This window comes from Patiria miniata, unplaced genomic scaffold (assembly GCF_015706575.1).
Source record: "Patiria miniata isolate m_02_andy unplaced genomic scaffold, ASM1570657v1 HiC_scaffold_29, whole genome shotgun sequence".
NCBI classification, from domain to species: Eukaryota; Metazoa; Echinodermata; class Asteroidea; order Valvatida; family Asterinidae; genus Patiria; species Patiria miniata.
The window spans coordinates 15,160,671-15,231,742 of record NW_024037068.1 but is presented as its reverse complement, the minus strand read 5'-3'; the positions used below and the strand labels follow the sequence as shown (position 1 = coordinate 15,231,742).

The 71,072-nt window shown below is 40.1% G+C and overlaps 5 protein-coding genes across 9 annotated transcripts in view; 2 read left to right on the top strand and 3 right to left on the bottom strand.

The window, feature by feature from the left end:
- Positions 1–27,867, top strand: part of LOC119736034 (neurogenic locus Notch protein-like) — a 39,600-nt gene extending 11,733 nt beyond the window's left edge. Inside the window, exons 6-41 of one of the 5 annotated variants that reach the window (XM_038210024.1) lie at positions 611–784; positions 1,204–1,290; positions 2,738–2,968; positions 4,608–4,766; positions 5,697–5,786; positions 6,040–6,276; positions 6,561–6,686; positions 8,182–8,355; positions 8,830–8,919; positions 10,065–10,313; positions 10,792–10,917; positions 11,931–12,296; positions 13,295–13,408; positions 14,912–15,025; positions 15,337–15,450; positions 16,509–16,622; positions 16,726–16,839; positions 17,887–17,997; positions 18,226–18,336; positions 19,061–19,174; positions 19,579–19,662; positions 20,028–20,054; positions 20,210–20,323; positions 20,496–20,609; positions 20,982–21,092; positions 21,211–21,333; positions 21,549–21,662; positions 21,786–21,899; positions 23,185–23,316; positions 23,568–23,687; positions 24,494–24,625; positions 24,770–24,886; positions 25,526–25,639; positions 26,353–26,406; positions 26,522–26,617; positions 26,879–27,867. In XM_038210024.1, the coding sequence (XP_038065952.1) occupies positions 611–784; positions 1,204–1,290; positions 2,738–2,968; positions 4,608–4,766; positions 5,697–5,786; positions 6,040–6,276; positions 6,561–6,686; positions 8,182–8,355; positions 8,830–8,919; positions 10,065–10,313; positions 10,792–10,917; positions 11,931–12,296; positions 13,295–13,408; positions 14,912–15,025; positions 15,337–15,450; positions 16,509–16,622; positions 16,726–16,839; positions 17,887–17,997; positions 18,226–18,336; positions 19,061–19,174; positions 19,579–19,662; positions 20,028–20,054; positions 20,210–20,323; positions 20,496–20,609; positions 20,982–21,092; positions 21,211–21,333; positions 21,549–21,662; positions 21,786–21,899; positions 23,185–23,316; positions 23,568–23,687; positions 24,494–24,625; positions 24,770–24,886; positions 25,526–25,639; positions 26,353–26,406; positions 26,522–26,617; positions 26,879–27,123 (4,826 nt within the window). In that variant the 3' untranslated portion in view covers positions 27,124–27,867. Of the gene's footprint in view, positions 1–610; positions 785–1,203; positions 1,291–2,737; positions 2,969–4,607; positions 4,767–5,696; positions 5,787–6,039; positions 6,277–6,560; positions 6,687–8,181; positions 8,356–8,829; positions 8,920–10,064; positions 10,314–10,791; positions 10,918–11,930; positions 12,297–13,294; positions 13,409–14,911; positions 15,026–15,336; positions 15,451–16,508; positions 16,623–16,725; positions 16,840–17,886; positions 17,998–18,225; positions 18,337–19,060; positions 19,175–19,578; positions 19,690–19,943; positions 20,055–20,209; positions 20,324–20,495; positions 20,610–20,981; positions 21,093–21,210; positions 21,334–21,548; positions 21,663–21,785; positions 21,900–23,184; positions 23,317–23,567; positions 23,688–24,493; positions 24,626–24,769; positions 24,887–25,525; positions 25,640–26,352; positions 26,407–26,521; positions 26,618–26,878 lie in introns of all 5 variants that reach the window. The other 4 variants (XM_038210022.1, XM_038210025.1, XM_038210023.1 and 1 more) reach the window with 4 other exon arrangements.
- Positions 27,868–30,533: 2,666 nt separating this feature from the next.
- Positions 30,534–31,696, top strand: LOC119736218 (alpha-N-acetylgalactosamine-specific lectin-like). The gene has a single exon (XM_038210251.1). The coding sequence runs from the start codon at positions 30,716–30,718 to the stop codon at positions 31,211–31,213; it is 498 nt and encodes a 165-aa protein (XP_038066179.1). The 5' UTR covers positions 30,534–30,715; the 3' UTR covers positions 31,214–31,696.
- Positions 31,697–39,543: 7,847 nt separating this feature from the next.
- LOC119735388 (alpha-N-acetylgalactosamine-specific lectin-like) lies at positions 39,544–41,456 on the bottom strand. Its single transcript, XM_038209086.1, has one exon. The coding sequence runs from the start codon at positions 41,408–41,410 to the stop codon at positions 40,934–40,936; it is 477 nt and encodes a 158-aa protein (XP_038065014.1). The 5' UTR covers positions 41,411–41,456; the 3' UTR covers positions 39,544–40,933.
- A 14,689-nt stretch (positions 41,457–56,145) lies between these two features.
- On the bottom strand, positions 56,146–56,743 carry LOC119736022 (alpha-N-acetylgalactosamine-specific lectin-like). Its single transcript, XM_038210007.1, has one exon. It carries the CDS (start codon positions 56,741–56,743, stop codon positions 56,264–56,266), a length of 480 nt encoding a protein of 159 aa, XP_038065935.1. The 3' UTR covers positions 56,146–56,263.
- Positions 56,744–69,065: 12,322 nt separating this feature from the next.
- On the bottom strand, positions 69,066–69,796 carry LOC119736165 (alpha-N-acetylgalactosamine-specific lectin-like). The gene has a single exon (XM_038210188.1). The coding sequence runs from the start codon at positions 69,794–69,796 to the stop codon at positions 69,308–69,310; it is 489 nt and encodes a 162-aa protein (XP_038066116.1). The 3' UTR covers positions 69,066–69,307.
- Between the last annotated feature and the right edge of the window lie 1,276 nt (positions 69,797–71,072).

Below are 71,072 nucleotides of genomic sequence, written 5' to 3'. Positions count from 1 at the left end.
TAACAATTACCTATTATGTCTGCCTATCTACAACAAATCAATACATACCAAAATATATAGCTGACGGGCCTGAAGGCCGCTGCAAAAGTTCCTGGATCCGCCCCTGATGACAGAAAAAAAGAGAGACAGGACAGGACAGGAGGAAGACACACACGGACATTACAGGCATAATGTCAGATATGATATGCGAATTACAGACAATCAGAAATTGTAAATTGAGAAGCCATGTAACTTGGGAAATTAGATATTTCAGATTTCTATGGCAGTTTTGTATATTGGCCAACGAACGACTGTTTTTACTCGAGCAACTCCACCTTATCGCTGTCCGGCTGGCTGGCTCCCTTGTGGGTCAGCTGGCCGTCAGGCTTGCTGGCCAGCCGGCTGACTGGCTTGTATGTACGTGGGCTATATGGCTCTCAGGCTTGGTGGCTGGCCGCTTTTCTGGTTTCCTTGTTGGTAAGCTGGTTGTCAGGCTTGGTGGCTGGCCCGGGTGCTGGCTCGCGTCTAGATAGTTGACAGTCTAGATAGTTGGCTGTTCTCCGCGTCCACGGTTTGGCTGGTCGCTAGTTAATGTGACTTTATAGAAATTATATGTTTCTGTTCTCAAAAGGACCGGAGGGGCAACAGGAGTTGAACGTCGTCGGTGGGGATGCTGAACAAAGTTTCCGTTTTAAAGGGCTTAATACAACGCAGTGGGCTTCAAAAGCTGTGGATGGTCAATATGATAACGACATGTTTGTTGACTCCCAGGGAGAAGTTGAAGGTGGAAGCTGTTCATTCACAGGTGTTACCTTAATCTTGTCTTTTTTGTGTTTATATATTTGGTTAATAATAAACAAAACAATAGACTGGAGCGCAAAAATAAATATAACTATGAAAAGTCCTTAAACTTTTTTTCATTCGATCCTCAAGTATTTTTATCATTGATCGCGTACTATTAGCTACATTAGCTTCTTTACTCTGATCCAGCTGATGTATAATGACAACGCACCCGACAATCCTCACTGTTTATTGTATACATGCGCCAAAATGTCTGCGACATGAAATGTTCAATATTCAATTTTGAAAATGAAAAAGACGGTGAATATGAAAGTGACTCCAAAGAGACATAAGTGAGGTCCAAATAGACATAAGTTTGTGAACTGCATGTTATATTATAAAACCCCTGTCAAATACAGTTCCGCCATTTCTTTTTGTTCACAGGTCCCGAAGAAAATTCGTGGTGGAAATTGAACCTGGGTGAGATGCACTGCATCAGCAGGGTCAGCGTTTTGACTGGAACGGGTGGAGGTGAAAAGTTACTCTTTACAAATAGTCATTAGAGTCTTTGAAAGTATTTGCAGTCCGTAGCAATATTTGACAACATTTGGCAGCCTTCAACAATCTGTAAGAGTCATTGGGCAATCTGCAGTCTTTGAGGGTCTTTGACAAGTGTGTGCTAGTAACTGACAGATTTTACCGTTTTCAGTCTTAACATGCATTAAAAAAAGACTTTTTTTAGAAAGTCCATGGCAGTCAATGACAGTCTTTTAAAATTTATCCACAGTCAAAATCAGCTTATGACAGTCTGTGAGAGTCTGATAGAAGTTTTAGGCAGTATATGACAGTATGCGACAGTTCTTGCCATTCTTCACTGACTGACACTATTGACTATCGTAAAGTGACAACATTCAACAAGCTGACAGTCACCGATAGTTCTGGCAGTCAGTCCCGGTCTTTGACAGTCTATGACAGTTTTGGCAGCTCTTTGCCTTCTTTGAAAGTCATTGCAGTCTGAAAGTCTTGACAATCGTTTGCAATTTTTGACAATCATTGGGAGTCAATGACATAATTTGACAGTCTTCGCGGTCATTGATAGTTTTTTGCAGCTTTTGACTGTCTTTTGGGCAGTCTGTGAGAGTCATCGACCCTCTTTGACGGTCTTTCAAGGTCTTTTATGGTCTTGGGCAGTTCTTGTTTTTTTTTTTTAAAGTCATGAGTAGTCTTTAAAAGTCTTTGATAGTCTGGGACAGTCCTTGATTGTCATTGGGAGTCTTTGACAGTCTTTGTGAGTCATTGACAGTCTCCGGCTGTCTGACTGACCTTGGCAGGCTTGACAAGTCTTTATTAGTCATTGACAGACATTAAAACTTATCAACAGTCATGGGTAGTCTTAGGCATTCTATGACAGTCCTTGAAGCTTTATTCCGAGCCTAGAACCACTCGTCGTGTCAGGCTCTAATATGTAATTTTGTTCAGATGGAATTGTATTTTTTCTTCAGCTTTAAATACGCATCATTTTTTTTTTTATGGATCCAGAGTGTTAGGCCAAAAAAAAGTCTCCGGTTTCTGGTATGGAGCTTGCCCAAAAAGTTGTGCGGCGACGCGGCTTTTTTTTTTTTACCTGATTTTTTTGCTTCAAATGTCGGCTGATGACTGCAAATGGTGCCCGACTAAACTTAGTGCAAATATATGGGCGTCCAGAGAGGCCAGATAAAGCTTATTCTCGACCATAACCCAATCTAAAAACACTTTAAAATTGTGCAACAGCAGGATTCCAGTCAAACCAGTGAGTTTGGCGGTTTTGAGACATCATCTTTCATTGAAAAAAAACCTTTTTCATTTTGCCGACGCGCAGGGCTATGGCGACGCGCGCGCATACAAGAAACCGGAGACTTTTTTTTTGACCTTAGCGCTGTTTGTAATTTTGGACAAAACTTACCCAAATCCATTCCTTTTGACATTATTGTATCGATAGCTGGTTTGGCAGCGGATGCTGTCGTGAATGTAGGGATAGGACCATCGACAGTCAACAGTCAGTGCGGTTCACCTGTCAGTAGCAGTCAAGCTGCAGCGGGCGGCACCACCTATTTTAATTGCAACCCACCCATCAAGGCGGATACCCTCATCATAAGTACTGCTCGCCCTGCAATGATGCTTGTGTGCGAGACTAGAGTGTATGAAGTTCCAATGGACCAATGCAACCAAGGTATGATTTTTGAAATACTTCTCAGCCTTGACAGTGGCGTAGCAAGGGTTAAACTTCTGGGGGGGGGGGGTGGAGGAACCTGAGGATCTATACATTTTGAAGACGGCCACTGAAAGCAAATCATATTTTTTTTTCAATTCAAAACTTTAAAAGGGGTTGGGACATAGACAACTGTTGGGGAGGGGTAGCTACGTAACAGATTCTTGAGCAAATAGGGGTACAAACGGCCTTCACCAATCAAAGTTTAGTTTACCGATTGCTTCAATACACGGAATTTTAATTTGTAGGCCATATGTTAATACTACTGATAATGTAGTACACAGGGGATAACGTATCACCAAAATATAATGTCACACAAATTGACCGATATTGAATTACCTACCAATAATGCAACAACATTAGACCGATAATGCAGTACAGATTCGTTCCAATAATGTATCATGTGTGGACGGATAATGGAAATGCAAAACAACCGATATCTGACACTGGAATAGTATGGGAAAAAGGTATATTTAAAAGTTTCTTTATGTCCCATATACCTTTTTACTAATAAATTCATAATTATGCACGCATGCGCATGAACGGGCCTGGCGGCAGGAAGCGGCAACGGTCAATTGAAAATATACAGGGGTCCACATAATCGGGTCATTTTCTCTCAAGGTCTCCAGGAGCTGTCGCTTTTAGAAAAGCCCTAATATCGTCATAGACATTACTTTCTGGGGTTTTCGGACACAAAATATAATCTGTAACAAATACTTTTGTCCCTTGCGCACAAAGGCAAAGGAAATCAGCAGGGATTTTTTGCACGTGTTACAAAACATAACCGTTTGATTCGGACTACCATCCACCAAATGTCGGGCTGAATCTCGGTGTTGAATCGCACTGGGCATGACCGTGGCTGAATCACGGGCTACGCCGGTGTGGAAGGGACTTCTGTCGCTCTGTACAACGGGCCGAGGGGAGCCAGAATTCCCTAACGAAACGTGTCTCCATACTTGGGAATTCTATCTTCAAAGGAAATCTGTGCCACAAGTCTAATTGACATACTGAACTAATATTTAAATGTGGTTCTAATATTTCTCTGTATGATACTCGTAATGTTTCTTCACCGACAAGAGTGATACAATATCGATCATTTATGTGACATTGTCGATTGGTGATACGGGATCCCTTGGCTACTACATTATCAGTTGTAACATAAAGGACCAACCCAGAAATTTATTCAGCATTAATGGTTATGGTTTCGTACGTACGTCAGGCCAAGATTTGCTTGCCTGCTAATTGGCTGGTTGGGCGGCTTACTTGTTGGAAGACTCTCAGCTTGGTTGGCTGACGGCCTTGCTGGTTTGCTGGCTAACCTAATGACTAGCTGGCTGCCGGCTGGTGTGCTGGCTGGCAGGTTGATTTGTTGGCCGACTGGATTCAGGTTGGATAGCTGCAGAGTGTGTTTGGCCGGTTGGCTGACTGGCTTGCTGTCTGGTTGGCTTGTTGACCCTTGTTGTTAGGTTTGATGGTTGGCTGGTTAATTGGCTGGCTTTGCTACATTGTTCCCCTACCTTTTGCTACCTTTACCTTCTTGAAGCACCCTTTCTGTCTTTCAAGCTAAACGAGCTAATTTCTTTCACGTCTATTTCTCCAGGTCGCGAGTTGCAAACAGAGTTGAATATTGTTGGATCAGATGTTAGCCAAGCATCTGTCACGGGCGAGTTTAACGCATCAAAAGCTGTCGATGGACGGTATGACGATGGCAAAATGATTCATGATGTTGACGTCGAAGGCGGCAGCTGTTCCATGACAGGTGAGAATACATTAATTACTGCGTGAGTTGGTGAATATCGGGGACAATTTTATTAGGTCCTTGTTGAAGATTTACGAATTGCCTTGCTCTCAAGTCAATGGGGTTTATTGAAACAGGCATGTTTCTCAGCTCTGGCAACAGAGCTAGTACATGTCACTCTGTGGTCGATCGGTTGGTCCCCGAAAAAAAGGCCAAAAACGAACCCCCTTAAGTGTCCAATAACATGTAACTACCAAATTTTAACTGTACAAAAATACATATAATTCTTGAAAAAAAGTCACAAAGGCCAGTTATCGCTGCGGCGGGTTATCGCTCATAAAACCATAAAACTTCTAGTCGCTAGACCATCCAATTGGCTGATGAAGTCCATAACCCTGTGTGTTGAGGCTTCGGAGGATGTTTTTCTGCAAGACGCCGAGAGCTGATTGTGAATCTGCACCTTTTTAGTTTTGTTGCAAGGTTTTGGCTCCAAGAGACCGCTCGTCTACAGGGTTTTGGCGCTTTATTGCATTCAAAGTGGATCAGGGAGAACATTGTTACAATTCTAGCATTGTACTGATATTGTGACATACTTCAATGATTTTATGCTGACCTTTCAAAGTAACTTTTACGCTGCTTGAACACAACTGTTACTACGATGTCTCTTACACACGAATTGTAGAAGTATTTGGTTCTCATCATATTCAATGAGTTCATTTGTACCAAATCAGAAGAAAACTTCTTGTCATTATCAGTTTTGAAAAAACAAAAACAGCACAGTGCTTTTTGTTAATTTAATATCCGCAATTGCTGTGCTAAAAATTAATTGTAGACATAATTATGATACTCGAGTATAAGATACCAATTCCCATGACATCTGAATCAGATATTAAATATCGTTAAAACATTAGAAATAGTTATGTTCTTCTCTCTGAAACGTGCTCTTGTTAGGTTTTCAAGAAGATCCTTATTGGAGATTAGCCCTCAACGAGAGTCACTGCATCAGCAGAGTCAGCATTCTCAATCGTGCAGACGGCCAAAGTAAGTCAGACCTTTTTGTCTGAGTGATCTTTATTTATTTTGTTCGGTGTGTTTTCTTTCAATCAAATTTCCATGAAACCATGGGTAACAGTCCGTGGTTTATCTGCCTGCCGCGCCAAGTATGTCAAATAGCCTGAATCGTTCATTGCTTGAAAACAGGTTGTGCTACATAAGTATTTAACGAGAGGTCGTTGTTTTATCAGATGTTTTAGTGTCCCACATCTCTGATTCGGATTCGATTGTCCTTCCTCAGGTGAGCGTCTATTTGGTGCTACCGTTACTGCCGTTGGGAGTGGAGACTCAATTCAAACATGTGGCTCTTCTGTGACAGCCGAGCAAGCAGCTGTGCCTGGTGCAACCATCCTCATCGACTGTGACTCACCGATACTGGCCAACGTGCTCAGGATTTCAATCGATTCTTCAAACGCCTCATTGCAGATGTGTGAGGTCAGAGTTTGGGAGGTACCTTTGGACCAGTGCCCAGGAACTGGTAGGTGGCCGAATCCCTCCAAGTGGGTCTGAGTTTTCGTAAACTGGCATGGAAAGAAAAAACTGTTGGCATTGGCATGTAGACCCCGGTCGGGGTTAAATTAAAAGTATTGTAATCTTTCATTTGTCTGGTATGCCTATAGCTGGGACTTTTTTCGCGTAATGCATGAAATACATTGTGCAGGGTCGTATTAGGAAGATTACTCCTGTCTTGCCCCACCTTGTTGATTTGTTGTTGTTTTCCTTATTAGTTTTAACGGGGGTTTTCTTTCATCTTTTCTATAGATATGGACGAGTGTGCTAGTGTGCCATGCCAGAATGGTGCCGAGTGCGTGAATGGTGTCAACAAGTTCTCATGCGTGTGTGCTGCCGGATTTACTGGAGATCTCTGCGAAACCGGTAGTTCTACTGGTTAGTATCATTTGTAGAGTTTCAATAGTTAAACTTCAAAATTGTGTGGACGGTAACAAGTACTTGTTCACTATGCGAAGTTAGTTTGAAGATTGTTTGTGAAAACTCCACGACAAGTCGCTGTTTCTGTGTACTAACTCTCGATAGCTTTTGACGCACTGTAAAAGCATGATACCGTACAGACAGTATTTTTAGCTAAAACTTACCAATATCAATATAAAGATAAAGATAAAGATATAAATAATCAATCAGAAAATGGACACATGACACAATAGACAGCAACAGAAAGAATGGAAGGGGTCGAAAGGTATGATTATGGGGACACGAAAGGACTGATATTATTTTCATTGAATGTTCACTGTATTGAACCAAACATATCGTCACTGTTTTCACGAAGAGCCACACATGGATTTGAAGAAAAAGTGTTTTCGAGATAATCGCAAGGGAAGTTTCTCTTATTTTTAAACTGCAAAAATACCATTTTGCAACAACTTTGTACAGCAATGAAACCATCATAAGATTCTATGAGAGCTGAATTTTTACGTGATCCCAGTCAACCCTAACCCCTTGGGTATATTTACTAGAAAGTATCCTGAATCCGCCAAAATCCATCAATTTTGCCATGCAAAAAGTTTTTGGTGGCCAGTGAGTCCATCAGAATCCACCACTTAGCCGGGAGTAAATCTGTTGAGATCCTGAATCCATCAAAGTCCCGCAACTGCTCAATATGGAGGTATCCTGAATCCATCAAAACCTGCGGTTAGGCTTCACTTCCTGAATTCTTCAAAATCCCTCAACTTTTTCTATATGAAGGTATCCTGAATCCCCCGAAATCCCCAAAACAGGGGTGTGGATTTTCATGGATTCTGGTACGTTAGGGTTAATACAGTATTTAATTAGTGAAAATTAATTAGTAAAGATATGTGGCTCTTCGTAAAAACAAAAATTCACGTTTTCTACCGTTTGGCCCTTTCTGTTCAACGTGCTTTTCAATAGGCGCGCATGTGTACGCGCGCGGAGCTGAGAATGAAACATAGATTATGTGGCTCTTCGTGAAAACGAAAATCTCAGTGGACCCCCTTTTTACGCCTTCCGTGCAATAGGTTTTGTACTCGTTTAATTTCTGGCCCTTGCAACATTAGTGTAGTTTGGTTAAGTACAATGTTTTAAAGCCAAAAAGTGAAAAAAATCGAAGTCGAAAAAAATGGTATGTTTTTGACACATGTGGCTTTTCGTGAAAACGGTGACGATGTGCATATATGCAAATAATGGCAGTGTCCCGTTTTTTTCTTTTCAACTAATTTACATTTTCATGTATATGTTATACATTTGAAAATAAAGCGGAAAAACCCAGACAATTATTAACATAACAGTAGCGTAGCAAGGTAATTTTTTTGGGGGGGGGGGTTAACATTTCTTGCAAGGGGCACTTGCACTGGCTATGTATTTTTCTCATAGACTCGGTTAAAGTGAATTGTAACTTTTGTTTGCCTAGTAAATATTGGAGAAACGGAGGTGAATATCACAGGCAGTCAAGCATTTCAAAGCTCCGCTGTCGGCGAGCGAAACAGTAACAAGTTTGCCAAGAAGGTTGTTGATGGTCGATATCACGACACCAAGTTGCTCGGTGAAGATGGAGAAATGTACGGAGGGAGTTGCACGATTACTGGTAAGCTCTGTTTTTGTTTGTTATTTGTACTGTTCTCATGTCAGAACATCAAAAATACATCAGACAGTTAATATGTTAAGCAACCAGAGGAGGTTAATTAGTATTTAACTCAAACAAATAGCTAACTACCAAATCAAGAGACGAAAATGCTTCAAACAAAACACGTCAAATCAGGTATTAAAAAATCTGATACTAGAGAGCACACAATTCATTGGATAAGATTTATTTCATTGGAAATTCTTTCATGTACCTTGCCTACACAATGTGCCGGATTTAGTCCAAACATTTGCGTTGTGCGGTAATCCTATACGATAGCACTGCTCAGCATTCGTCACCAGTTCAAAACCAGTTTAAGCATAATTAGCAGTCGGTCACTCATTTACTCAGTCAGATATAGGTACAGAGAGGACAGCAGGCCAGCCTTCTGGAAACAGTAAAATGTTGTAAGGGACCTTTGCTTTTGTTTTATTTCAGAGGCTGAGGAAAACCCCCACTTAGGAATAGTTCTCGACAAGCCACGCTGCATCAGCAGAGTCAGTATCTTGAACCGTGGTGACGGTGATAGTAAGTAATTGTCGATTTTCCTGGATACGAACTGTACCAACACTGTTTTTTTTTTTTTTTTAGTATGATTATCTATTCAAAGGTTAAATCAAAAAGAAAATGAAGATACGAAATTTAATTTTAACAAACACAATCTCATATTCTTGTTGTCATTATTGTGGTTTTCTCTTTATTTCTGTTTTGTTATAATAATAATTGTAGCGCTTATATAGCGCCTTTAATAGTACCAATGACCACGAAGCACATTACAATTATTGACCTGTTCATCAGGCCTTGAGCCCACGCGGCAGCCGATATCAGCGCACATTCGGTCCTTTACCCTCACATGTACCCATGTTTAAAACTGGGTAGAGAGAGGCAGTTGTAGTTCAGTGTTTTGTTCAATGACGAAACAAACCATGTTCGGGGCGGGATTCGAACCCACGTACAATCGTACATGAGCGCGCTGATCTCACGCCGACACCAGTATCAACTATGAACAGCGCCACCAGTGAGTAATATAAATTCTGCATCTTTTGGGGTGAACTAAACCAACACTTGAGCATGCATGTTCTTTCTGTAGTCCCCATTCCCCCTTAAAGGTAGAGTCCATCATTTGCAGCCATCCAAAAAGTAACTGGCGTAATTATTGTTGAAAAACTAACTTGGTTGAAAGATAGTAAGGAGACTAAACTCCCTGTGAAATTATTCTTTCTGGGAAGCTGTCATTTTGAAGTAATCAACGAAAGAAGGCATTTCCAACGGTGATTCTTAAGAAGCACCGTAGGAAAATTTAAATTAGTAGTTCGTTTTGTTATTCAGCGCAGCGCGCACAAGTATTCGAACGACGCACACGCGCGCGCGGTTGTTATAATTCGTCGGATCAGTGCGCGACGTCGCGTATAGTTGCAATTCAAAACAATTCAAAACATGATTCAGCAACTTTTGATTTGAAATTGAGATCTTAGAATGCTGTTTTTCTCAGAATGTACAGCTGAAGCTTAGCTGAAACTTCATCAGGTTAGTTGCTCAGTATCCTTCATTAGATTTTGAACTCTTTTGTTGCTTCAAACGAACAAAATGCACAAATTACAAATGATGGACTCTACCTTTAACAAAAACCAAAAAATTGAAACAGTCAAAAATCTTGGTTTTAATATCCTAAGGTGAGCGTTTGACGGGCACCATCGTCAAAGTTGGGAATTCAGGGGGATTTGAATTGAATTGGAACACTGTTTGCGGCTCGCCTGTGACGGCTGAACAGGCTGCTGTACCCGGTGGAACGGTGGATTTCAAATGCAGTCAGCTACCGGGTTTGTCGCAGGCCATCATCATTGGTATTCCCTCTCCCAATGCTACCTTGCAGCTGTGTGAGGTCAGAGTTTGGGAATTACCCATCGATCAATGCAAGAAAGGTAGGCTCTGTTTATTCTAGACATTCTTATTCTGTTTGGTCATAACACAATTGAATTCGTAAAATGCAAATGCTCTTTGTAATACTTTTTTAATGTACATACGGAGTCATTAAGAGAGAAGTAATGATTCCAGATCTACAATGCTGTATGAAACCGCTTCAGGAAAATCAAGTATAATTGGGAATTTTCTTTGTAGTATGTGACATAAAATTAATATTGATACAAATAAAGGTACGTCTTCTGTTAACTTTATCACCCCTCTAACCGCTCTTGCTATTCAAGAAATACCATATTTCAATCAGAGCCAAAACAGTAACAAATTAATAACAACTCCGACCCACAAAAGCAAAATGATAACATTGCTATACTTGCATTTTAACACAAATACACATATTCTTCATGTGGTAAAATACCTTCGAAAGTCTGTTGAGTGTTACCTCATGAATATCGCCTGATGATCTTTCAATTGTCCTACTAGATGCTAGTCTTGGTTGCGCTCCAAACCCGTGCGTAAACGCAGAATGTGCACCAGGACCTGATGGGCAAGCATTCTGCAAATGCTTTGATGGACAAAACGGCGACTTCTGTGAAGCGACGGCAATGGGTAAGTTAAACGATCTGAAGGTTATTGAATACACAATATCTGGTTTTATTTTTAACCTCTGACTCCTAACATATGGCTGGAGTTGACGGACAAACAAGTGCTTGCTCTAGTGGATGAACAGGTACCCTGTGCGGATCAAGGCCGTCTAACCCAAGTTGTTGACGTAAACAGATTAGTCTCGTTACTGGAGCTGGTGGTTTAATAACTAAGAAATTCTGGGTCAAAGCTTCAACTGAATTTTAAGGGGCCTTAACATATTATTGACTAATATTTGAATGAGGAACTTGCAAAATATGATTTTTTTTACCCAGAAATTTTGGAATAATTCAAAACTCATACGCAAAACGCACTGCAAACGAAATCATCAACAAAATGGGGCAGCATGGGGCCTTGCACTTCTCTTCCAAGTTTCGCTGTGACCGCAGCGTGGTCCCTCTCCGGCTGTCTCTTTGGATCACGAGGTCTGGACGACCACTTCCAAGAGGAAGGAGTGGCTTCGCATTTCGGCAGACCTGCAAAGGAAATTCTTGCAGAGGGGCCAATTTCCAGAAGAGCTTGGATGGACGGAACGCTCATACAGGAGACGAGAATACGCTCGTTAGTGGTATACGCTGGTCTGGATAATCGACAGCAGAACAAACATATCGTGCTGTTGAAAATGGGATTCTGATGGCTACCCCTTTTAGACGCAGAGCTTCGGCAGCGTCGATATATGTTCATCATTGAGAAATTGGACCCATCCCACTAGCCAGTAGTCTTCACAGTATATAAAGACCAGCACAACTTTCAGACTCACCTCCTACTGGTACCAAGGATAGGCTTCACCATTCACCAAAGGAAACTGAGAAAATATGGTACGAAACTGGAGTAGTAAGAGTCACACCCGCCTGCTTGAGCAGATCGTTTAGGACATTCAGAACGATCTCGTAGCATTAACGACACAGCTTTCTTAATTCATATTCTTGCATCCGATTTTTTAAAAATATATTTTAACTTTTCTAAAACAAATCCAGGAGTACGCTGCGAGCCAAGCTCTGACGAAGATCGCTACATCTACGATCAGTATGAGGGTAACATACAGTCGCCGGGGTACCCTGAACCGTACGGAATCAATCTACGATGTCCTTACATCATCGGCTCTCCTGATGCAAAGATGATCGAGCTAAGATTTGATGATGTAGATGTGAATTTTAAGATGAATAACTTCCTAGTCTACCAGCCAGGTGGTACATTGTCCAGTAGGAGTGACGATGCGGTAAGGCTTAAGAACTTTCCAAACGAGACGATTGTGGTGAATGACAACAAGGTGTGGATATTCTTCCAGACAACGTACGCCAACCAGGACAAGCAAAAAGGCTTTAGATTGCACTTCCGAATCTGTAAGTAAACATAATCCCTTTCATTTTCTTTTCGAGTTAGGTTTCTTCTAGTTATAATTTGTTGTTTGTATTTTTGTCAGTTTATTAATACTTTTTAGTTCCTTCTTTATTTTTGTTTATATTTCTTTTGAATTACAAATAAACAAGTTCTAACCCTAAAAGGGCCGGGTGGGTGGCTCGATACCAAAAGTATAAAGTTTGTTATAATTTGTTGCAATCTAGCAGATGAAAAGTTGGTCACTTTTTTTGCGCTGGAGAATTAACTACATAAATGAAAAAAAAGACAATGGGAACAATTATTTCAAAATGCTAACAAGAACGGGAACAGTGGCTCTCTTTTGTACATCTTAGATTCCTACTGAAAACACCCACCTGGTCGCGATTTTTCTCCTCAAACCGACATCCGCATGGGGTGTACGTACGCTATGGCGTTTTGGACTTTACTTCTCTAAAGACACAAGATAGATATGAGAAGAAATTCAAACGTATTAATTTCCCATAGAATAAATCCTCCAAAGCCTAAGATTAGGGAAAACAGGCTGAAACGGTGACTAAACAGGCTAAAACGGTGACTCGAACCCAAACCGCGAGGATTCCTCGCGGTTCAAAATCACGACCCTGCCAAGTGAGCTATCGCACTGCTCGACAAATTCTTCGAACAAGATAATATATATCTGCGTACATTATAATAAAAGCATCGAAGAGGAAGAAAAAAAATTGCGTAATGGATGCATAGTTTGGGAAAAGAAAATTCGCCACCCGGTCGGGTACAATTCAAGGCTAAGGATACATTGCCCCTAAACTATACTGCCAAATGAAATTTATCGACACCATTTGTCTAATATTGATAAAACACTGCTGCACATGGGCCGACCACATGATAAACTGTTACAAAAAATAACTTTTGGCTTAAAATGCGGATTATTGTCCGTTTTTGTTGTTGTTGATTTTTTATTTGTTTCTTTTATCATTATCGTTTGTTTTTACTTTGTCTTCAGTAACCGATGAGTGTGGCAGCGATCCATGTCAGAATGGTGCCGAGTGCATGAAAGGGGACAAAGCGTTTTCATGCGCGTGTGTTGCAGGATTTACTGGACAACTCTGCGAAACCGGTTAGTACAGTTCAATACCAGGTATATGCCTTTTTGTCAGATAGTTGATTATATTTCTTACTATAAGCTTACTGTAAAACGATGAAAACGTCACAACAGTGCCACTTATTATAAGATGGAATTTTGCGTCGGGGTAATGTAAATCAAGTTAAGTTTTGCCCTTCACTTAATATGTTTAAGTGACATAATTAATGCGGTACCCGCTGTTATGTACATCACGTTCGAACCAGCCCGTCAGCTCGGTGGTCGAGTGGTAAGGCATCTGCACTAGAAAGCAGGAGGTCGTGGGTTTGAGTCCAACCCGAGTTATTTTTTTCCAACTTTCACTCGGGAGCCGGGAGGTAACACACGGAGTATACGGTGTTTATACGTCGGTGAAGGGAAAAACCTAACTTGATGAGTGCCACTTATATTGAGTTCATCAATCAAATAATGTGGCTTGTGTTTAGCTAAATGAGAAGGTTGGTTTGCGTGTGTATCCATCTGAATAATTATCACTCCGTTTTGGACTAAATTAGCTTATAATTCACAAAACGTAAAATTTCTACTGAAATCCCTCTTCTTGATATAAAATGAGAAATCATGTTTCAATCCCTTTAATGTAATGTTTCAATGAGCACAGACTCTAGTTCAACCTCCATCATGTTCTGTGCAGGGTGAGTCAAAAAGAAAGTTACCCAGATTAATTATTATGTTCCCTTTAATTAAATCAACTAAATTTCATACACACTGGAAATATGTCTCAAAAGAGCATGTTCTTCCACTCATTTTGGAAAAACAATACTGAAACTGATGCATGCTTTCAGAAGTTATGCATGTTTAAATAAAAGAAACTATTTTTTTTCATAGCTTTCCATGGAATGTCAATGAAAGCTAGTGAGCTGAGTGAGAATTACAGATTACACACAAGCATTCAAATACAAATAAGATTTTACTCAAATAATCTTTTCATTAACGTAGACAAAACTTGAGAATAGAGCATGCAAATTACGTGAAATGCGTACAGGTTTGGGTGAATGGCATGTAGGTTCTGCCTATGATAGTTGAATGAAATCGAGCAAGCCAATTATTGTTTTTGTTCTCGGTCAGTCCGTTCTTGAGCCTCTAGAGCAATATACCCATGGCGCCATAGTGGGGATATTTCTATGTTTTGAGCGAAGAGAAAAGTTAATGGCACGAACACTCAAACAGTAAAACTGTGCGAAGTATCCTGTCGCCTACCCCTGTATCTCTGTATTGCTATCAGTATTGGTGTTTTTTTTTAAATGTCTTGTATAGGGCTCGCCCAATGACGGCCATCTCTGTAGGAGAAATGCAACAATGCAATCAAGCACGCATTGCGCATTAATGTTCGAAACACGCACGCTTGTTGCTGGAAATATTTTCGGAATACGACGCAGCCGATGCGCGTTATGCAAGTTGACGCTCAAAATGCCGATGCACGTGGATGGCCTGTAGGAAATGACGTAATTTGAACGAGATCTAATATTGTCTGTCATTCAGATATTGACGAGTGTGGCAGCGATCCATGCCAGAATGGTGCCGAGTGCGTAGATGCTGTCAATGGAGTTTCATGCACATGCGCTGCAGGATTTACTGGACCTCTCTGCGAAACCGGTTAGTATAATGAAATTGTATAGCCTAGGTATAGATTCCTCCTGCCTCGGAATGTGTTTCTGTTTTCCCTTGCTTGCTAAATCATTGTCTTGATTGTGAATGAAAGGTTTGCGGAAACAACATGTGTAAATAATTTCTCAACTAAGAGAATGTTTCTGAAAAGAACCAGAGGTGTAAAACAGAGTTTATCCCTCTCTTAGTTGAGAAATTATTCGCACCTGTGGTGTTTCCGCAAACCTTTTATTCATTAGTATCTCCACCATGCAAAGCCTCAAATCTTATTTATTGTCTTTCTTGTCTCTTTCCTTTAGATATTGACGAGTGTGGCAGCGATCCATGCAAGAATGGTGCCGAGTGCGTGGATGGTGTCAACGAGTTTTCCTGCATGTGTGCTGCGGGATTTACTGGACCCTTCTGCGAAACCGGTGGGACTCTAATGTGGCACGACAAGCCAGTTTAAATGTTCAAATTTTCAATATTTTTGTTTTGTTTGATTGATTACCTTTTGTACAGTTCTTCTACGAGAAGACAAAACGGCTTTAAATATGACAATTAGCACTCTATTTATGCTGATAGAAGTCGAAAAGCGCCAAACGTGGGAACCAAATCATGTAAAATGATCATTTTACCCCAAACAGAAGATGCGTGGTTCTCTAGTATGAAAACTGAAACCAAGAATGTTTCTATCAAACTTGAAAGCATAGTTAATCTAGGCTTATCTGTTATTCCCAAATGATGATGTTCATTTTGGTCATTTTGGAACTTTAAAATAATGCCTTTATTTTGCATGTACATTTTAAATGCAAAATAAAGACATTATTCTAAAATACTGTTTTGACCAGAATGAGCATCATCATTTGGTAATAACAGATAATTTAGAGATTAAAGGGAATATACATCATTTGCTTTTGCTGTAATTTTCAGAAATGGATGGATTTGGGGGGTTGGCAATATATAGCAAATATTGTTACACTGACTTTTTGGACGTTTTGGGTTCGTAGATGCTATAACAACAAAGAAAAACAATCATTTTCCTGTAGTCTGGTTCCCTGACTCCATTTAAGCTGAAACTGAGCAATTTATAGACATTGTGGAATTGAAAGGTCAGGGAACCCGTCTAGCTGGCTTGTACCCGTTCATAGGTGTGTAATCGATTGCAAACAAATGCGGACAAACTACATATGGTAAATTCGGGCCAGAATTTGAAAAAAAGCCAGTTTTTTTCCAACGCTGGTCGGCCTGCCAGCGTTGGAAATTGATACAAAAATACCACTTTTCTTGAAAATGACAGTATACCAGGTGCCATGATTTTACTACCTTTCACTAGCAGTCCAGCAAGGTATTTAAAAAATGATTTGGTAGTTTTATTTTTTGATGTTTGCAAATATTGTATTTTCCCTTGCACTGCCATTGAAAATTCCCGCTGTTTCACTAATCGTCCCGAAGTTAATGGTCCGAAGATAATTCTTATATTTTTCCCCAGATATTGACGAGTGTGCTAGCGATCCATGCCAAAATAGTGCCGAGTGCGTGGATGGTGTCAACGAGTTCTCCTGTACATGTGCTGCAGGATTTACTGGACCTATGTGTGAAACTGGTTAGTTGAATAAATTCGTACAGGTTGATACCTCGTCCCACCTTGATTATCTTCTGTTGTTTTCCCTCGTTTAATCCTTGTTTTCCTTTTCTATAATCTTTAGGTATCGACGAGTGTGGCAGCGATCCATGCCAGAATGGTGCCGAGTGCGCAGATGGTGACAACGAGTTTTCGTGCACATGTGCTGCAGGATTTACTGGGCCTCTCTGTGAAACGGGTTAGTTGAATCAATTATCTACAGAGTTGCAACTATTATTTTCACGAAATTATTTAGATTGTTTAACTATTGGTTGGTAAAACGCTCCGATAAGTCACTGTTTCTGTGGATAGATTATCGAATCTGTATAAAGTCTCGATAGCCTTTTGATCCTATGTAAAAAAAAAAAAATAACCACAACCATAAGAGGGTTTATTTGACCAACAATAATAACAAAAATATAAACATAGTGTTACTATGATTAATTGTTTACCCAATTTGTGTACTTTTTTTTCATGTTTAAACGTCAATTACTAGTAGGGCCTTACTGTTGTAAATGCACATGAACGACCTTCTGACGAAACGTATGTAAGCCTATTGTGTTTTAGCAAATTTTAAAGGTAGTCTTTTGTTCATTCGATTGAAGTAACAAAAGTACTCAAACTCTAAAGGAGGTTTCTTAACCACTAATCTAACCTTGTGTTAGCTCAGTGAATGCTGTATATTCTGAGAAATCATAGTTTATGATCTAGATTTCAATTCAAAAGTTGCCGAGTCATGTTTTGAACGGCGCCCAAAATCAGCGACCGGGACATGTCAACATTTAGCCGATTGCAGCTACGCGATGTCACGCACGCAACAGACGAATTATAGCAACCGCGCGTCTGTATGCGTTGTGTAAACGGTTGCCCGCACTCACAGATTTGTCGAATTTAACACGAACTATTAACACAAAATTCAAAAAATGAGTCTTTCTTAAAAAAAAAACGAAAAGAAAAGGAAAAAAACCCAGCACGCCAGAAAGAATAATTTCACAGGGCATTTAGTGCCATTACTATCTTTAAACAAAGTATGCCTTAAACCAAGTATGATGTTTGAATAGCTGCAAATGATATACTGTACCATAAACTCTCCGTCTGAACTTTTTTTTGTAGGATTGACTGTCTTCAATTCTCGGCTCCCGAGAATGTCTCGTTGCACAATAGTTCTCCAGTATTTTCTTGCGGTGAGAGTTTCAGTTGTCCATGAAACCTTTGTGTTTTTCTCACTCTTTTTTTTTTTAAACAGATATCGATGAGTGTGGCAGCAGCCCTTGCCAGAATGGCGTCTGTCGTGACAAAGTGAACGGTTTCAGCTGTGAATGCTCCCCAGGCTTCGAGGGTAAACTATGCGAGACAAGTACGTTGGAATACACAATCCATCATTCAAAACATGAATTTGCGTGGGAATGACGTAAATCAATTATAGGATTTTGCTGCGGTTAAGGGCAAAAACCTCATATGATTTTACTAACCACTAATTAGGACGCCTGCACCATAGCGAGCTGCGATAACCCGAATCGAGTCTGCGCCAGCATAACTATATTATAGGGTCAACCAATTTCTCTCACTGACCTTCTTTCCTTAGATATAAATGGGTGTAAGGACAGTCCTTGCAAGAATGGCGTATGTCATGACGAATTTGACGGTTTCAGCTGTGAATGCTCCCCAGGATACGAGGGTACATTTTGTGAGACCCGTAAGTGCATGCACAACTTTTTGCCAACACAACATGAATTCATAATAATGTGAGCCTTTCAATAATGAACTGTTTGTGCGTGCTTAACTTACGGACGTCGTAATCACATGAAAGTTCTTTGTTAATCTAAACCTTGAGTGTGACCGCAATTCTACCAGGATGAATGTGTTAGTGTTGACAACGTGATAATGTTTAGCTGACATTGTGTCAATTATCAGCATCCTTTTTAACGTGTGTCGATTATTGTTTGCTATACTTTGCTCATGCAAAAGGACAGGATTCAATCGAATCATCCTTTTCCTGAGTTTCTCACAATCATCCGTGACTTTGATACCAACTCGATTCAAATAGCTTTACAATTACATTATATTCGTGTTCTCGCTAAATCTTGTATACATGTGCTCCATTATGTAGATCTCAGCGCAGCCAATGACTTGTACATCTAGCTACGTTTAAAATATTAAACTCCACTTCCCCGTGCCTCGGGGAAAAAATGTTTAGCTGACAAAGCCCGGGTTTCGATTGTACCAAATGAAACCATTAAGCACAATAAAAATCGCCTAAATAATGCTACCGCCCGTCTTTGCGGTCTACACAATACCCTCTTACCCTTAAACATGTGGAGAGTCTCATGTGCCTACAATGTAGGTGTTAGACACGGCCGTATATGTGAAAATATATCAAATAACTGTACTAAACCTATAAATAATACCTTTTATTCCAGATACTAACGAGTGTGCTAGCGATCCATGCAAGAATGGTGGCGAGTGCGTGGATGGTGTCAACGAGTTTTCATGCACGTGTGCTGCAGGATTTACTGGAACCCTTTGTGAAACCGGTACTTGAGCTGCTTCAAAGGACCTAAGTTTTAGTTACTTTGTAATTTTGTCGTTACCATGTACAAACATGTTTATATATTTTGGCAGTTACAGCAAAACTTCTGAATGTTTGGAAGTACAATCCGTGTCTTCCTTTTATAACTATTTAATATCTCCTCATCTTCCTGGGATAAAACTGCCTTTGCGAACACGGGACCCTTTAGGGGTTGAACAAAAGGGAGGATGCGTGTAAGATGATTGGAGAAGATGATTTGAAAGCCTAAAGTATTTTTCAAATTACGTCGTTAACGTGTTTGAGCTGTAGTCTCGTTTTGTTTCATACTGCCCCAACGCTAATATTTGCTTTCTTGTCAGCTGTAAAGCATATAAACTAGTCGGCAAGGCTTGTTATTTTCTTCATTAGGAATTGATGAGTGTGGCAGCAGTCCTTGCCAGAATGGTGTGTGTCAAGACGAAGTGAACGGTTTCAGCTGTGAATGCTCCCCAGGCTACGAGGGTCAACTATGCGAGACAAGTAAGTCGGAAACACACACTACTATCTTGTACCTAAATGATGTTGAATCATTGACGGTTTTTAGAATGGTTTCAATCCCTTTTACTTATATTTTCGTATAAGGCTACAGTTGGTTTGAAAGTACGTCTGCACCGTAGCAAGCTGCGATGAACTTAATCGAATTTTGCATTTATTTTTCTGTCTTTTTTCATTTTTACTAGTATGACATGAGGTTAAACCAATTTGTCACACTGTACCCTACCTTCATTTCTTAGATATAAATGGGTGTGAGGGCAGCCCTTGCCAGAATGGCGTCTGTCATGACGAAGTGGACGGTTTCAGCTGTAAATGCTCCCCAGGCTTCGAGGGTACCTTGTGCGACTCAAGTGAGTTTACATAACGTTAACTTAGTTTCCACAGTATCTAGCTTTAATTTTGTTTACACAGAAGAATAAGTGCACTTTCCTCTTTTGTGAATATCTGAAATGTTTCAAAATCCTTCACAACTGTACCAACCGCTGTTGAATATGTTATATCCCAGATGTTGACGAGTGTGGCAGTGATCCATGCCAGAATGGTGCCGAGTGCGTGGATGGTGTCAACGAGTTTGCATGCACGTGTGCTGCAGGATTTACTGGACCTCTCTGCGAAACCGGTTAGTATCATAAAATCTCTCTGCCTCGCCCTAACTTTTTGATTTGGTTTTGTTTTCCTCCACTTGCTTTATACTAGTTTTTTGTTTTGATCTTTTCCTTAGATAGTTCCTCATAAATTGTATAGGTAGACCCCCACTGCCTCGCCCAACAATTTCAATTTTCAATCTTTAGATATCGACGAGTGTGGCAGCGATCCATGCCAAAATGGTGCCGAGTGCGTGGATGGTGGCAACGAGTTTTCTTGCACGTGCGCTGCAGGATTTACTGGAGATCTTTGTGATAAAGGTAATTCTCCATTCAGTATTAGAAATGCTTACTTCGAAATTTTTTCTTACTTTAAAAATCGCATCTTTGATAGATGAAGTTCAAATTGTTATGAACAAAGGTACAGGTCCCCCGTTATAGCTTATTACGTCAACCTGATATAAACTAATAGTTTTAATATTTTTACGAACCATGGTCTCTTAAAGACGTGGAATGGAAGCTTGGCATTACAAAACGTTTACTTGAATGGATTCAACACATTATTGTTACCTATTTATCTGTTTTCTAAGGTAAGGTTCGCTATGGTGTCTTTCTGAGCCTGCGTTTGGTTGATCGTCTTAGCAGTCAGCTTAAATCCATAAACCCAATAAGTTTTAAAATAATATTCAACAGATATCGATGAATGTGAGAGCAACCCTTGCCAGAATGGCGTCTGTCATGACGAAGGTAACGGTTTCAGCTGTGAATGCTCTGCAGGCTACAGGGGCACCCTATGCAAGACCGGTAAATATGTGTCACTTGTGAACAAAAACAGAATGATTTCTGATGAACTATTTACATAACAATTTCATAAAACAGAACTGAGCTGCTTATACTCTCTGTTTGTTGGTTGGTTGTTTAGTTTTTGTCTCAGATAAAAATGGGTGCAAGAACAGTCCTTGCAAGCACGGCAACTGTCTTGACGAGGTGGACGGTTTCAGCTGTGAATGCTCCCCAGGCTACGAGGGTACTTTATGCAAGATTGGTGAGTTAATTGATAAAGCATTTTTGAAAAATTTCAATATGAACACGTGATTGCTCCCTTAGGCAACAGTTTTGTATCATTATGACATCATCCTTACCAACATACGACCCAATATTTTCTCAGTGAACCAAAATGAAAATAGGGCTAGTCCTATCTTATCTGTCAGATTACCTGTAGGCCTAAACCGTTAATCTCCTTTTGTTTTTTTTGGACAGATACCGATGAGTGTGCAAGCGACCCTTGCCAGAATGAAGGTGTTTGTGTTGACGAAGTGAATGGTTTCAGCTGTCAATGTTCCCCTGGCTACGCGGGTGACTTATGTGAGACTAGTAAGTGATACTATCGTGTAGCTATAATTGAACCTTCATTAAGTGCCAAACTCTACAAATGTCCCTCGAAAATTTCAAGTACAATATATTTGTGAAATACTGACATACATTTGTTTATCCCAGATATCGACGAGTGCGCCAGCAATCCATGTCAGAATGGTGCCGAGTGTGTGGATGGTGTCAACGAGTTCTCATGCACGTGTGCTGCAGGATTTACTGGAGCTCTCTGCGAAACTGGTAGGAACGCACCCATTTAAGTTATGTTCTGGATTTCATATCTCTTCTTTAGATACATCTGGGCTCTAAATCACTTCTATCACTGATTCCCCTTCAATGGCGAAAACACTGTGCTAGCTATTGTTGACAGCATTCGTCATGGGGCATTGCTTTGTTCGAGTTCAACATAACCCCCGTAGACCGACACACAAAGGGAGAACAAAAGATCATTTCAGTCCTCTGGCGTCGGGACTTTGTTCAAAACAGTCCTCTGTAGTACGTTTGCGTGCTTGTCTATGGGAGAGTGTTATAATTACAGGGTCAAAGGGCTTCAAAGCATTGTCCTTGGGAGTATAGTAAAACACGACTGTCTGTTTGAGAGTGAATAGTGATGACGTGCCCGGATTCGTCTGTATGATCCGTGCATACCAACAATAAACAATGGGTTGACTTGAGCATTATCAGTGGCGGCGGAACGTTTTTCAACCTGGGGCAGGGGCACCACCAAAACAGGGACACTTGCTCAGAAAAAAAAGGGGCACCTTCCGTCAATATGAAAGTAAAGGAAAAGAATGTGGTCCCGTTCATTTCGCTATAAACCTTTATGCTGGAGAACAAATTATGAATACGTTGTTCATCTTGCTCTTTGTGTATCTTTTATGTCGTTTTGTAGAGTGACCATTTATTTTTATCACGAGAGGGGCACTGTTGCTTTTTTTAGCCAGTTCAGTGACCATTTTATTCGAGACGAGGCACAATTTTAAAGTTGCGAGCGGGGCACTAAATGTGCTTTCGTGGTTCAGTATTCCGTCTCGAGAAGTTATCGTGAGTCTCGTGAGAGGAACACTATTGTTTTTGATGGCCTATTTTTTATCTCCAGAGGGGCAGGATTTTAACTATTGCGAGAATGGTTTTCTGGCGTAGTTTTCCATCTCGAGAAGTTGCACAATCTTGTTAATGCGAGAGGGGCACTTATGCCTTTGAGGGGCAGTTTTGCATTACAAGACAGAAGACATTTTTTTGGTAGCGCGATAATATGCTTTCATACGTGTGAGTTTCAGGGGCAGTTATTTTTTTTGTCTTGAGGGGGCACATTTATAACTGCGAGAGGGGTCCTTTAGTTGGCCTGGGAAAATCGGGGTGGGGGCAAAGCCCCCTCCCTCCCCAACGCCCACGAACACCAACCCACTTCACCCCCCTTCCAACCCACCATCCCCACCCATCCTGGCCGAAGCACTTCCACTACTTTCAGATTCGCAAATGATCTTAAGCCAACCAAATAACTAGGTTTTCTTTTCATCATCAGCCATAGCCGAACGCGTTGAACCGGCCAATTCATGCGACAGCAGTCCTTGCCAGAATGGCGTCTGTCGTGACGAAGTGGACGGTTTCAGCTGTGAATGCTCCCAAGGCTACGAGGGTACCTTATGCGACTCTGGTGAGTTAACATAATGTATAGTTATTTCCCATGCTATGAAATTTGAACATTTTGGAGCATTATGTTCTTGTACTCTTCACCGAAAGTCGTTTGCCTGAAAACCATAAAACACCTTCACCAGCACTACCCGTTGGTGTGATAGAAATGAGACCATTAGTGTGACTCACAATTCCTAGAAAATATGGTTCGCGGCTCTTTGTAAAAATCTAACGAAATAAACATTTAAAACCCCTTTTCTGTCATATTGTCAGAAATGAAAGCTACCTATGCATGTACCAGCAATCCATGCAAGAATGGCGTGTGTATAAACTACGGGGCCAAGTTCCAGTGTGTTTGCTCCCTTGGCTTCACGGGCACTTTGTGCGAAATCGGTAGGTTACTTCTCGAACGTCTTTACTTAACGTAGACACGATTTGCAGAATCACGTTGCATTTGTTTCCAAATTGGATATGGTGATTAGGGGATGCCAACTTATGGCAACCTGTTCTCTGTTACCCTGAATGTGCATCTCTGGAAATGTGATTGGTATACAAGTGGTTACATGTACTGTTTAATGTGGGCAGAATAACATGCAAAGGTTTCTTGAATGTTTGCGTCGCAGTTCACATGATCTAAATTTCTGAGTTTGCTGAAGATGCTTTTCATCTCGTATCTCAAACATAATAACCTCAATCCTGTATTTGTTACTCTCTTTAATCAAGTACATCTTCCTTATGAATGGAACCAGTGACTGAGTTGGCCTTATACATTCTTCATTTGTTTTTGTTTCAAATATATCATGAATGAATGAATGAAGTAAATCATAATTCATTATATATGTGTATAATATTTTATTTTATTTTAATAATGGAAAAACTATTGATTTGAATTGACTTGGAAATTTGTATTGTTATTTTCACAATAATACATTATTTATTAACTGCAGTCCGGGCATGTAACCTCCACATAACATCATGTGATATATTTTGAAATACTCAATACCCAGCGTGAGTTACTGAATCTTTGATAACAAGCATATTAAACGTCCACTTTCTAACAATAAAAAACCAGAGAAACCATAATCAAAGGATTTTCAGTATTGTAACTGTATAGCGCTGTTTATAATTGGCCTGCCGGCTGCTTTTACAATCTAAATGATCATAACTAAAGGACCAACGTTGTTTCTTTTCATCAACAGGCTCAGCTGAACCTGTTGAACCGGTCAATGCTTGCCACAGCAACCCTTGCAAGAATGGCGTCTGTCATAACAAAGTGGACGGTTTCAGCTGTGAATGCTCCTCAGGCTACGAGGGTACCTTATGCGAGACCAGTACGTCGGACACAAAAAAATCAAGGATTTTTGTTAAATGAGGATTTTTAATAATGATCTTTGTATATAGTTTTGGGACAAAATGTAGGATTTTTGGCATTATATCTTATTTATTAATATTGTTTTTGTTTGTGTGTGTTACAGAAGCTCCCTTTAGATGTACAACCAATCCGTGCAAGAATGGCATCTGCATAAACTACGGGGAACATGGCTTCATGTGCGCATGTTCACCAGGATACCGAGGCACTGCTTGTGAAATCAGTAAGTTGTCTCAAGTTTTCGTCGACATGAATTGAACACAAACGATGGTCCCGAGTTTCTGGATATGATTACATTCATCGAGCACAACCTATATTCAGCAAATAATCTACCCACAGATCTATGCACTGTAAGATGGTAAATAAGATGGTAAAATAAGGTGCTAAATACTTTCTGGATAGTCCTCTTTGCCCCTGACTCGGTGACTTATTCACTGACTGTCAGCCGTGAATTAAACGTGCTTTTAAAAGTCTTATCTTGGCCAAAACAAATCAAATACAAATATCCCGTAATCTGCCAATGGATGGGCTAAATCTAGCCCATTTTCGGTGACATGCATGACAATACTTCCACTGAATGGGGTTTCAGAATCAATTTTGTCCTTGTCGTATTGATAACTAAGCCATGCATCGTGTAAGAAAACGAAGATAAAGCGTCAGACTTGTAGTTTTGCATGTTTGGCAATAAGTTGCTAGCAATAATTAGCGATGGTTTTATTTTCGAATGCACCCTGTGTTGTCAACACCCTCATAACAATGATTACCTTTTTCCCCAAACGATTTTAAAAGGAATCAACGTTTCTAAGTACCATTAAGAGGGAAAAACAATTTATCCCCGGAAATTGTGATATGATTTTTGTAGATGTTGACGAGTGTAGCAGCGATCCATGCCAGAATGGTGCCGTGTGTGTGGATGGTATCAACACAATCTCTTGCAAGTGTGCCTCAGGATATACTGGACGTCTCTGTGAAATCGGTGAGTTTACTTGGTTCGAAACCTGAGATTGTCTCTCACTTTGATGAAGCTACCCTACCTGACAGTCAGTACTAATGTTAATAAGGAGCTCAAACCAAAGCTACACGAGTATGATTTTTTTCCCTAATATTCAGATTCAGAGCCATGTACATAAAGACAGAAAGGCATTGGCAAATTCAGTAGATATTGACGAGTGTAGCAGCGATCCATGCCAGAATGCTGACTAGTGCGTGGATTGTATCAACAGTACTAATAAGGAGTTCAAACCAATGCTACACGAATATGAAAACAAAAGATTTTGTAATATTCAGATTCAGAGCCATATAAATAAAGACAAAGGCATTGTCAAATTCAGTTACGCAGACCTCCATCATAGGACCCAATAGCTCAATTGATGGAGTGAGAATGGCAGTTCAGGAATTGCAGTTTTAAACTCGTTGAAGTCAATCTCATTGTGCAATTTCCTAACCATAATAAGTGTCAATTTGATGTGGTGTAATTTATTGGAAAAAAAAGATTGAGCAGTCGTCCTCGTTTTCTTTCCTTTATGACCGATACTGACTTAGGCTCTGTCCTGTAATGTGCACATTGACCCATCCCTTTTACTTTTGTAGGTACAGCAATGGCATATTGTCATTGTCTATGATCTGATGTTGATGCATTGTCGTAAGCTCGTCATAATGTTGATGTTGTTTTTCTCTCTCTCTTGACAGAGCAACCCGGAGGACTCCTGGAAAAACCCTCCCAGCTATCCCTGACTTTGCCAGGTAAAACTTCTGTTGCCTCGAAGTTGTAAACACGAACTTCAAGTTTTATTAAAAGAACATGAATTTTAAAATAAATTAAATTAGAAGTAAAACTATTACCCTTCATTTCGTTTAGTTGGTGAAGTAACGGAAACAAACTACTTGCAAGTAAACCTGGTCGCTGAATACTGCATCAAGAAGGTCGTCGTCCACAAGCGCGGAGACTGCACGGGTAAGCGAAAAACAGGAATTTACTCTTTCATGGAGGGACCTTTCTTTGAAATAAATTACTGATTTATAACATTATGGGTACTTGTCAACAGTCGAGACGCCGCAATAATTGTGCTGATTTTGTACCTTGACATTAGAAAATGAATGGCATAAGGTGTTTATAACTAGGTCTCAGGTTTTCAACTAATTGGTATACGGGTGATCAGAAACCGGACAATTTCTGTTTTGAATTTTACAAAAACAAAATCGATATTTTCGACAGGTGCTCGTTTGACCGGTGCCGTGGTCCGTGCCGGGACAAGCTCTACCGGGCTCAACAACGGTATGTGCGGCTCGGCCCTGACCGCCCAGCAAGCCGAAGTACGCCGGTCTACCGTGGACTTTGTGTGCGACCCTCCCTTGACGGCCAAGTTTGTCACCGTGGATATCCCATTGCTGAGGGTAACCAAGCAGCAGATATGTGAAGTCACGGTTGAGCAAGGGACCCCAGGACCGTGTTATGAGTAGGAGGAGTGACAGATACCATCAAGAATGACAAACACAATGTAAACAGAGCAACGAAAATCAAAGAGACTTTTAAAAATAAATACAGAATTGTGTACTGATTATCCTAAGCAGATGAGGAAATTACATCTTTACGCTTTATAGTATAGCGGTGATGGGGTGTGCAACAAAATATACTTTTTCTTTTTTAATGCTAAAATGGGTGTCATTGGCTAGTGTGGTATTTAGATTAGGCTTTTCTATTGATGTTTAATGGACACGAATATAGCCTTCAACGTAACGACGACAGCCTGTGTTTATCCCGTTGTATTTTGAGTATTAATGTCGCAATCATGGAAAGTAGTTGGTCGTTCTGGTTAAGTTGTGTGCATTTGAAGGGTCGTACAGAACCGTGTTTTAACCAATTGAACCCACATTCGTCGCATGATTTGAAAACATGAAAACAAAACACACAGTCATGTTTTGCATCAAGTGTAAGCTGACATGCATAAAACCCGGAAATGTACCATGTTAATAAGGAGCACATACTTCAAGGAAATATTAAGGATATAACTGGCATGATCACTGGCTCAGAGAATGCATCGCGGTAAACTGTCAGTGACGTCATTCCCTGTCCTTTGTGTCACTAGGTTTTAAGTTTACCAATTTATACCTTGTTTTCTTTAATCCTTTAGCGGCGGTGGATGAATTCATTTTCATAACCAAGTTCGTTTATTTAGTGTAATTCAAATAAAATTCAAGTATATTTAGTGCTATGAAAAAAACCCGAGGAGTCTATCATTTGTTATCGTTAATTCATAAATACCTAATACAGTTCACCCATTCCTATTGGTCGAGAGCCCGTCACGTGGCCGGTTTTAAACGGATGATCAACACATGGCTGGTTGGTCTTCAACACATTTGTCACATGAAATTTGGACTCCCATGAAATGCGGTGCCTATTTTACGTTTCATTGGTTGAACGTTCATGTTCCTCTCGTATGCATGCGCAATACTATACCAGTGAATCAATATTTCATGGTCCGAAATTCACACTTCACCAGTCCAGCTGCGTTTTTCGCGACATCGCGCAATTCGCGCGATGCGCACGCCAATCTCTTTATAAGGAAATGAGTTGTAGAGGGACATTCCATATTATGGTCAGAGGGGTGTTTAATAAAACATGAAGTAAAATTGTTGAACAAAATGGTTCGCAACGTCTAGTTTTTGACTTGTTTTGGTTTTAGAACCGAAAAGTTTTTTGTGAATGGGAATATAATGTGTTTTGGATGGGTGATAATAATTACCTTCAGCTTCTCCTCGAGTAATGATCACCCATCCGACTCCAACCGGTCTTAAACAGAGCGTTATGGAGTACCGAAGTGAATACGTCACGCCCACAAAATGTGTGTGAAAGACATAAGCGCGTGATTCAGCCCGTTCGTTTGCGCTACACTTTCTGGTTCTAAATGACGTCACACTTCTGTACTCCATAATACATCCCAAACACACATTTATACCCTTATTAAATTGACGGGTTCTAGATTTAGTGGTGCAGGGTTTGAGCAGATCGTGGGTCCAGTCCTATCAATAGTCAATATTTTTTTTCGTAATTATAAATGAGTAGATTTAGGTCATCCACACCATAACAGACATTTTGGCTTTCTAGGTTACTATCAGTTTCACCTTTAATGACCGCCACCATTTTCAGAAATGTCCGGCGATATATCCGTTTCCATGAATTGCAAGTAACAATTTCACAAAGACCCATTCCGGGGTGATTTTCTTAAGAAATATATAAAGGAAAATTATTGTAAATTCTGGAATTTGTGCAACTGAGCTTTCCTATTCAAGAGTTCCAGAGCCAAGGGCATGCACATTTGTGGTATTCCTATTGGTCGAGGGAACCCGAAGCGACCTTTCTAGCATAGCGTGACTCACGCGAACCTTGCTCCACCGCAGAAAATGGCTGCCGCCGAACTTGTCTATAACAGGGGAAGGGCAACGCAGTTGAAAATGTTCACAGACGGGTGGCGCCAGGCTTACAGAAGCTCCCCACGCGTGACCTTGTACTTGCAGGCCCTGTTCATTCTGCACACAGTTTGAGTAAATTTAGGTATTCAAAAAAAACCCAAACATAGCCATTCTAAACATGAACATATAGTATTATTGTGGAATGGTACTATTTGGAGACACGTTATCGTAATTTCTTCGCACGATGGGAGACAACAATCATTAGGGAGACATTTTTATGTCTCCCTAATGTCACAGCCCCCCCCCCCCTTTAGAGGCAAAACTTTAGCGTGCAAAATGGGTTAGGGCACATTTAAATTTGAAAAAATGTATGCACAAGTCTATGGGGATGTCTCCTAAATGTCCAATCCAGGGTAATAATTATTATCAATATCATTATTTATTCAAAGACAAAGCAAATATATGTCATAAAGTAAACAAAACTGAAAATTGAAAAAGTATGACCAGACAAGACTGATAGGACTGAAGGATGCGAGAAGGAAAAAGAAAATGCTTCAGTAAAAAACTTCTGGGAGAAAATTTCAGCTTTTCTACCCTATTTGTTGGTACTAAAACGTCAGCCGAATAAATTATAAGCTGAATCGTTGTTTCGTAATAGTCCATAATATAAACAATTTTCCGAAGAGAGGAATACAGCTCCATAGTGTAAGGCATTCAGGTTGAATTGTCATGACACAGGCAAATCATCCCAGGCCGGCTACGTACAGTCTGCTAAAAAAAATTAATTATTCAGTCTGAGGGTAAAAAGGATTTTTTTTTATTGATAGTGTCATTTAAGTTTATTATCAGTTCATTCGTCCTTTGTTTCCTAAAATCCAGGCCCATTGTGGAGTAAACAAAAGGGAAACGCAACAGCAAAGCCAAAATATAAAGTGAGTTTAATAGCAAACTCCTGAGGCAAAGATCCATACCGACTGTTCACAACAGACGGCAACGACAGTCTGTGGGAGCGTAAACAAGTGTTGTGTTTTTATCGATAATTCAACTGAAGCTAATTGAAAGTTAATATTCCATTTATTACCTTAATCCGGCCACAGTTGCTTTCTTTATCCCACGACGCATACACTGCCAAGGCCGAGTCAATTACTGTTAATACCCGAGGCAAAGTATCAGTCGGACTATTGAATAGGTAGATAATTACAATTGCCTTGTAGCGCACATGCGATATCTGAATTTCATCCCGAATCGGGTGTGTGAACGTGAACGAGAACATATCTTACTGCAACACCACTAATTGCAAGATACATCATGCCATCGACCTGTCAAAGGCACAATAGAACAAGACTTGGGATTGGTCAAAATCACAAGAGAACAGGAAGCGGTTGTTGCATAATTAATTGCCACATCTAATGAACTATTACATCTGTTTACTGCGCCAGCGTGTACTTCACAGACTAGCATCTACCCACAGCCAGTCACAACACTTAACGTCACGATTGACGTCAAATCGGCACTTATACCAAGACTGCATATCAACGGTTTGTTTAAAATTGGCATCACCTCTTCTTGAAATATCAGTCTGAAACTGCAGATTGCCTTGTGATATTCACTGATATTAATAGGGTGACACCCTGATAACAGCATGGCTTTTCTGCAAATACTGTGCGTGGTTCTGTTGGTTGGTGTCGGCCTAGACACTGCTTCGGCCTGTCAACCACGCTGCCACAAGTGTCCACCGATATGGACTTTCTACAAAGGCAGCTGCTACCGTTTATTCGCCACTAAAAAGAGCCAGCCTGACGCTGAGAAGCACTGCCGGCAGTTCTCTGCAGTCGGCCAGGGTCACCTGGCGTCCATAGCCAGCGCCGAGGAGAACGATATACTCCTGGAGATGTGGGACTCGGTCCGTGGCACGACAGCAGGCGGCCTGTGGATCGGCTTCACAGACGAGGCAGAGGAAGGGAACTTCATCTGGAATGATGGGTCGGCGGTCAGCTACACCAAATGGAAGGATGGCCAACCCAACAACGCCGGTGATGAGCACTGCACTCAAATGTTGCAAGAGAATAATGGCGAGTGGAGTGACTTCAAATGCTTCAAGGAGTACTCCTACATGTGCAAGATGACCGCTACAGAGTAATCGACCCCAAAATGGAGGACCACGGAGATGCGTAAGAACATAAATTTGCCACATCAAACCTGCAGTCCTCACAATCGGTACCAAGTCGATCTCATCGACCATGATTTTACCAAACGGACACTCACAAACAGTATCACTTCAAAATTAAACGTTCAAAATTAAACGTTTAAGTCGTTTGCACTTCGCATTTCCGTGGCTTAAACGTTTAGGAACCTGCATGTGTTAAAGTTTAACAGTTAGTACTTAGCTTTTCTTGTTTAACCATGTGTCCATTGTAATAGCGAGAGACATTTTAACACACATCATAAGCATCGAAGAACTAATCTGCTGGTTTGTGCCTACCTTTTCGCCGCACTCGTATCTCCAAAAACTAAGGAACCAACCAACTGCGTATCTTGGGAATGTTTCTCAGAGCTACAACGTACAAAGAAACTTCAATTCATACTCAAGACTCCTCACAGCTTCCAACATCAACTGCAAGCTTGACTTTACTGGACACTTTTTAAATTTTAAATTCATTTACTCTATAAGTAGTACAAAATTGTTTGTTTTTGTTATGTTGTTTCAAATACTTGTTGTTGTTTAGATTTAATTTCTTGTTAATTATTACGTGTTGGTAAAGCATATTTTCTAAAGTGCATAAAACACAAACCAGATGTGCTAACATTTTGATGGACTGAAACAAGTTGCTTCAGTTTAATATAAAAAAAACAATTCCGGATTGAACTTACGTGGTGTACAAAGCTAGCCCCGGATAGATGAAAATACTTCTTAGATATTTTGAAACTGAACATAAAACCAATTAGAGGTTGTGGCTGTAACTGAGCAGCCGCACATGCCATCGTCACGCAACCTAAATTCAAAATTATAATCATCGACACTTGAACTCCGGATCACCGGAATCGAAATTCGGAACAGCTGATAAGGCACCCACACCAATTTCCTGTGCTAAAACGTACCCACCGAAAACTGATCACTGGGTTATTGAAAACTTTTTTTTTCCTAGTAAATATAGGTATTTGGTCTGCTTTTGATTAATCATTATTTTCTCGCTGTAGTTGTGCTTTTGCATTGTATTTTACCTTCATTATCGCAGATTAAAAAAATATTGCATGAAAATGGTAACGCGGGCAGTGCTTTTGTGAATTTCAAATCGCAAATTATCAAACGGGCACTAATTGTGAAAACAAAAGCGTCCCACGTCACATGCCTTAGCTATACAATTTGGGCATCGAAAGAATGATGGGATCAACAAAATAGCTACACATTATTAAAGCACATCAACATTTCGAATTTGATCATTTAACCAAACTTAGTCAACTGCAGAATTCGGTGGTACTCGTATGGAGTCGACTTTGGGTTGCTGTTTTTCTGGAGGGACGCATACCACAAACCGTGGGGGAAACTAACAGACCACTCTCTAAATTCCAAAGAGTGAAAATTCCCTCCCGCAGTCGGAAACTAGGGACTAGACGTTTCTGAGTGAAATTCCTTCAATCGAAACGATCGAGTTTTTACTCGACTTTGACTGAAGTGGTTCTTTTTTCATACTTGCTCAATCTAAAGTGAGAGTGATTTTCATTCTAAAACGTCAAATCCCTAATTTCACTCTTTGGAATTTAGAGAGCAGTGAAAGGGTGATTGGCCGCGATCCTGGGGGAGTGGGAGCAGGCTTATGGGGAGGCATATCGCTTGTCCGTCCCGCCTACAAAAAAATAACTTTCTCCAGTGCGTACACATTATACCTCGAGCTACCTAAATCCGCACAGTATTTTCCTCATTATGGTGTGCAAAAACCTTTTTTTTGACAGAAATTGCATAATATGTATTATATTATGTGTCCCTACATACATCACTCTATAGTGTTGTGGTGTCCATCACCCCATCCCATCCCACTTGTTGGACTTTGAGGCTGTTGTTCCCCCTATCCACTGTCCATTATTGACAAAACAGCGCTGCAGATGGTATCTGTTTATACTCGGTACCCTCTGGAGACGTGCACAATAGGGAACGTAAGATTGTATACGTCTCCACAGAGCAATTTCTACAGGTGAATACGTCTCCACAAGGTTATCACAAAATAAATATATGAATTTTTAAGGTGTGTTGATCGAAGTATTTTTTGTAAGGGATATTAAGTCTAAATTTCAGCCCAGGAAATTTATTCTGGTTAAAACAGGAGCATTTTGAAAGTACACTTCAAACTCGAAAACTTTAGCACACGAGAACAAAGAAATGACTCCACAAGGATACAAATTTCCGTATGTGTTAACACAGCCGTTTAATCTTATTGAACGTTTAACCTTAGGTTAACCCCCCCCCCCCCTTTGATTTTACGGAGGCCAAGTGTCTGGAGAAAAAAATACGTGTCTACATTTCACCACGGATGTGCAAGTGCCCTTAAACAAAAAAATATCCCTAATAATAATGACCGTGCTACCCCACTGGTAGTCATCATTGCAAGATAACAACGAGGCCGTAAATACAGTAATTACGTCGAAATAAAGTATGTAGAGTGTTTATCGCTATCAATTGTTTCTTTCATATAAAACTGAAATATCAATCGGATTTAAGTATAATCGCAGTCCACATTTCAGTTTTTCGAAGTTTAGATTGTGTTGACTATTGATTCTGTCTTTTTGATAGACTTTTACCTGTAATCCACCGTTATAAAGACAAATGAACATTACATATCTGACTTACTTCTCCTCCATTCAAGTTAAATATAAATCGAAAACATGCAATTCTGTATTTCGTTTGGTGGGAGTATGCTACAAGTGTCGACTGTGTGCTCGGAGGAATCTGCCTTTGTGCTGAACTCGGTCCTGTAATCGTCTGGACCCTGAGACAAGGTAAATGAACACTGTGCTGGAACAGATCTACTTATTAAAACTGCAGATGGTGAATGTAATGTCTTCTCTATTGGCTTTTCCTCAAAATTGCGGAAAAGCCTTTGTTTTTGTTCTTTTTTTTGGGGGGGGGGCTTTTTCGAAAATTTGCAAAAAAGCCTTTCTTTTTGTTCAAATTTTTGGCTTTTTCGTAAATTTGCGAAAAAGCCTTTCTTTTTGTTCTGATTTTTCATTGTTCTGATTCATCATTCAAAATCAGCATAGGCATTGTCCCTATGTCCCTATATCATCATAGTCCCTATATCATCATGAAGGTGCATTTTTCAAAGTCTCAAATTGAGAAAACTATCAGTCCGAATGTGTTAAAACTGCGTTTGAACGTAGTCTGATAGGTACGTGTTATACAGGTAATTTCACCTGAAGTCATGATAACCATCATCATGTAATTTTATATCATAAATGTGAACAAAATGTAACATCCAAAAAAAATGTTAAATTCCTTTTTTCACAAAAGGATTGGCAGATAAATGTTACAATTGTGAGAAGTGCGTCATGACGTCATCAATACAGAATATTTCTGAAATGTATTAACAAAAATGCGAAAAAGCCCTAAGTTCTGTTTCAAACAGACATAAACCTCTAGTTTTCTTTCTTCTTCTTCTTGTTCCACACCCAAAATTTCATAGACTTTATGCACGATTTTTCTGTCCGGCACTTTTGCCATTTATCGTTGTCACACATCAAAGTTACCACAGGCATAGTCCCTATAGCAAAGGTGTGTCCTGAAGAGTGACGTCGTGGTGACGTCATCACAGGTAATGTGACGTCAGGTTAAAAGTGCATATTTTAAAGTCCTATATCTAGAGAGCTGTAAGTCCGATTGGGTTAAACTTTGGTTTGTAGGTAGACCATGTAGGTAGAAATCCAAAATTCCTTTTGTATTAGGTTTATTAGGTGATAGATATATGCACACATTTTTAAAATGTGTGAGGTCATGATTACGTCATCAAATTATGAGATTTTTCAAACACATATAAGGGAAGGTCCGATCGTCATGAAACTTGGTAGAAAGGTAGATAATGGTACATAATTTACATGTACATTGATACACTCAAAAGCATAAAGTCATAAAAAAACTGATAATGCAGAAAAGCCCAATGTTCTGTTTCAAACAGACACAGACCTCTAGTTTAGGTTTTGTTTTGTTCAGCCTATCTGGATGTGCCTTTTGTTTAATTAATTGGTAACCATATGTCTTTGCGTTGATAATCATGTGTCTTTGAGTTGCCTGAAATGTTGCTCGTCAGTTGGCGACTACCCGACTCCATCTGTCGCCAGGCGATTTATATGCAAATAAATCAGTGTTCAGCACAGCCCACGGTATGTTGGAACAAAATTACAATTATTCAGTCTGTGAGTAAAAAGAAGTATTTGTATTGATGATTCCACTAAAATCAATTCGCAGTTCATTCATCCTTTGTTTCCCAAAAATAAGGACCATATGGAGTAAACAAAAAGGCAACGTCGAAATATATAGAAAGTTCTTGAGGCAAAGAACCATAACGACTGTTCAAAACAGACGAAAATAACAGTCCGTGGGAGCATAAACAAGTATTGTGTTTTTATCGATAAATCCTCTGAAGATAATTGGTAGTTATTAGTCAATAGTATCCTTTTGTTACCTTCATCCGACCACAGTTGCTTTCTTTACGGGGAAAACACGCAATGCCAAGGCCGAATGCTTGATTTTTAACACTTGAGGCAAACAGCTTGAGTGTTAAGATTATTAAAATTGTTTTGTAACACAGATGCTGTATCCGAATTAAGGGTTACAGCCCGATAGTCCGAAGGTTCGATAGTCCGAAGGTTCTTTAGTCCGAAGGGTCATTAGTCCGAAGGTTCGTTTATAGTCCAAAGGTTCAATAATCCGAAGGTTCGATAATTCGAAGGTTTGATAGTCCGAAGGGCCGATTAGTCCGTACATAGAATAAGGTTCATTAATCCGAAGGTTCGAAAGTCCTAATAGACGATAGGGTTCGATAGTCCGAATCGACAATAAGGTTCGATAGCCCGAATTGAGAATAACGTTCAATAGTCCGAATGGGCAATACGGTTCGTCAGTCTGACACTTCGGACTACCGGGCCTTACTGTTGATTTGGACTATCGGACCTTATTGTCGATTCGGACTATCGAACCTTATTGTCAATTCAGACTATCGAACCCTACGGTACATTCGGACCATCGAACCTTATCGTCTATTCGGACTATCGAACCTTATTGTCTATTCGGACTATCGAACCTTCGGATTAATTAACCTTATTCTATTTTCGGACTAATGGGCCCTTCGGACTATCAAACCTTCGGACTAACGAACCTTCGGACTAATGACCCTTCGGACTAAAGAACCTTCGGACTATCGAACCTTCGGACTATCGGGCTGTAACCTATCGAACATTAATGTCAATTCAGAATAATTAACCGTCGGACTGTTGAACCTTATTTTCGTTTTGGACTACTGAACCTTCGGACTGATTAACCTTATTCTAAATTCGGACTATCGAACCTTCGGATAAATGAACCTTCGGACTATTGCATCAACTTTTCGGATTAACGAACCGTATTTCATTTTCGGACTAACGAACCCCCTCTTATGGAAATTGTGTGCATTCGGACTATCGAACCTTCGGACTATCGGGCGGCCCTCGAGTTTAATACCGAATACAGAATAACAGCAACGGTCATCAACATCAGTATAGATCTGCCGCAAACTGAATTCCTTAACGACATTTTCTTGAATAAACTAAAAAAGAAACAGTGTTGGCGGTCTCGAGGCCGGCCTCGGCCTCGGGGCCGAATTTCATGGCCTCTGAGGTTGTGGCCTTGGCCTTGGCCTCGGCCTCGGAGGTTGTGGCCTCGGCTAGGGCTCGGCCTCGGAGGTTGTGACCTGGTTTTGGCTTTGGCCTCGGAGTTTGTGGCCTCGGCCTTGGCCTCAGAGGTTATGACCTCGGCCTCGGAGGTTGTTGCCTCGTCCTTAGCCTCGGCCTCGGAGGTTGTGGCCTCGGCCTCGGCCTTTGCTTCTCCTAGGTGTCTTGCGGTCAAGAGTTGTCAGCCTGACCAATACTATTTTCCTTGGCAACATTTGTGAAGTTTTACTTTCAGATACTTCAGAAATCATGTCTTCAAGGGAAATTTCAGCTTCAGATAAAGTTGTATCTACAACAAAAAAACAGTGAAAAGTACCTGAACATTGAGACGAAAGGCATTTACATTTTAATGGCAGGCCTTTCATACTCTCAGCGAAAAAAAAGGGAAAATCGTATTGAATAGTTTTCCCCAATTCATAATGACAGAAAAAGGATTTATTCCCAAATGCGTTGTGATACATTAGACCAAAGCGGAACTTAAACACACTACATTTTGACTAAAAATTAATCATCAAATAGGTTACGAACATTATATTTGCTTCTTCAATTTGAAAAACAAAGTTTGAGCTTCTAATGGCGCAACTGACATCAAAAACCTTCACAGAACCTGCCTGTTCGAAGTTTTCACTTAATGGTTATTTCAAACCAAGGTAACTCACCACTGATACAGAGGCTCACAGCGCGACAATTTGGTATATGCGCCAGCGCCAGTTTTCTGGTCTGTGCTGTAAAACTAATATTTATGAGCTCGTTTTTGAAAACAAATCGCTGAGAACGGCCTTCCAAAAAAACTGTTCATAATGCACGAAATAGATATTGAAGCCGTAAGAATTGTCCCAAAGTAGGTTAAAATTTGAATAACTAAAGCATCTCCATCAAATATTTTAACTGCAATGTCGTTATTTTCGCGAAATGAGAAAAAAAGGCCTCCTGTACTGAACGAATGCCAGCAACCAGCGAAAAAAAAGTGTCCTCAAATAGTTTTTTTTCTGCAATTTTTTGGGAGATTCCCTCTGGTATGTTCACCTATAACGGACTGTGGTTTTCGCGATTCAACTGCGCAATAAAACACAGTACGCGGCCGCGGGGTTCGCGCACAAATGGCCGCGTTTGTTTATATTCAGTGTATGTATTAAATAGCTACGTACGTGGCTCCATCGGGATTTTCTCCCGATAGTCTTCAACAGTAGTATTTGCCTTTAATTAAACTTTCCAGTGATACTTTATTTGATTCGGACTAAACTTACCCAGATGACGAAAAATCCCACGAAACGTGAACGTTATTGTCGTTCCGATTGAGAAACTGATAAACGTTGCAATCAAAGGTAATTATCTAGAGGTGTTTTCGGAATTCACAGACATATATATTATGATAAAGAATTGTAGCCCTTTTTCTGTAGATTTACTATTATATCTCGAATATTCTTATTTTGATATTGAAAAGATTGAAAAGACGTCCTCCGGTGAGCTGTTTTTACCCCAAACGAGACTGGATATAATTCGGCGACAAGAGGGCGTGTCATACTAAAGCACGGACATGCGCAGAAACCTAATGTCGCCCTGAAACCAGCGGTGAACTTCGTAAAAGAACCTGTACTATCGGCGTACGTGTATATCATGCACGTGACATTCGTACGCTCACGCAGAACAATCGAATCGGAAATGGGGATTCCCCTCTTCATCGTTTGTCAACAGAGGGCGTTGTTTGTCTTGCTCACCATTGTTTATCGATCACCAGTCCGGCGAAGATAATCGAGTTTTTCGGAATAAAGACGATTTTAAAGTATTTTTGCGTTATTTTCTTTTCATTGCCAGGTAGAAAATCTAACAATTAACCAAGGACAAATGGTAATTACTGATCGTCTACTTTGAACAGCGTCCCCATAGGAAGATGATGTCCAGACCCCCACTCCCCCACCCCATTTGAGCAAATGACTATTAAAACTCACGAGCTGAAAGAGGCAAAAGCGAAATCATCGTCCTGTACCAAAAATAATCGTGCGTCCGTTTAATGAACCTTTTGCGCCTTGCCGAGTTTTAGTAATGATGTAATGCTTCATACAATGTAGCATTAAAATGATGTTCGTCCCATTTTGAAAACACCTTAAGACTGTCCAATGCAAGGGCGTCAATCTCGATGGTTTTGGAGGAAATTCCCCTCCCCTCCCCTGCACTTTTTAACCGGATGTGGAAGGGCTATATCACTCATTTTGCCGATCGGTCTTTTTTGCAGTTTTATGAACAGCGCCACCTAGTGAAGGGGTTATAAACGCAATCGAGTCGATGAAGAAACTCTAGGGATAAGGCTGAAACATAAGTTTGTTTCAGCAAAGACCAACCATAAACTCTAAAACAAGCAGACCAAGGCGGGGTAGCTTTTGGCTGTGCGCTAATGCTGTGTGACTATCTGTTTGTTCACCGAATTAGACTTTCTTTATCTTTCAGGGGAGATATCAATTCTAAAGGTAGCTGAATACGGCATGGGACAGTTCTTGATAATTATTGCCCATTGTGAGAACATTTACGGTAAAAATAAAATGCAATCTGAACAACATCTATCATGCAACATTTTTAATCTACGATTAGTAAGGAGTAAAATAAAATCGATCTTGCAAGATAACAACAAAATGGCAATAATAAAATAGACATATTTAAGAAAAGGAAAAAGAATACAAAAACAAACTAAGTTAAAACACGTTGGAACAATTTTGAGACCTTCAATCTTGGATAATTATGACGAGTAAAGTTTAGAATCTCAAATCTTAAGGAAATCACTTCAACATGACCGTCATCATCTCAGTGGTAATTTGTCGGTGGGTAGGTTCAGCAATGAAAATCGGCATTGGTTCTAATGTTTTTCGTTGCAAATTATTCTAGAATGAACTGAGTTTATATGGTGTGGTCTGCATAAAGTAAAATCAATCCGGGGTTGTTTTCTGTTCACTAACGTAATCTTTTTTGTATTGATTGTTTTATCCCACCTGAACGGCGGAATTGACCAACAAATATCCTCTACCAATACATAAAAAAATAACAAGAAATTGAACTTTAAACGTCCAAAAAATAAATGTCAAAAACAAAATTGAACAAGAAATTGAACATTAAACGACAAAATAAATTGTAGGAGAATCCAAGAGTAAATGAATTAAAAATTCAAATAAGGTGTCCAGTAATTTGAAGCAATGATGTTAAAGCCTCTAATATGAGGAATCGGAATTTAAAATAAAACAATTGTTGTACATATCAGCTCTGAGAAACATTCCCAAGTTACTCAGTTCGTTGGTTCCTAATTGCTTTGAGATACGAGTGCGGCTTAAGCGTAGGCCTAAACCAGCAGGTTAATTCACCAATGATTGTAGTATTTACTGAAATTTGTCTCACTATTATACTGGAAACTTGGTTAAAACCAAATTACAAGATGTTAAATTTGAAAGTACGCAGGTTCTTAAACGTTTAAGCCATGATTATGCGAAGTGCAAACGATTTCCTTTTCACCGTGTAGCCGACCAGCAGTCTACATAATGAACATTTAACCGTTTAGTTTTAAAGTGATACTGTTTGTCTAATCAGCAAATTAGTTCACCGATGATTCTGATCATTTTCCGGATTCCCATCATTCTTAAGCTGGACACCTGATGAAACGAGCAAAAGCTATAAACTAAATGTTCAAATTTAAAGCATGCAGCAGGTTCGTCAACGTTGAAGCCACGAAGATGCGAAGTGGGTTATGGAAACGATTTTTTTTCACCGTGCAGCCGGCCAGCAGTCTACACAATGAAATTCAACCGTTTAGTTCTGACTGATACTGTTTGTGAGTGTCCGTTTGGGAGGAATGTTTGGTGATCATAGCCGATGACGTCGACTTGGCATCGTTGTAAAGGGCTTCGGGTTTGATGTTGGAAATTTGTTCTTACGCATCTCCGTTGTCATCCAGTGCTGGGTCGATTTACTTTGTAGTGGTCATTTTGCAAATGTATTGACGAGGAGTGCCGCATTTGGTGTCATTCCATTCGCCATCCCAACTTTTCGGCAAGTTGGCACAATGCTCATTACCGGAGTTGTTGGGTTCGCCACTGCGCCATCCGGTGTAGCTGCCCGCTGATCCATCTGTCCAGACGAAGTTCCCTTCCTCTGCCTGGTCATCGAAGCCGATCCACAGGTCTGTCCCACCTGCCGATGTATACATAGTGAGGAGCAGATTATTCTCCTCAGCGCTGCCTATGGACGTCAGGTGACCCTGGCCGACTTGAGTGAACTGCTGGCAGTGCTTCTCAGCTTCATCGTAGGTCTTGCCAGTGCCGAAGAAACGGTAGCAGTTGCCATTGTAGAAAGTCCACATCGGTGGACACTTGGGGCAACGTGGTTGACACGCCGCGGCCAAACCCACCAACAGGACGAAGCTCACGACTCGAATGAAAGCCATGCTGTTTACGAGTTGTCTTCCTACCAAGGAGTGTGACAAGCCAAAATGCAGCTGCGGAATGAGGCAATGAGATGAGAGGCACCGCTTATAAACCCTCGATTGGTCCTCGTTTGGTATAATACACACCCGACATCTGTAAGGTTTCATTGGCTTCGAGCGTCACGTGGAGTGTTTTAATTGGCCACTGCACGACTTTGTATTGAAAAGCAAAACAAATCCTTGCTCACAGTTTTAATTTGATTCACAGAAATTGTAAACACACCTTCCAGCTATCAACAGTTGGGGACTAGCTCCGGGTGTGTGATTTGCATTACAAAAATCTGGGAATAGCTTGAAGATGCGATGAATATTTATGTGAATCAAATTATAACTGTCATGGCGATATTTTATTCTGTTTTGCTGAGCCAAATGTTCTGTTTTAATGAGCCACATATATAATCATTGTTGCACTTTTGGTAAAAAAAAGAATTAGACATTCGGGTAGCGTGAAAGCCCCTGGTGTGAAACCAGGGCTCTTTGAGGCAAGGTAAAAACGATACAAGATTCTTAACCGCCCGCTTCCTTTTCCCCATTCTTCTCTTGTTTTCTTATTCATACTCTTGCAATATCTATTGCAAATAATGTTGTCAATATATTCGTCTTTTTATTTGTTTCCAATGTAGAAAAGATTACGGTTCCTTTGGACTCAATCTTAAATCATCTTTAGAGTTGAAACAGTGGAAGAATCCATCTTGAAAAATCCGCCAACTTGCGGGGGAAAAGCCTCAATATTAGGGCGCCCTCAATTCATATTCAATTCAATTTCAGAAACATTTATTTCCATTACAAGCTAGTAATCAGTGGTGCGCGTCAGTATGACTTTTTTGCTATCGAACCGAATGGGGCATGCCTATATATTTAAAATGCACAACATTAAAATTGTGAAATTCATCTCGAGTAGAGAAATCGGCGATGAATTCGAAAAGCAAATTCCTGTTTTTTTTTGAGGTTTTTTTTAATGTTGTTCTCATTACATTTTGTTTCTGGTGACTTTCGTTACGATTAAAAACTGTGCCCAATTTTGGACTCATTTGAAGAATTGTGGGCATAAATAAAATAATAATTTCAACATATATTTCCTTTTATGTGTAAATAAAGGTGCTCCATGAAATGGAGCGAGTCACATATTTGAAATATTTTCTGTTAGATAGTCACTTTCTTTTTCACTCACCCCCTTATTTACTGGCAGTCTCTCCATGCATATAGTCTACACTATGGACCGAAATGAACCAATCATTATGTTCTCTTCACTAGTCTGAATCAGAATTAACAGTCAGTCAGTCGGTCGGTCAGTCGGTCGGTCGGTCGGTCGGTCGGTCGATCGGTCAGTCGGTCGGTCGGTCGGTCGGTCGGTCGGTCGGTCAGTCGGTCGGTCGGTCGGTCGGTCAGAAAGTCAAAAATAGTTACAAAGAGGTCACTCGTCCGGTCTTCTGGAACCATAACAAACACCATTTTATACGTTTTTGCAGGAATGACTTCATAAATTGTGACTTCCCCTACTACGTGCGTCTTGCCATCATTCTTCCTGTCTGCATTCAGCACTTGGAAAGTAGACTTAACGTTTAATGCTTCGCCTGCATATGACGTTGTCATTGCAAAGCAAAAAATCCTAGTTCACAGTTTTAATTTGATTCACAGAAGTTTCACAACACCTTCAAGCTATAAACAGATGGGGACTAAATCCGGGTGTATGTTTTGCATCATAAAAACCCCTCAAAAGTACGAAATTGTTATGTATGCCTTATGAATTAAATGCAAAAGAGAAACAAAATATCGCCACGATAAAATCCGCCTTCCTTTGTTTACTCTACAGCTCAAGCGACAGGATGTGTCTATGTTCCACGCCGAGGTATTGTTAGTCTGAATCGGAGACAAATTAAATGGGACAAACAATAAAACAAGAACAACAGATGTTATATTTTCCCGTATTTTTTATTCATTTATTCGTTTTCATATTGAAAGGTTATTTATTTATGTATTGATTGATGTATTTGTTTTGTTTCCCACAATGTCGTGCGTCAGTTGGCGACTCCCCGACTCCCACGTCACCCCTTCTAGCTACGTTCTAGCAAAATCACTGGATTCAATAAACTGTTTTCTTTTTTATTCCTATCAAGTAAACATGCACAATTATTGTATCTGGGAGAACCTCATTTTATCAATAACTGAAAAGCAATATAGCCAGGAAATCTGAAAAAAAAACCTCCACTAAAGTATAACTTATGATAATTTTAATATAATTAAAGAAGTAACTTATTGATCATCCTTAAAAAAATGTTCGTTGTTTTTCCAGATATTTCTTCCGCAGGACTTCGAGAGGACTCATTGAAATCCTATTTACTCGATTTTTTAAATAAAACCTTTTAGCGAAATATTAATAATCTGTACAATTACAAACTCAACAATTTCCTCTAATAATCAATACTGGTTATGAGTCTCAAATGGGAACACGATAAATTACGTGAAACCATAGACGGGAAAGAATCTTGTAAAATCTCTTGTCAACAGCGGTCGTGTGCAACCGCATTGTATGATTATTTCAGGTTTGAGTATTTACGTTCCATGTTTTGCTGAGTAGCTGAATTGGACCGTGGCGTGTGTATCATTGGACAGGAGATCACGAAGAGAGTTTGTTTTTAATTCGAAAGTGGCTTATCGGGGGGGGGGGGAGCAGGGGGCACCTCCCCCCCCCCCCCACGGATTTTTTGAAATATATTTTGTTTATTAACTATTTCCTGACATGAACCCAAAGCTCCAAAACCATTACAAAGCGCCGTGAAAATTTGCATATATTTTCCAGTATGCATAATAATGGTCAGTTTTGAAGAGCGCACCCATTTGGAAGATGAGTACCAGCCCCCCTCCCGCTTTTGGATTTTACGGAGGCCAAGTGTCGGGGAAAAAAAGTCTTTATTTCGGCGCGGATGTCCGAGTCCTGTTGCCCCCCCCCCCCCCCCCCGCCCCCGACATCAAAAGCTGGATACGCCGCTGAAATTCGATCACATATATTTAACGCAATAATAATAACACATTTTGCAGCGCGCATTTCCGCAATATACAATGCGCGATTAAGGTCAAATCCAGAAGACAAAGTTGCACAATACATGGAGCGAATAGACGAGTTTTCAATCTACCCTTAAAGTTGTCAAGAGAACTAATGTTGCAGATGTGGTTTGGTAACCAATGTAATTGTTGAAGGAGTGGAGAGGAATGTGTGTATTTAGGTTGTGATCATGTGAAACGAGCGGCATTGTTTTAAAGCCATTGGAGTCAATCAACATTATTGTTTGTTACCATCGAGGAGAGAGTTGCAATAATCGAGTCTGGATAGCACAAGTGCTCCAGCATTATTTTTAAGGGACATCATAATGATTGAAACGTAGGGGAGAGGCAGCTCAATTTATATTCAATTGAATTTCAGCAACATTTATTTCCATTAAAAGCTAGTAATCAGTGGTGCGCGTGAGTATGACATTTTTGCTAACGAACCGAATGGGGCATGCCTATATATTTGAAATGCCGAAAATTAAATTTTCTGAAATTCATCTCGAGTAGAGAAATCGGCGATGAATTCGAAAAGCAAATTCCTGGTTTTTGTTTTTTTTAATGTTGCTCTCATTACATTTTGTTTCTGGTGACTTAAAAACGTTACGATTAAAAACTGTGCCCATTTTTGGACTTATTTGAAGAATTGTGGGCATTAATAAAATAATAATTTCAACATATATTTCCTTTTATGTGTAAGTAAAGGTGCTCCATGAAATGGAGCGAGTCACATATTTGAAATATTTTCTGTTAGATAGTCGCTTTCTTTATCACTCACCCCTTTATTCACTGGCAGTCTTTCCATGCATATAGTCTACACTATGGACCGAAATGAACCAATCATTATGTTCTCTTCACTAGTCTAAATCAGAATTAACAGTCAGTCAGTCGGTCAGTCGGTCGGTCGGTCGGTCGGTCGGTCGGTCGGTCGGTCGGTCGGTCGGTCGGTCGGTCGGTCGGTTGGTCAGTCAATAATAGTTACAAAGAGGACACTCGTCTGGTCTTCTGGAACCACAAAAAACACCATTTTATACTTTTTTTGCAGGAGTAACTTCATAAATTGTGACTTCCCTGACGGCGTGCGTCTTGCCATCATTCTTGCTGTCTGCATTCAGAACTTGGAAAGTAGACTTAACGTTTATGCTTCGCCTGCATATGACGTTGTCATTACAAAGCAAAAAATCCTAGTTCACAGTTTTAATTTGATTAATAGAATATTTCATAACACATTCAAGCTATAAACAGATGTGGACTAAATCCGGGTGTATGTTTTGCATCATAAAAAAACCCTCAAAAGTACGAAATTGTTATGTATGCCTTATGAATTAAATGCAAAAGAGGAACAATATATCGCCATGATAAAATCCGCCTTCCTTTGTTTACTCTACAGCTCAAGAGACAGGATGTGTCTATGTTCCACGCCGAGGTATTGTTAGTCTGAATCGGAGACAAATTAACTGGGACAAACAATAAAACAAAAACAACAGATGTTATATTTTCCCGTTCTTTTTTTTTTATTCGTGTTCATATTGAAAGGTTATTTATTTATGTATTTATGTATGTATTTGTTTTGTTTCCCACAATGTCGTGCGTCAGTTGGCGACTCCCCGACTCCCACGTCACCCCCTCTAGCTACGTTCTAGCAAATTCACTGGTTTCAATAAACTGTTTTCTTTTTTATTCCTATCAAGTAAACATGCACAATTATTGTATCTGGGAGAACCTCATTTTATCAATAACTGAAAAGCAATATAGCCAGGTAATCTGAAGAAAAAACATCCACCAAAGTATAACTTGTGATAATATTAATATAATTAAAGAAGTAACTTATTTTTCATCCTAAAAAAAATGTTCGTTGTTTTTACAGATATTTCTTCAACAGGACTTCGAGAGGACTCATTGAAATCTTATTTACTCGATTCTTTAAATAAAACCTTCAAGCAAAAAATTGATTATCTGTAGGCTTACTATTACAAACCCAACAACTTCCTGGAATAAACAACACTGGTCTTGAGTTTCAAATGGGAACACGATAAATTACGTGAAACCATAGACGGGAAAGAATCTTGTTAAATATCTCGTCAACAGCAGTCGTGTGTAACCGCATTTTATGATTATTTAAGGAGTATTTACGTTTCATGTTTTGCTGAGTAGCTGAATGAAAGTGGACCGTGGTGTGTTTATGATTGGACAGGAGATCAAGAAGAGAGTCTGATTTAAAATTCGAAAGTGGCTTATCCGGGGGAGCAGGGGGTTCCTCCCCCCCCCCCCCGGGCGGATTTTTTGAAATATATATTTTTTTCAGTAACTATTTCCTGACATGAACCGAAAGCTCCAAAACCATTACAATGCGCAGTGAAAATCTGAATATATTTTCCAGTATGCATAATATTGGTCAGTTTTGAAGAGCGCACCCATTTGGAAGATGGGTACCAGCCCCCTTCCCGCTTTTGGATTTTACGGAGGCCAAGCGTCCGGAGAAAAAAAATGTCTATATTTCGGCGCGGATGTCCGAGTCCTGTTGCCCCCCCCCCGCCCCCCCCCCGACATCAAAAGCTGAAATTCGATCACTCATATTTAACGCAATAATAATAACACATTTTGCAGCGCGCATTTTCGCAATATACAATGCGCGATTAAGGTCAAATCCAGAAACAAAGTTACAGAATTCATGGAACGAATAGACGAGTTTTCAATCTATCCTTAAAGTTTTCAAGAGAACTAATGTTGCGGATGTGGTTTGATAACGAATTCCAGCATCGGGAACCAGACACTGAAGAGGCCCAGTCCCGGTCCCGTGCCTTTTGAATGTGCGTGGAACTCGCGGAGGCCACCACGGCCGGGTGCGTTAAAGTTGAGTCATCCCATTATGAACTGAGGTGTTGTGTTATGTTGAGCTTTGTGCATGAAACCTGCTGTTTTCAAGTTGATGGCTGTCTGACTGGTAACCAATGTAATTGTTGAAGGAGTGGAGATGCATGTGTGTATTTAGGTTGTGATCATATGAAACGAGCGGAATTGTTTTGAAGCCATTGGAGTCAATCAACATAATTGTTTATTACCATCGAGGAGAGAGTTGCTATAATCAAGTCTGGATAGCACAAGTGCTCCAGCATTATTTCTAAGCGACATTATATTGAAACGTAGGGGAGAGGCAGCTCAATTTATATTCAATTGAATTTCAGCAACATTTATTTCCATTAAAAGCTAGTAATCAGTGGTGTGCGTGAGTATGACATTTTTGCTAACGAACCGAATGGGGCATGCCTATATATTTAAAATGCCGAAAATTAAAATTGTGAAATTCATCTCGAGTACAGAAATCGGCGATGAATTCGAAAAGCAAATTCCTGGTTTATTTATTTGTTTTTGTTAATGTTGTTCTCATTACATTTTGTTTCTGTTGACTTAAAAACGTTACGATTAAAAACTGTGCCCAATTTTGGACTTATTTGAAGAATTGTGGGCAATAATACAATAATAATTTCAAAATATATTTCCTTTTATGTATAAAAAAAAGGTGCTCCATGAAATGGATCGAGTCACATTTAAAAAAAAATATTTTCTGTAAGATAGTCACTTTCTTTTTCACTCACCCCTTTAATCACTGGCAGTCTTTCCATGCATATAGTCTACACTATGGACCGAAATGAACCAATCATTATGTTCTCTTCACTAGTCTGAATCAGAATTAACAGTCGGTCGTTTGGTCGGTCGGTCGGTCGGTCGGTCGGTCGGTCGGTCGGTCGGTCGGACAGTCAATAATAGTCACAAAGAGGACACTCGTCCGGTTTTCTGGAACCACAACAAACACCATTTTATACGTTTCTGCAGGAATGACTTCATAAATTGTGCGTGCGTCTTGCCATCGTACTTGCTGTCTGCATTCAGCACTTGGAAAGAAGACTCATACGTTTATGCTTCGCCTGCATATGACGTTGTCATTGCAAAGCAAACAATCCTAGTTCACAGTTTTAATTTGATTAATAGAATGTTTCACAACACCTACAAGCTATAAACAGATGTGGACTAAATCCGGGGGTATGTTTTGCATCATAAAAAAAATCCCTCAAAATTACGAAATTGTTATGTATGCCTTATGAATTAAATGCAAAATAGAAACAAAATATCGCCATGGTAAAATCCGCCTTTCTTTGTTTACTCTACAGCTCAAGAGACAGGATGTGTCTATGTTCCACGCCGAGGTATTGTTAGTCTGAATCGGAGACAAATTAACTGGGACAAACAATAAAACAAGAACAACAGATGTTATATTTTCATGTACGTGTATTTAATTATTCGTTTTCAAATTGAAAGGTTATTTATTTATGTATTTATTGATGTATTTGTTTTGTTTCCCGCAATGTCGTGCGTCAGTTGGCGACTCCCCGACGCCCAAGTCACCCCCTCCAGCTACGTTCTAGCAAATTCACAGGCCTCAATAAACTGTTTTCTTTTTTATTCCTATCAAGTAAACATGCACAATTATTGTATCCGGGAGAACCACATTTGATCAATAATTGAAAAGCAATATAGCCAGGAAATCTGAAAAAAATACATCCACTAAAGTATTACAAATGATAAAATTAATATTATCAAAGAAGTTACTTATTTTTCATCATAAAAAAATTGTTCGTTGTTTTTCCAGATATTTCTTCCACAGGACTTCGAGAGGACTCATTGAAATCCTATTTACTCGATTTTTAAAATAAAAACTTTAAGCGAAAAATTAATAATCTGTACAATAACAAACTCAACAATTTCCTCTAATAATCAATACTGGTTATGAGTCTCAAATGGGAACACGATAAATTACGTGAAACCATAGACGGGAAAGAATCTTGTAAAATCTCTTGTCAACAGCGGTCGTGTGCAACCGCATTGTATGATTATTTCAGGTATGAGTTTTTACGTTTCATGTTTTGCTGAGTAGCTGAATTGGACCGTGGCGTGTGTATCATTGGACAGGAGATTTAGAAGAGAGTTTGTTTTAAATTCGAAAGTGGCTTATCGGGGGGGGGGGGGAGCAGGGGGCACCTCCCCCTCTCCCGGCGGATTTTTTGAAATATATTTTCTTTATTAACTATTTCCTGACATGTGAAAATTTGCATATATTTTCCAGTATGCATAATAATGGTCAGTTTGGAAGAGAACACCCATTTGGAAGTTGGGTACCAGCCCCCTTCCCGCTTTTGGATTTTACGGAGGCAAGTGTCCGGAGAAAAAAAAATGTCTATATTTCGGCGCGGATAACCGAGTCCTGTTGCCCCCCCCCCCCCCCCACCGACATCAAAAGCTGGATACGTAGCTGAAATTCGATCACACATATTTAACGCAATAATAATAACACATTTTGCAGCGCGCATTTTCGCAATATACAATGCGCGATTTAGGTCTAATCCAGAAGACAAAGTTACAGAATACATGGAGCGAATAGACGAGTTTTCAATCTACACTTAAAGTTGTCAAGAGAACTAATGTTGCAGATGTGGTTTGATAACGAATTCCAGCATCGGGAACCAGACACTGAAGAGGCCCAGTCCCGGTCCCGTGCCTTTTGAATGTGCGTGGAACTCGCGGAGGCCACCACGGCCGGGTGCGTTAAAGTTGAGTCATCCCATTATGAACTGAGGTGTTGTGTTATGTTGAGCTTTGTGCATGAAACCTGCTGTTTTCAAGTTGATGGTTGTCTGACTGGTTACCAGTGTAATTGTTGAAGGAGTGGAGAGGCATGTGTGTATTTAGGTTGTGATCATATGAAACGAGCGGCAATGTTTTGAAGCCATTGGAGTCAATCAACATTATTGTTTGTTACCATCGAGGAGAGAGTTGCTATAATCAAGTCTGGATAGCACAAGTGCTCCAGCATTATTTTCAAGCGACATTATATTGAAACGTAGGGGAGTGGCAGAAGGGTGGAAGAGCTGAGGATTATTTCTGATAATGAAACCAAGGATTCCTCAAAAGCGCCCTAGGCACTGTAGCTCGCAAGCCTGAAGAATAGAGAGGAGATAATGTGAAGAAATTACAGTTTTAGAGCTGGGAGGAAAACCGAAGGAGAATATTCTGGGAAAAACCCACGGAATCAAGTAGGCACTGAAAACCCAATCCACATGTGGTCCAGACGGGATTCGAACCCGGGTCACGGCGGTAGAAGGCGAGAAAAGTTCCGCTACGCCAACCTGACTCCCCAATATATAGCGGCTATTGCGAGACCCAAGGGATACGCCTCCCATTATCATCTGAGGACGAGGCGGCCACGGACGCAAGTCTATGCCGAATTATGATGATGATTATTTTTAATGACGTCACTTGACGGTAACTGACAGTAGAAATATCGCAATTGTTTTTGCAATTTAGTAGCCCTCAATCTAATAAAACAAATATTATGAAGTGTAACAGAGAAATTGACTGGCAGTTGCAGGCTCAAATCATGCTCCAGTCAATTTCTTTGTTCAACTTGATTTTTATGCACACAGTCAATGTCCATTATTTTGAAACTTGAAAATTGTATTCATGTAACTTTTAATATAAACACCAAATATTGGATGCATAATAGGGCTCATTTCTCTTTAACTCGGTCGCACTTGACTCATCATTAATTAGGACGGATAATGTATTAATTAGACGGAAACGTTTTCACGACGAACAGAGTCACCTATACTATCAGAGCGTGTCCAGTCCCCTTGAGTTTCCTGCCCAAGCTGTCCCCGTACCAAACTGTCAAATACTTTGATGTGTTTCAAAGCTTTGCTTGGGAAAATGTTTTCCGTAAAGTCATCACAAATCACCACAAAGTCAATCACAAGTCATCACAATTCAATCGCTAAACAAATGTCAAGCTTTTCAAACGAAGTGTGAAAAAAAGTATTCCTCTGCTCTGTATTGCATATAAGTGGATATTTGATGGCATTATTAATTTAGTCTTGAAAAATGACTGCTTTCTGACTACAGAAAAAAAAAATCGCATCTGGATCTGAATTCATGACATCATGTTTAGAACAATAGAGTAAAAGTAAATTTCTAGACATCGGAACAACTGTCATAGAAACTTGGCCGAATTGAATTAGTGCATTGCGACGATATGAGCTAAGATGTACATGGAGGGGGGTTGCAGCCCCGCCCCCTCCGCGCTCTTCGCACCACTCTTAAGTGAATTAGTCTGACTAAAAATCACTCTTAAATTATATTTTCATGTACCACATGTGCCAAGTCATCAATAAAAAATGTTTTATTTTCCCATTTTTAATTTGAAGTACATTTGCACAGCTTCTATTCGATCTGTTAGTCGGCACTCTGATGCACGCTTTCATTTGCATGTACTTTTCAATGGGAAAAGTTAACATTTAGATATTTTGTAATGAAGGTATGCCACATTTTCATAAACCTGGTGTTAAATAACCGCAAGGCATCTGAACAACTGTCAAAGAAACTTGGCAGGATTTAAGAAATGCTTTGCGAAGAAAGGAGCCAAAATGTACACGGAGGGGGGTTGAGGCCCCGCCCCTTTCTGGCCTTTTCCGCCTGTCTTAAGGTAATTAGTCTGACCTAAAAGCCCTCTTAAGTAATATATTCATGTTTCGCATGTGCCAAGGCATCAATACAAACTGCTTTCATTTTCTCCTTTACCGTTGCGTTGCAACGGTATCAGTGAAAAGGAAAAAGAGGGCGTTACAGCCACGCCCACCCTACGCGCTTTTCAGGCCGCTCTTAAGTTAATTAGTTTGATCTAAAATCGCTCTTAAGTTATATTTCCATAATCTACAAGTTCCAAGCTATCAAATGATACTGGTTTTGTTCTTGTTCTAAAAATTTTGATTAAATGCAAAATTGGCCACATTTGGCATGGCGCCAATGGGCCTTTGTCTGATCTAGCAAAACTTCAGACTGGCCATTCTGTGATCAGGGTCGGTGATACTATGCTTTAAGACAATCAGGGGATTTGTTCCCCAAATTTTGATTAAACCCTATCCAGCTCTCAGTCTATATACTCTATGTCTAAGCTTATTTCATCGACCTTTTGCTCTACGTTTTCAATGTCAGTCATATATAAGGTGAAAATTAGGTTGCTGAAAATTAAGAAGTCAGGGTCTCGGACACAGCAACTCCTTAAATCTCATTTAGCAATATTAAAATTTGCCATTATTGAATAGAGGCTGGGTTATAAAATTTCAACTTCGAAGTGAATTAGACCTTATATTTGTTTTTCAACCATAGCTTTAGACATGTCAGTTAAAAGCATCAATAAAAACTGGGAATAATCGAGTGAAATATCTGGGTCTTAAACCATATACATGTAGTCCATAAATGAATCTGTATTCAATTTATTGTCAGGTACTACGAGTTGACACGAAAATCTGGATTGTAACATAGTCTATAGGTGCTGCAGTGGCGAAGCATGAGGTGGGGGGGGGGGGGGGGTGGGTTATGGAGGTTTTAACTCCCCAGTTCTTTTTCTCACGAGTTTTTTTTATCACGAGTGCCCATTCTTGAACATCCCGCGAATGTCGGCAATAGTGCCGCCATGAAGAGCGCCACCTTTTCCCGACAGTCCCCATGATCGTCCTCTTTGAAGAGTGCCTCCATAGGAAAATGGTGTCCAGAACCCTCCCCACCATAGGCGTCGCCATGATTTTTGTATTAGAGGGGAGCAAATCTTATTTTCCCCCGAAATCCCTATATTTGCCAGCATTTTCCCAATTGATCATTTTTTTCAAGGGTGCGCAGGGACATTTGCCCCCTCCCCCCAAAAAAAACCCATTAAAATAACAATAATATGATTTCGTGCCTCATTTTTAGGTTTTCCCCTTTTCCCCATCATTTTTGTTTGTTTGTTGTTGCTTGTCCGGGGGGGGGGGGGGGTGCCCCCCTGCCCCCTACCCCTCGTGACGCCCATAACCCTCACCCTCACCCCCTTTGAGCAAATGATATTTAAAACTCATGCGCTGAAAGAGGTACAATCAGACTGCGATATCATCGACTTGTCACAAAAATAATCGTTTGTCCGATAAGTTAACTTTTTGCGCCTTAACAGAGTTTTAGTAATGATTTAGTGCTTCATACAATGTAGTATTATAATTTAGTTTGTCCCATTTTGAAAACACAATAAGACTGTCCAATGCAAGGGCGTCAATCCCGATGGTTTTGGGGGATATTTCCCTCCCCTTCCCCGCACTTTTTCACCAGGTGTGGAAGGGCTATATCACTCATTTTGCCGATCGGTCTTTATGCGGCTTTATGAACAGCGCCACCTACTGTCCCAGGTGTTATAAACGAGATCGAGTTGGGGAATTCTGGGGATAAGGCTAAACCTGAAGTGGGTTTCAGCAAAGAACAATCATGAACTCTGAAAACACTCTTACTAGTTAAATTTGACTAGGAATCAGACTTGCACCTAGCTGGCCATGATGTGGTCAGCTGCGTACAAGTATGACTATTTTCCAGTCACATTTAAATAGGTGTTTTTTAACAGTGTGATATTGAGCGACAAGTAGTCGGATCGAGTGTCAAGCTTGGAGGCTTTATGAACAGCGCCACCTACTGTCCCAGGTGTTATAAACGAGATCGAGTTGGGGAATTCTGGGGATAAGGCTAAACCTGAAGTGGGTTTCAGCAAAGAACAATCATGAACTCTGAAAACACTCTTACTAGTTAAATTTGACTAGGAATCAGACTTGCACCCAGCTAGCCATGATGCTGCGTACAAGTATGACTATTTTCCAGTCACATTTAAATAGGTGTTTTTTTACAGTGTGATATTGAGCTTCAAGTAGTCGGATCGAGTGTCAAAACGCAGGGGCTCTACAGCACACTCAATATGCAATCATGCACTTCATCATCACGGTGCGCCGGCTCAGATGGTTCGGACATGTGTAGGATGCCACAGGACCGTCTCCCCAAGATATCTCTCTTCAGCGAAGTCAGCACTGGAGCCCAAGCTCGAGGGAGACCACTACTCCGTTTCCAAGACCGCGTGCATGCGGGACGACTTGCAACACTGCCAGATAGAGAAACGCGGAGTGGAGGAACTTATTGCTGAGAGAGAAGCGTGGCGGAAAGCGATCCACGAGGGGGCAGCTGCGGCAGAGAAGAAGTGGCGCGAGGAGGGAAGGACACGCCGGAAACAAGCAGACCAAGGCGCGGTGGCATGATCCTCATGGATCGTAATACGCGGCCAATAACAACATCGAATAACTAACTTTTGGCTGTGAGCTAATACTGTGTGACTATCTGTTTGTTCACCTTATTAGACTTTCTTTATTTTTAAAGGAAGATATCAATCCTAAAGGTAGCTGAATACGGCATGGGACATTTCTTGATACTGATTGCCCGTGTGAGGACATTTACGGGAAAAATAAAATACAATCTAAACGACATCTATCATGCAACATTTTTAATCTACGATTAGTAAGGAGTAAAATAAGATCGATCATGTAAGATATCAACCAAAGTAAGCAAAAAAAAAATAGTCAACATAAGAATAGGAAAAGATTTTTAAAAACAAAAATAAGAAAACACGTTGAAACAATTTTGAGACCTTCAATCGTGAATAATGATGACAGGAAAATGTAAAGTTTAGAATTCCAAATCTGAAGGAAATCACTTCAACATGTCCGTCATCATCAGTGGTAATTTGTCGGTGGGTAGGTTCAGCAATGAAAAGCGGCATTGGTTCTTATGTTTTTCGTTGCAAGTTATTCTAGAATGAACTGAGATTATCTGGTGCGGTCTGCATAAAGTAAAATCAATCCGGGGTTGTTTTCTATTCACTAACGTATTCTTTTTTTGTATGGATTGTTTCATCCGACCTGAACGGCGGATTTAACCAACAAATATCCTCTACCAATACATAAAAGAATAACAAGAAATTGAACTTTAAACGTCAAAAAAAAAATGTCAAAACAAAAATGAACAAGAAATTGAACATTTAACGAGAAAATAAATCTTGAGAATTCAAGAGTAAATGAATTTAAAATTCAAATAAGGTGTCCAGTAAATTGAAGCAATGATGTTGGAGCCTCTAATATGAGAAATCGGAAATCAAAATAAAACAATTGTTGTACATATCAGCTCTGAGAAACATTCCCAAGTTACTCAGTTCGTTGGTTCCTAATTGCTTTGAGATACGAGTGCGGCTTAAGCGTAGGCCTAAACCAGCAGGTTAGTTCACCAATGGTTGTAGTATTTACTGAAATTTGTCTCACTATTATACTGGAAACTTGGTTAAAACCAAATTACCAGATGTTAAATTTGAAAGTACGCAGGTTCTTAAACGTTTAAGCCATATTTATGCGAAGTGCAAACGATTTCCTTTTCACTGTGTAGCCGGCCAGCAGTCTACATAATGAAAATTTAACCGTTTAGTTTTAAAGTGATACTGTTTGTCTAATCAGCAAATTAGTTCACCGATGATTCTGATCATCTTCCGGATTCCCATCATTCTTAAGCTGGACACCTGATGAAACGAACAAAATCTATGAACTAAATGTTCAAATTTAAAGCATGCAGCAGGTTCGTCCACGTTGAAGCCACGAAGATGCGAAGTGGGTTATGGAAACGATTTTTTTTCACCGTGTAGCCGGCCAGCAGTCTACACAATAAAAATCAACCGTTCAGTTCTGAAATAACTCTGTTTGTGGGTGTCCGTTTTGGAGGACTGTGAGGTGATCATGGCCGACGACATCGACTTGGTATCGATTGTGAGGGTTTCAGGTTTGATGTGGTAAATATGTGCTTACGTATCTCCGTGGTTGTCTATTGTAGGGACGTTTACTTTGTAGTAGTCATTTTGCACATGAATGGAACAGCTCTGTTGCATTCGGTGTCATTCCATTCGCCATTATTGGGGTACATGTGAGCGCAGTGCTCATTATTACCGGCGTTGTTGGGCTCGGACCTGCGCCATTTGGTGAAGCTGACCGCTGATCCATCTTTCCATATGTAGTTCCCTTCCTCTGCCAAGTCGTTGAAGCCGATCCACAGCCTGTCCTTTCCACCGGACGACTTAAAAATCGTGAGGAGCAGATCATTCTCCTCAGCGCTGGTTATGGACGCCAGGTGACCCTGACCGACTTGAGTGAACTCCTGGCAGTGCTTCTCAGCTTCATCGTAGGTCTTGCCAATGCCGAAGTAACGGTAGCAGTTGCCATTGTAGAAAGTCCACATCGGTGGACACTTGGGGCAGCGTGGTTGACACGCCGCGGCCAAACCCACCAACAGGACGAAGCACAAGGCTCGAATGAAAGCCATGCTGTTTACGAGTTGTCTTCCTACCAATGAGTGTGACAAGCCAAAATGCAGTTGCGGAATGAGGCAAGGAGATGAGAGGCATAGCTTATAAACCCTCAATTGATCCTCGTTTGGTATAATACACACCCGACATCTGTAAGGTTTCATTGGCTTCGAGCGTCACGTGGAGTGTTTTAGTTGGCCACTGGAGGTTGGAGGTGTGGCCAGAGCCATATTTCCCACGAAAACAGTTCAAAAGGTTTATCGTGTATCACTGAAAAGTACCTATCACGTTATCCTCTCTTAGCACCATGATTGGTCAGTATTTTCAGAGATTAATAATGTTCATGGACGATACCAAGTATTTACATTGTGCATTTACATTGAGAATAGTTTTTGTTTTGTTTTTTGTTTGTCTTCAATTCCACTCTGATTAAAGAGTAACCTTAAATATATTTTGCATTGTTTCAATTAAACCCCGAATATAGACTTCCTTTTTTACTTGCTAATTTTCTAGCAACACACGTGATGTTCACGATGAAATTGAACGTTTGAATCCAAGTAATTCAATGGGTAAGTTATGGAGAAAAGCTCCTTCCTAAATCAAATAGGGCAATGTTTTTATCGCCCTGAGCCCGGGGAAAAAGGGGTAAATGAAGCCGTCTGAAGTACAGTTGGGAAAATTATTCACAATAGTTGGTTAATTGTATTTACCTCAATTAACCTTCAAAAGTACCAATGTATACCAAAGTTGACAAATAACTTTGCCCACCAATGTTGAACCAAACTTTCATTTACAGTGTACTTTCCAAATCGAAAACCCCGCCGAAAATGCCGACAGTCATTCTGTCAAATCGTTACCAAAGAGTCACTTGGCTGGCCTCCTGGAAACATTAAAAAATACCATTTTAAATACATATCCTTTTTCAAAGTTCAAACGCCACTTTGTTTTTGTTTTTTGGTGTGAATCACTGCAGGAATTGTGTCTTCCCTGACAGTTTGCATCTTGCCATTATACGTGCTGACGGCACTCGGCACTTGAAAACTAGAGTTATAGTTTATGCTGCGTCTGCACGACTTTGTATTGAAAAGCAAAACAAATCCTTGCTCACAGTTTTAATTTGATTCACAGAAATTGTAACCATACCTTCCAGCTATCAACAGATGGGGACTAGGCCCGGGTGTGTGATTTGCATTACAAAAAAAGACTAATTGTGTTTTTACCAAAAGTGCAACAATGATTATATATTTGGCTCTTTAAAACATAACATTTGGCTCAGCAAAACAGAATAAAATATCGCCATGACAGTTTTAATTTGATTCACATAAATATTCATCGCATCGTCAAGCTATTAACAGCTGGAGACTAGTTCCGGGTTTTGTTTAAAATAACAAAAATATAATTCTTCGTATTCAAAAGTACGAAACTTACCACAGGCCCATGCCTCAGGAATTACATGCAAAACAGAATAACAGGATAAAATCCGCTTTCCTTTGTTTACTCTACAGCAAAAACAAAATCAAATCGTCTTTACAGTTCACTTCAATACAAATTTGATCTTATAAGAACCTCAACACATTTGAGAGCAATTTCATCAGTTTAGCTAACTATTGGTTTTGAAAGGTTACTCCCAATATTAAAATTCATTCACAGAACACTAGTTTGAAATTTTTTCTCGCATGAGGACGAAGCAACTTTCTTTTTAAGCCACACATTTTCAAATTACATTCATGTAGCATTTATTTGTCTCATTTTACCTAAAGATTTGAATGACTACTTTAAGCACAAGTCTCTAATTAAGGCTACTGTGTAACAGAAAGCTGTAGTCACTATACCCCGGGGAGGGGGTGGGGTGGTTGTGATTACACTCTGATTAACGATTAACCTTAAATTTAATATTGCTTTGTTTCAATTTAACCCCGAAAATAGACTTCCATTTTGTACTTGCTAATTTTCTAGCAACACAGACGATGTTCCCGATGAAATTAAACGTTTGAATCCAGGTATTTCAATGAGTACCTTATGAAGAAAAAGGTCCTTCCTCAATCAATCAGGTCAATATTTGATTTCGCCCCCACCCCGGGGAAAAAGGAGTAAACAAAGCCGTCGGAGGTACAGTTGGGAAAATTATTCACAACAGTTGGTTAACATTTTTTTTACCTCAATTAACCTTCATTAGGACCAATGTATACATAAGTTGGCAAATAAAGTTGCCCACCAATGTTTAACCCAACTTTCGTTTACAGTGTACTTTCCAAATCGAAAACCCCGCCGAAAATTTGGACAGTCATTCTGTCAAATCGTTACCAAAGAGTCATTTGGCTTGTCTCCTGGAAACATTAAAAAATACCATTTTAAATACATATCCTTTTTCAAAGTTCGAACGCCATTTGTGGGTTTTTTCGGTGTAAATCACTGCAGAAATATTGTCTTCCCTGACAGTTTGCGTCTTGCCATTATACGTGCTGACGGCACTCGGCACTTGAAAACTAGAGTTATAGTTTATGCTGCGTCTGCACGACTTTGTATTAAAAAGCAAAACAAATCCTTGCTCACAGTTTTAATTTGATTCAAAGAAATTGTAACCACACTTTCGAGCTATCAACAGATGGGGACTAGGTCCGGGTGTGTGGCTTGCATTACAAAAAAAAACTAATTCTTTTTTTACCAAAAGTGCAACAATGATTATATATGTGGCTCATTTAAACAGACTATTTGGCTCAGCAAAACAGAATAAAATATCGCCATGACAGTTTCAATTTGATTCACATGAATATTCATCGCATCTTCAAGCTATTCCCAGCTGGAGACTAATTCCGGGTTTTGTTTTGCATTACAAAAAAACAACAATTCTTCGTTTTCAAAAGTATGAAACGTGCTATAGGCCCATGCCTCAGGAATTACATGCAAAACAGAAAACAATATCGCAAGGCTAAAATCCGCTTTCCTTTGTTTAATCTACAGTAAAAAAAAAAATTCAAATCCTCTTTACAGTTCACTTCAATACAAATTTGATCTGCTAGGTACCTTTACACATTTGAGAGCAATTTCATCAGTTTAGCTAATTATTAGTTTTGAAAGGTTACTCCCGATATTATTATTCTTTCACAGAACACTAGTTTGAAACTTTTTCTCGTATTAGGACGGAGCGACATTTTCAAATTACATTCATGTAGCATTTATTTGTCTCATTTTACCTAAAGATTTGAATGACTACTCTTATGCATGAGTCTCTTATTAAGGCTACTGTATAACAGAAAGCTTTAGCCACTATCACGTACCCCGGGGGGGGGGGGTGGTTGTGGGGGTGGTCGGTGTATCAAACTACCAACCAGCCCCAACTCGCCATACAGTTTAAATCAAACCTTTTGCGCACGTTTAAAATTCTAGCAGTTGATCGTATACACTTTTCAAAAATGATTCTCTACAACTAAAAACAGGTTCATTCTTTACAGAAATAGACCTCCAATTCACACTAGGCCGAGCACGGGCATGTACATTTAAGTCATCTATGAGAGATACAAAACATTTCACATTTAGCTTCTTTGGAATACTGTAATCGGAACTTATTTGTTTTTCAGTGAATACTTAAGGAAAACGACACTTGCTCAATAGACAGGGCATAACCATGTTCCACGCAGATGCATTATTAGTCGCACCAACCGACGTTTCGCAATTTTTGGTGTTTTGAGAAAAACCGATTTAAAGCTGGGGTTTTTTTGGTAGGCTCATTCCTGACACTTTCTGTGTAATTCGTTTGCAATTCGTTTGCTTCTTAGTTTTTTGGATATTCAGTTCCCAATTCCCAAGATACATGTCAAATTTGTATTTCTCCCATGCACTTGTTGATCAGAGTGTGCTCCTAGGAGTATTCATTTGAATCCTGCTTTGCTCAATTCTTAAAACAAAAACTTTCAAAAATCAACAATTTCCTCTAAATAAACAAAGCCAGTTACTGGTCTGTAAAAATAGAACACGAGAATTTCTTGAAAATATTCTTGTAAAATCGCTCGTAAACAGCGGTCGGATCGAAATTTGTTTGCTTTGGCGGTTCGTCGGACGCTGAAGGTTTTAGTCCCTGTTGCGCCCGAAACCGTCCGGGAAATTACTCACTGTTGCGCTCAAAACCGCCCCGAAATCGGTGCGCTGCACGCTGTATAATATATACAGAAACACGTGAAGAGCGACCCCTATAGTCATATTGGCGTGTAGCTTGGGAGTTCCCCTTTCAGATGCATCAACAGCAACGTAAGTAGAGTAAGAGAGAGGACCCCCAGGGTTGCAATCGCCTAACAAACGTTGAAACGTCTAAGTTGGACCAAGCCTCACCCACCAAGCGAGATTGCGACCTGCCACCTTGAAGAATAAGCCGGGACAAACATCCAAACATTTAAGCAGAGCCTTGCTTGATATTATATAGATGAGTATTTACGTTACAGCTTGGAACCCGCAGCCCATTCTGCTAATATGTCAACATATTAGGCAGTAATGTGTTTATCATTGGATTTGAATGCAGAGCAAGTAAGGAGAGAGGTTTGCGCCCGTTTTACGATTTTTTCTTCTTTTTTAATGACGCCATTCTGTTAATATGCACTAGTAAGCAGAAAGTCATGGGTTCGAGTCCCAGCCGAGTGATTTTTTCCAACTTTTGCTCGGGAGGTAACACACTGAGTATACAGTGTTTATATGTCGATGAAGGGCAAAACACCTAACTTGATTTACATCACCCCAGCGCAAAATTCCATCTTATGAATGTTATGAAGTTGAACAGAGACTTAGAACATGACCATAGGTCGAAGGTTCAAATTCCGCTGCAGTCAATTCGTTTGGTCAACTTTATAATCTTTATGCACCCAGTCAGTTTCCCGCTCTGGTTTAATTTAAAAATAAAAAAAAATAATACCCCATTCCAACCCCAAGCTACTGTCCGATACTTTGTTGTGATTTTAAGCTTAGAATCGGAAAATGAGGTCCGTGGTCATACCCAAAATGTAATAAAGTCATCACAAGTCATCACAAGTCATCACAATTCAATTTCTATAATTGAATTGTATTGGTGTGCAGAACGAGGAGACAAGTTTTATGTTTTTATATGATGAGAATAAATAAATGAATGGATGAAAGTGTCAAACTGTTCAAACAACCTGTGAAAAAAAGCATTCTGCTGGCCTGCATCCCTGTTACTTGAGATGTGACGTATGTTAAATGTATGCTTGAATTGTGATTGATTTATAACTATATCACTGCCTCCTCTCTAGGGCTGTGTACATCAGTGCTACCCCCCCCCCCCCCCCCGCCCTCCCCCACCAATTCTGTTCGTCCAGGATTTGCCAACCAACACAGAGTATTGTTACAAAAACAAATTAACAAAATACTACCAACCCTTGGGAAAACACGTCGAAGCCATCTGTTGCGTATCTGTGACAGATTGCTATATATTCTTTTCTAATACTAATTCTGCAAATTACAGAAACGGTCATTAGCATTCGTTGAATTAATCTACATGTTCTAGCAAACTAAATTTGTGCATGTGGCCATGTCGTAAGGCTTTTTCCCACTATTTTCGTAGCTACACATGTAGAAATCAACACACGTCCGTCCAGCTTTAGATGTTTCACAGGTCCAACAACAACCACAGGTCGCAAGGCGTACCGTCTAACTTGTTCATGGGTTGGCTGTAGATTGTGGACATTTTACCCAGGTAGAGCCTCTCAGGTTGCAGACCAGTAAATAAACTTCCATAGACCCCTGCTCACAATTCAGGAATTCGGAGAAAATACTCACAACTCTCCAAGGTGTTCGAGACACACATCAAATTAAAGCTTATTTCATCATCTTTCATTTTCTTTTTAATTTTTTTTTTTTTGGGGGGGGGGGGGGGGGGGGGTTAACTGATGACTTTTAGGAGAAATTTCCATCCGAAGATAATCACCCCTGAAAATAGTCCTGAAGCCCATCGCCATATTGAAAAACGATGCCTACACTCCATTGCAAAATAGAGCGCTTTAAGAGCCCCAATTTCATCCAAATTGAACGGAACTACAAGCTCAAAGTCCTGTGCACAGGATCCAGCCATATTTTTTTTTAACAAACCCTCAAGTTCATGGCCCACATCATGCTCAAATACTGAAGATTTTGAGGGCATGCAAATCGTGATTTGGCCGGCGCAGGCAATTTCGGACCGATTTACTGGTCTGCAACCCTCAACTGCCTCGGTCCCGACCAGTGTTGTATTTTGCCCGTGCATAGGGTGCTAGACCCGTGTAAAGCCGTGTTGGATCCTAGCTAGTGTAAATCCCGAGATTTGGGTAGCGTGATAAGAAGGCTCCAGTGCAACCTCGTCCCCAGGGTGTCGAGCAATACGCGCCCACCACTACCTGCACTTTTCCCCTGGTATTGGATCATTTGCAGGTGCAAATTTTTTGCACACGTATGCAAATGAGGAATAGTCTGGTGCATGCCTGTACGTTACATTAGCGTTTGCTTTTGTATGCGGTGTCTGGGGGTAAAAACACAATCAATTCGTCGCGCCGTGAGTTACGAAACCACGATTGTTTTCAAAGTTTAAAGGTTACAATCTTATTCCACAAATATGCAATATCACATTTCATATTAATATGAGCAGATTGTTGAGGAAATTAGTAATTTATGATCGTGAAAACACGTAATGCACGTTGGAAATAACAATACCAACTACACGATATAAATCCATTACTAACCAAATGCGGTATTGAATCGGGATACAGGAAGAAAGTTTCCTATCCAGGGCCTACTATTGGAAACGAGGTTGGAAATAAAGTAAGCACTGGGGACGAGGTTGGCTGTAGTGTCAATCCAGGGCTCTTTAAGGCAAAATTAAAAAAAAATTCAAACTTTAATTCATAATGTTGCAAATGAATATTTATTGCAAATATGTTTTCAATATATATATATATATTTTAAATTTGTTTCCCACAAAACTGTCAATGTAAAAATGATGACGGCTCCATTGGACACAATTGTGTACCATCTAAAGTGTCGAGACAGTGGGAGAATCCATCTTGGAAAATCCACTATCTCTGGGAGGGAGCCTAAATGGTAAGGCGCCCTCAAGTGTTCAACACATAAGATGTGCATTGTATGATATTATTTCAATGAAAGAAATATAGGCCAATACCAAGGTTATGTGAATATCAGATGGAGGGAGGGCGAGGTTATTCACCCCAACAAGCCTTGAAATAGACATCTTACGTTTATATTGGGTTTAAGTTATTATTAGTATTGTATTTTTGTGAAAAACACAGCTCATAGCAGCCCGCTTAATAAGAAGACAATTTACATTACAAATTATATAGGCTTACAAGACAAAAGCCAAAGTAAGATTTTTGTGTGTGTGGGAGACTTGCGGTGATGGCAACTTGATATTTTCTGACATAATGCTGCCTCAGACCAAACATTTTGTATTCATTTAAGAAACTCTAAGCAATTTGCACTAGTGTACCTCGTGAACGTGGGGTCAATATACGTTTTCTTAGCGAATAGGTTACGATCACAATATTTTCTTCTTCTATTTTAAAAGAAAGTTTCAGCTATTAGCGACTCAACATGACATACAAAACCTACACAGAACATGCCTGTTGAAGTTTTTCACTTAATAATTTCAAACCAAGGTAACTTCTTAATGAAACTGTTACATCTGTGTACGTGTATCATGTACGTGCCGTGCGGGAGCTCACACAGTATATGGTGGCCCCGAATTTACGTTGGGAATTTTGCGACTAGTTTTGAGTTTATTTACGACCGGTCGCAAATATTTTTTTGCGACGTCGTGACCCTTTTTCGCCTAATAGTGAATTTATTCACGACTAGTCAGGAATATTTTCGGGATGTCGTGAATATTTTTGCGACTTGTTGTGAATCTATCATGACCGGCCACGAATATTTTTTTCGGCGTCATGAATATTTTTTTTGCGACGTCTTTAAAATTTTTGTGACTAGTTGTGATTTTTTTGTCGTAAAACATAGCCATAACTTGAAGAGTTCTACCGTGTGCATGATGGGATAACAATGAAGATATAAAATTTGCCTGCCTAAAACCCGGTTCATAGCGAATTAGACGTCATGAAACATTCCCTGTGAAATTCACGCCCGAGTTCAAATGTGTTCAACTTTTACGAATTCAGAGCGCGAATACTTGCCATTACGTCACAAATTCGCATTCGCTTTCGCGCCGACTATGCACCGGGCTTCATACTTGACGCAGTTGGTATATCAGAAAAAGAATCTTTTGGCGTGGGGCTGTCCGACTCTATAACTATTATTACTCACCTGAAGTGATGCGCTTATCATCGGAAAACAGTCCTCTATTGCCGGTTTTAATACACCCCATGCTACTGAAAAAAAAAATTTCGCAACAAAATTCGCGACAAGTCGTGAATTCATGGTCGTGAATTAATTTACGACTAGTTCGTAAATATATTCACGACTTCGCGACATTGTTCACAACGTCGGAAAAACATTCATGACGTCGCGAAAATGTTCACAACTAGTCGTGAAAATATTCACGACTAGTCGTGAATAAATTCACGACTAGTCGTAAAAAATAGCAAAAATATTCAAGACGTTGCGAAAAATATTCACGACGTCGCAAAAATATTCACGACGTCGTGAATAAATTCACGACTAGTTGCAAAAATATTCAAGACGTTTCGAAAATATTCACGACGTCGCAAAAATATTTAGGACGTCGCGAAAATATTCACGAGTTCAGGGCCAGCATAACATTTGGATCAGAAATGGGGATTCCCATTTTCATCGCTTGTCAACAGCGGGCGTTGTTTATCTTGCACAGCCGCTGTTTGTCGATCACCAGTCCGGCAAAATAAACGATTTTTCGGAATTAAGACGATTTTGCAGGATTTTGCGCTTCATCTGGTTATTGCCAAGTATAAAATCTAACAATTTGTAAAGGAAAAATGTATAAGTGCAACATACCCTGACCGTTGATGGCCGATTGCAAACATGTGTTACGTTTTAATTCTATTTATATTATGTTTCCTTAAAATAGCGATATACTCTGTTTCTAAGCTTTTTTCATTTACCTTTTGCTCTACGTTTTCAACATCAGTCATATATCAGGTAAAAATGAAAGTTAGGGTCTTGGACACAGCAACTCCTTAAATCTCATTTACCAAATTTTAATTTTGCCATAATGGAATTGAGGATGGGTTATACAATTTCAATTTCGAAGTGAATTAGACCTTAAATTTGTTTTTCAACCATAGCTTTAGACATGTCAGGTAAAAGCATAAAAAAACTGGGGAAAAAATTCGAGTGAAATATGTAGGTCTTAAACTATTGTCCATAAATGAAACTTTGATTCAATTTATTGTCAGGTATCACGAGTTGACACTAAAATCTGGAATGTAACATGGCCCATAGGCATGGGGGGGGGGGGGGGAGGCAGCGGGTGGGGGGGGGGGGGGGTGTTTAAGGTTTTTAAAGTTCTTTTTCTCACGGGTGTTTTTTTTTTATCACGAGTGCCCATGCTTGAACATCCCGCGAATGTCAGTATTTGTGCCGCCATGAAGAGCGCCACCTTTTCCCGACAGTCCCCATGATCGTCTTCTTTAAGCAGCGCCTCCATGGGAAGATGGTGGCCAGACACCTCCCCACCCCCACCATAGGCGTCGCCAGGATTTTTTCTAGAGGCGAGCAAATCTTATTTTCCCCCCAAATCCCTATATTTTCCAGCATTTTCCCAATTGATCATTTTTTCGATGGTGGGCAGGGACATTTGCCCCCCCCCCCCCAATAAAACCATTAAAATAACAATAATATGATTTCGCGCCTTATGTTTAGTTTTTTCCCTTTCCCCCCGCCTTTTTGCTTGTTTGTTGTTGCTTGTCCGGGGGGGGGGGGGGGAGTGCCCGCTTGCCTCCCTCCGCCTCGCGACGCCCATGACCCCCATCCACACCCCCTTTGAGCAAATGATATTTAAAACTCATGCGCTGAAAGAGGCACCATCAGACTGCGAAATCATCGACCTGTCACAAAAATAATCGTGTGTCCGATTAGTTATCCTTTTGCGCCTGAGATAGTTTTAGTAATGATTTAGTGCTTCACACAATGTAGTATTACAATTTAGTTTGTCCCATTTTGAAAACACAATCAGACTTTCCAATGCAAGGGCGTCAATCCCGATGGTTTTGGGGGATATTCCCCTCCCCTCACCCGCACTCTTTCACCAGGTGTGGAAGGGCTATATCACTCATTTTTCCGATTGGTCTTTATGCGGCTCTATGAACAGCGCCACCTACTGTCCCAGGGGTTATAAACGAGATCGAGTTGGGGAACTCTTGGGATAAGGCTAAACCTGCTGTGGGTTTAAACCAAGAACAATCATGAACTCTGAAAACACTCCTACTAGTTAAATTTGACTAGGAATCAGACTCCTGCGTACAAGTATGACTATTTTCCAGTCACATTTAAATAGGTGTTTTTTTACAGTGTGATATTGAGCGTCAAGTAGTCGGATCGAATGTCAAGCTTGGAGGTCCTGCAGCGCACACAATGTGCCGGCTCAGATGGTTCGGACATGTCTAGGATGCCACGGGACCGGATAATTACTCTCTTCAGCGAAGTCAGCACTGGAGCCCAAGCTCGAGGGAGACCACTACTCCGTTTCCAAGACCGCGTGCGGGACGATCTGCGACACTGCCAGATAGAGAAACGCGGAGTGGAGGAGTTTGTTGCTGAGAGAGAAGCGTGGCGGAAAGCGGTCCACGAGGGGGCAGCTGCAGCAGAGAAGAAGTGGCGCGAGGAAGGACGGACACGCCTGAAACAAGCTGACCAAGGCGCGGTGGCATGATCCTTATGGATCTTACGCGGCCAACAACAACATCGAATACCCAACTTTTGGCTGTGAGCTAATACTGTGTGACTATCTGTTTGTTCACCTTATTAGACTTACTTTATCTTTCAAGGAAGATATCAATCCTAAGGTAGCTGAATACGGCATGGGACAGTTCTTGATACTTATTGCCCGTATGAGGACATTTACGGTAAAAATAAAATGCAATCTAAACGACATCTATCATGCAACATTTTTAATCTACGATTAGTAAGGAGTAAAATAAGATCGATCATGTAAGATATCAACCAAAGTAAGCAACAAAAAATAGTCAACATAAGAATAGGAAAAAGATTTTAAAAAACAAAATTAAGAAAACACGTTGAAACTATTTTGAGACCTTCAATCGTGGATAATGATGACAGGAAAATGTAAAGTTTAGAATGTTAAATCTTAAGGAAATCACTTCAACATGTCCGTCATCATCAGTGGTAATTTGTCGGTGGGTAGGTTCAGCAATGAAAAGCGGCCATGGTTCTGATGTTTTTCGTTGCAAATTATTCTAGAATGAACTGAGTTTATCGGGTGCGGTCTGCATGAAGTAAAATCAATCCGGGGTTGTTTTCTATTCATCAACGTAATCGTTTTTGCATTGATTGTTTTATCCGACCTGAACGGCAGAATTGACCAACAAATATCCTCTACCAATACATAAAAAATAACAAGAAGTTGAACTTTAAACGTCCAAAAATAAATGTCAAAAACAAAATTGAACAAGAAATTGAACATTAAACGACAAAATAAATTGTAGGAGAATCCAAGAGTAAATGAATTAAAAATTCAAATAAGGTGTCCAGTAAATTGAGGTAATGATGTTAAAGCCTCTAATATGAGGAATTGGAATTTAAAATAAAACAATTGTACATATCAGCTCTGAGAAATGTTCCCAAGTTACTCAGTTCGTTGGTTCCCAATTGCTTTGAGATACGAGTGCAGCTTAAGCGTAGGCCTAAACCAGCAGGTTAGTTCACCAATGGTTGTAGTATTTACTGAAATTTGTCTCACTATTACACTGGAAACTTAGTTAAAACCAAATTACCAGATGTTAAATTTGAAAGTACGCAGGTTCTTAAACGTTTAAGCCATGATTATGCGAAGTGCAAACGATTTCCTTTTCACCGTGTAGCCGGCCAGCAGTTTACATAATGAAAATTTAACCGTTTAGTTTTAAAGTGATACTGTTTGTCTAATCAGCAAATTAGTTCACCGATGATTCTGATCATCTTCCGGATTCCCATTTTTCTTAAGCTGGACACCTGATGAAACGAACAAAAGCTATAAACTAAATGTTCAAATTTAAAGCATGCAGCAGGTTCGTCAACGTTGAAGCCACGAAGATGCGAAGTGGGTTATGGAAACGATTTTTTTTTCACCGTGTAGCCAGCCAGCAGTCTACACAATGAAATTCAACCGTTTAGTTTAAAATAATACCTTTCTTGAGTGTCTGTCTAGTAAGAATGTTTGGTGAGCGTAGCCAATGACATCGACGTTGTGTTCGTGGTTATCGCATCTCCGTTGTCATCCGTTGCGGGATCGATATACGTTTAGTTTGCAAGTGATACTGTTTGTGAGTGTCCGTTGGGTAATACTGTTTGGCGATCATAGCCGATAACATCGACTTGGTATCAATCATGAGGGCTCCGGGTTTAATGTGGCAAATCGCATCTCCGTGGTCGTCCATTGTGTGGCCCATTTATTTAGTAGTGGTCATCTTGCACAAGTAGGAGAACGATTGGCCGCATCCGATGTCATTCCATGCGTTGTTTCCATCCTGCCGCATGTGAACACAGTGCTCGTTACCACTGTGGTTGTCGGGTTGGTTATCGGCCCATTCGGTGTAGCTGGCCGCTGATCCATCTGTCCAGATGTAGTTCCCTTCCTCTGCCAAGTCGTTGAAGCCGATCCACAGGCCGCCTGATGTCGTTCCACGGGCCGACTTCCATAGCGCGAGGAGAAGATTATTCTCGTCGGCGCTGGCTATGGACGTCAGGTGACCCTGGCCGACTTGAGTGAACTGCTGGCAGTGCTTCTCAGCTTCATCGTAGGTCTTGCCAGTGCCGAAGTAACGGTAGCAGTTGCCATTGTAGAAAGTCCACATCGGTGGACACTTGGGGCAGCGTGGTTGACACGCTGCGGCCAAACCCACCAACAGGACGAAGCACACGACTCGAATGAAAGCCATGCTGTTTACGAGTTGTCTTCCTACCAATGAGTGTGACAAGCCAAAATACAGTTGCGGAATGAGGCAATGAGTGAGAGGCACCGCTTATAAACCCTCGATTGGTCCTCGTTTGGTACAATACGCACCCGACATCTGTAAGGTTTCATTGGCTTCGAGCGTCACGTCGTGTGTTTTAATTGGCCATTGGAGGTTGGAGGTGTGGCCAGAGCCGTATTTCCCACGAAAACAGTTCAAAACGTTGCTCGTGTGTCACTTAAAACTACCTATTATGTTATCCTCTCTTAGCACCATGATTGGTCAGTATTTTCAGAGATTAATAATTTTCATGGACGATACCAAGTATAATTCTAACTAGTTGTGACGTGCATTTACATTGAGAATATGATTGTAGTATCCTGAGTACAATATCTCATAGCACACCATTTGGGAACACAATTCAATAGAACACTCACAAGTGCATTATGGGAAATAAGCACATGGAAAGTTGTTGAACATGACAGTAGAGTTAGAACAAAAGTACACAGTTTGTCTCCGGTCTATTTCATTCACAATGATAATAAAAGATTAGGAGACAACGGTTTAAATAATTAAAACTCCTTAAAATTTTAAGACAAATGCTTTGAAAGTGCTCACTGAAGGAACCACAAAAACGTCATTTATTTTTTTACGTTTGTCTTTGATTCCACTCTGATTAACGATTAACCTTAAATACAATATTGCTTTGTTTCAATTAAATTCCGAAAATAGACTTCCTTTTTGTACTTGCTAATTTTCTAGCAACACAAACTATGTTCACGATGAAATTAAACGTTTTAATCCAGGTATTTCAATGAGTACCTTATGAAGAAAAAGGTCCTTCCTCAATCAATCAGGTCAATATTTGATTTCGCCCCCACCCCGGGGAAAAAGGGGTAAACAAAGCCGTCTGAAGTACAGTTGGGAAAATTATTCACACTAATTGGTTAATTGTTTTTACCTCAATTAACCTTCAATTGGACCAATGTATACCAAAGTTGGGCAAATAACTTTGCCCACCAATGTTTAACCCAACTTTCATTTACAGTGTACTTTCCAAATCGAAAACTTCGCCGAAAATTTAGACAGTCATTCTGTCAAATCGTTACCAAACAGTCACTTGGCTGGCCTCCTGGAAACATTAAAAAATACCATTTTAAATACATATCCTTTTTCAAAGTTCGAACGCCATTTGGGTTTTTTTTTTACGTGCTGACGGCACTCGGCACTTGAAAACTAGAGTTATAGTTTATGCTGCGTC

What these genes read in the sequence shown, in the direction of transcription:
- LOC119736218 (XM_038210251.1), top strand. Translation starts at nt 30,716, where the DNA reads ATGGCTTTTCTGCAAATACTGTGCGTGGTTCTGTTGGTTGGTGTCGGC.
- LOC119735388 (XM_038209086.1), bottom strand. Translation starts at nt 41,410, where the DNA reads ATGGCTTTCATTCGAGTCGTGAGCTTCGTCCTGTTGGTGGGTTTGGCC.
- LOC119736022 (XM_038210007.1), bottom strand. Translation starts at nt 56,743, where the DNA reads ATGGCTTTCATTCGAGCCTTGTGCTTCGTCCTGTTGGTGGGTTTGGCC.
- LOC119736165 (XM_038210188.1), bottom strand. Translation starts at nt 69,796, where the DNA reads ATGGCTTTCATTCGAGTCGTGTGCTTCGTCCTGTTGGTGGGTTTGGCC.